Raw genomic sequence first — 51,246 nt, forward strand, 5'->3', positions numbered from 1 at the left:
CGAATTCATACACATGTAATAAACATCAGTAACGTAAAATATATTAGTTCTTTATTCTTTGGATATTTTACAGCCACCCTAGATGAGAATTCAAATCAGGAATTTATCCCACGTGTGAGGCGATCCAGATAAAGAATAATGTAAAATATTTCCCCAAGAGAGTATTCCTCTAAGATTAAAAAAGTTTACATGTAACCCCAAAAACCTACGTGACAACTTGTGGAGAAAATCCTTCAGATCTCGAATCTCGCATACGCAAATACAGCTTTAGGAGAAAAAAAGAAACATGTCAACTGGAACGCGCAGAAATCCACGCAAGCAGAACTGGATAATCTTCAAGCGGAAATCATGGCTTCTATACACGTGTAAAGCTATCCAGATACATAAAGAACCTTACCCAAAGCAAGGTATTCCCTTTATAAAGAAAAGATCAAACAGGTTAACGTGCAATCTCAAAAATCAGAGAGACAATACATTAAACTTTATAATGTTTACAAGTAATATAAAATGTGAAAAAAGGTTGAAATATCATGAGTAAAGTCGTCGTTTCAGCGAACATGGGCAGTGTTTGCATTCGCCATCTATGAGGATCTTTATCACATTACATTCATTAAGATGCGTATATTTTTTTTTAATAATTTGATTCAATCATTAAAATGGATACTAAACGAGTTTTCAAGTCCCAATCATGAAAAGGAGCACACGGCGGGTTATGACTGGTCAGCAGGTGATGTTCATTCCTCCATGGCACCTGATCCCACCTTTGATGTTTCGGGGGTCTTTGTTTCTTCTGCTCCTATTTTGTATTGTTTTAAGGACTTTGAAATTGAATACTGTTCGTCATCTCCATATCCTTCATTGCATTCCTATACACTCAAATCTCATATGTCAAGTCTTCCATATCAATGTACATATCTAAAAAAACTATTGGAACTTAAACCGCAAGCAGTCCAAGGGGCCTTATTGAAACCTCCGTAATAGCCAGAGAAGTAATACTCTGTTACAGGATGTTGATTGTATATTGTTTAACGTTCCTCTCGAGAGAATTTTTTTTACTCATATGGAGACGTCACGGATGCCGGTGAAGGGCTTCAAATTTAGACCTATACTCGACACTCGGGGCCATTGTGATTGAGCAGTCAGGGTTCGTTAACGTGCCAGCGCCTACCGTGATACGGGACCTCCGTTTTTAAGGTCATATCCGAACGACCCGTGACTTTCACTTCTGATGCCGAGCGGTTGGCGAGAGAACAGTCGCTAACTATTTCTACCTCTTAGGTTTGACGCAGCCCCGCGAACAAGAATCGAACCCGGGCCTCCCGATCAAGAAGCGAACGTTTTACCATTTGGTAGGTATTTTCACCGCGTAGTTTTTAATTTTTTATTCAAATCTGCACACAAATAGATTTTGAAGTGAAAAATTGTTATACAGATTTATAACTAATTAGGACGCTTTGAGATGGGCATACTTTTGAACACCACAGGCTTACAATTTCTTTATTTTCGAGAAATTTATTATTCGCATTATTTGAAAATAGGCTAAGAAATTATATCAATCCAGGTATTCATTTTTTGTTTGTATCATCTGTCCTTAACTATATACTCAATAGTGCCCCGTCCTTATACCAGAACCCCCGAGACCATCAAATTCACAATTGATGAAGAAGCACTCTTGCTCATCCTAACTATGCACTTAGTTTATTCAATACCCAGGAGCAGAGAATACATGTTCAAGAAATAATGTATTTTTACTATATAATCTGTATAGTCCCACTCAAGCACTAAAACCCCTGACACTGGGGCCATGAACAGTTTGACTACTTGATATCCAGGAGTAAAGAATATTTTTAAAGATATATTGTATTTTTTTTGGGGGGGAGGGGGTATTTTTTATATCCGAGATCGGTCTCAAGAGCCAATATACCGATTCGGCCTCTTCCGGAAAACTCTCCACGAGATTCAGGCCACCATTTTTTATCCGAGATATTTGTGCAAGTCATTTATAGCGTTGTTATGTTAATTAATACATCGAACATTTTATTTAAAGTGATTTGCCTTGTCAATATTGTTCTGGGAATCACTTTAATTTCATTAATTTCAGACGTTTTGGTCCCATCCCTCATGCCCACGGGGAAGGAGGGCAATTAATATTTTCTGTTTCCCTTCAACCAAAGATGCTGTATACCAAATTTGGTTGAAATCGGTTCAGTGGTTTCAGAGAAGAAGCTGAAAATATAGAAATGTTAACACACGGCGCATGACAAAAACGGAGAGCGATGGGTCACCTGAGTGTGGTGACCTAAATAAAAAATCGTTTTCTACGTCATCACCAAGGGGAAAGAGTTTTCCTACAGTACAAGGATAAAGATTATCATTTCAGAGAAACTAAACGTGACATGTGTTTGATTTTTAATACCACTCTCAATCATAGTTATTAAAACATTTTAAACCAAGATGGTGAATAAAGGTTTGTCGAATGCAAACACTGGCTATGTTCTCTATTGAACGACACTTATGATACTTGGTTGAAGTCCTGCATATGACTTTAGCTGTGAACGCAAGATAATTAGGGAAGATGTCGGCGGCAACAAAGTCTAAGCCAGGGCGGGCCGAGGTGTAAGTTGATCGATTCGACCAGAAAATGGTAGATCAAATTTATATCGGCGATCAATATGATCGATGGACGAAGCTGAAGGCCGATCACCATCTCAGCAATAATACAGAAGTTGCAAAGATTCTACTTAACAGTTAGGTCAACTAAAGCTACGGATATCTCAATAACTTTCTTTCAAAAATGAAATTAGCCAAGAGTCCACAAAAACAATAATTTATTGCTGTATATGGTACTTTTGGAAATAAGAAGACTGTTTATCTTCTCCTGAACTATCATACATGAACATGAATATTTACATTTTTACGTCACATACGCACATGCCGTCGAAACTACAGTGCATATTGTTTTTTTTTTAAATGACAGTTGAATGGCATAAATTTTGTGACAACTTATCAGAAAAATAATGCTTATATAAGAAATGTTTTTAATTTTTAAAGATTCATGAGGAATATGAACTACAATAAATGCTTTACGCCGGTGGCATATTTATCAAGAAGCGCAAAGCTCTTCATAAAATATGCTGGCGTGAAGCGTCGTAACCTAATGAATCTTCTGAAATTATATATAAATAAATTATAATCTGAAGTCTTTCTTTTAGTATTACTAACAAGGTATCAATTGTTGCATCATTCCACCCTTCCCCTTAGATCCACCACACAATATACAGACACTCATCATTCATTGGTTGTACGGTTAAGAAGTTTAACATTGTCCAAAGTGATTATTTTTCAGATTTGAATCTCATAGTATGCGACACGTGGAAAGGTATCTAGTGAATTCCTTGAATTTATTTCTATTTACATTATTTTCCTGACAAAGACCGAGACATTGTGTCATCAAATAAGTAAGACGTATTTAAGACCAACCCTATCACTGCTTCACGGGTGACCCTGAGTTAGTCAAATAATGGATGGATAGCTGTTCCAACGTCTAATTTGGATTCACAGGTACTGTGACGAACTTTAGTGCGATCAAGTTGCCGGTCTACAGTCCGTTCCAACAAGTCGCTTGCTGCTGGAAACAGATTCCCCCGCGTATGAAACCAGGAGGAGAAACTGTTAACACCCCAGCGTTCATTGGTGACGTTGCTACTGAAGTTGCATCAAAACTACAAGTTAGCGTGCAGTACCTATTGAAGAAGACAGATAAGAATAGCCGTCGCCTCTACAAGTTTTAGATGACAAGTATAGAGGGATATTCTTGCAGAATTACAAGTCTGGATTATCTTCCGACTAAGTTCATGTGGAATGTCTTAATATCTTGATTGCTTATTTTCAAAATTAAACGTCTGGATCGTTTTCTGATCAAATTATAGCAGAGCATTGTATATATTGTTATTATCTTCAAATGTATAAAGGTGTAATCAACGCATTTTATGTATGTGTATTATAACGGAAACCTATTAAATAAATCGGGGAGGAATGTGGTGAAATTGCTTTGTTTACGTTTCGTCATTCTCCATATACTGGGTATGTCACGTGATGCCCAGTATTACCATTACTTAAGCTTTAGTCCTGGTCCTGATGTCTTTGTGTGAACACTACCCTTTATACCTGATACTTGAGACCTGTTTGTGTATTTTTATGTGTACCTGGACTCATTCCCTAATTACCTGTTTTACCTTGTTTGCTGTCGCCCGATTTAGATTAAGGTAAGGCGCCAACCTCATTTATATGTATTTGAGATATTGGCCAACTAACTCTGTAACACGACAGAACTCGGTTCTTTGTGCGTACTGCTATAGACTGGAACCATCTTGAAGAATTCGTCCGCGTTCCTTAGATGGATAGTTGCAAGTTTGTGCTAAAAATCAGTGCGACTAAATGCGCTCTTCCTCCGAGTCCGTCACGGTAAAGCCCTACTGGATCCCGTGTCGTAACAATACAGATACGGACCTATACAGATGTCAGATGGACTTGATTCTATAAATCGAGCCAGTATATGTTGTGATCAAGAGATCTGAAATATATAGATAACATTAAAATCCCGGAATATTCTTTAACTCGCTGTCTTAATAATGCCCGGATTCCCGTTCCATAAACCTTAGACAAAACCTCAATAGGTTCTTTATATTAATTATTATTCTGTCAATACTTTACGGCATGGACATACATATACCCACTATGTAGCTATGGAACATGATTTTTAAAGGCACTTCTCAGATTGAAAAGCAATGCTTTATACTTAAGAGCCTTCAAAACCATTTCCAAAACAGTTTCATTTTTCAAAATCGGTTGAAAAATAAAAAAGTTATGATATTTTTTTATGTTATCATCTTTTCCAATCTTGAAACAAAAAGTGTTGCCATTTTTAAAAAAATTCAAAGGGACAAAATCTACTAAGCTGCAGTTCTTTATTTAATGCAGATTACTTCAAAATAAGTATGTAAACAAAAAATATGTATTTAAATTGTTTTGTGGTGTAAATAATATATTTATAACATGATAATCAAATATTATATGGTTGCCAGAAATTTTAAACTCGAAATGTAATCATGTTTTCAACCTCTTTTTCATTCTTTGCAAGATAGAAACTTGTTAACATGATCAGATATTACTGCAATTGCATGATTTATTTTTATCCTGACATGTTCAGGAAGATAAATGACTCGATTCTAAATCGAATAATTTCTTATTAACCTACTTTTATACATTTCATATGTTGTTTCTCTTAGTCAGATGTAATATACAAAGTTCTGCTTGATTGTACGGTAATTTCTAAGTTCAATTAAAAGTATTGGTTAATTCTAACTTATATGAAGTAAATCAAATTGATCTGTATTCTGTAGTTTGATATGGATAAGCTTGGCTTGATAGGTGGAGGGGGGGATGTAATGATATGCTAGTTGGAACGATCAAACAAGTAAGTTATCATTTCTTGAGTGTATTTGTGTATTTAGAAAACCATCTTCAATAATATTTAATTTAAATAAAATTAATGCAAAACGTTAAAAGCCGACACTATTATATGCTGCATAACACCACCCCCACCCCCCCAGTACGACCTTCATCGTATGGCATCTTGCAAAGTAAAAATAAACTAAATTGTTGAAAGCAAGATATTCACGATGTGTTGTGACCTTTTCGAACCTATCAATTTACTAGGATGCTGACAGCAAAGGGCAAAAAACCTTATCGGGCAAAAATAATCCATGTGATATAACTTGATTTGGAGTTGAATACAAGGTTTTAAAAAATATTTTAGATCAAATTCTCATAGAAATTACTTCATTGTTTTATAAAAATTAGGTCTTCTTGGTGTATATTCGGAAATTCAATTTTTTCTCTCAAAAGAAATATTTCATTTTTATTTTTTTCCCATAAAAATGATGCAGTTAATTGATTTTCATCGATATACACTTGCAGTAATACTTCAAAAAGGTTTCTGAAAAAAATTTAACACTGTACACGTCATCGTCTCACTGTATCAGCCCGTAATACACTACCACCCTTTTATTTATTTTTTACACCATTTTTGACAACAAAATTTTAGCAAATTTTAGAGTTACTGTCCTTTGCTTTTCCATTGCTACACTATGCAAACCCGGATTCATGGTGTAGTACTTAATGATACACAGGTACCTCGCCCCTCAAAGTTTTAAGTGGTTATATCAAACAACTTAGTTCGCACATTATTTATATATTTACCATGCAATGATACATTTTAATCTTCCCTCTACCATTACCGTTAGACAGAGCATGTTGTCATGTTGCAACATGGTGATATCGAGAGGCGCCCACAGGGAATGGACTTGCCATACTTATCTGACCGCCACGTCTTAGATCTAAATTTACTTTCCACTTGCGCGAGGTAAAATACAAAGTTTAAAACAAAGATGACCCATTCATTATCTTGTGGAAATTACTTGTATAAGGCCTCCCGTTAAACGTTCTCAAAATGGGAGCTATTAACCGTCGAGGGAAAAAATGAAGAATACACGTACGAGTTATCTTTGTTTTAGTTTTAAAAACAGTGATAGCTTGTACGTGAAGTTGTCGAGATGTCTCTGTCTCTCGTTACACCTGATGAAAAACTATTGAGTGCACAACTGGTCAAAAGATATAAATGTAGAGGAAAGTACGTTTCATACACAAGTGCATATAAATCATGATAAATAAAATAAATGGGAGCTATTAGCCGTGGAGGGCAAATGAAGAATACACGTACGAGTTATCTTTGTTTTAGTTTTAAAAACAGTGACAGCTTGTACGTAAAGTTGTCTAGATGTATCTGTCTCTCGTTACGACCGAAAACTATTGAGTCCACAACAGGTCAAAAGATATAAATGTAGAGGAAAGTATGTTTCAATACACAAGCGCGTAAAAAACAAAATGAATCAGATAGTATACTTTGGGGTAGTTCAATTGTGAAAACACGTTTCCCAAACACGTTCCTGAAAATTTGGTTATTCAATTAGTAGATAGTGGCGTCTCCTTGGAAGTCGAAAAATATCCAGAGGGATGTTAAACTATCCAAACAAATAACTCACTTACAATTGTTACGTCTCCCCGAATTTGAGAAAGTCGAACCTCACTGTTGGACGACTCACGAGGAGACCAGTCTTTCGCGATCGGATGAGGCCGTATAAATTAAGGTCCCATGATACAGTAGGAGCTGGCACGTAAAAGATCATTCACTGCAAAGGTCGCGAATGCCGAGTATGGGACAAAATTTGTAGCTCTCCACCGACAAGTGGTGGCGTCTCTGTAATATTGATTGATTGATTGTATTTTGTTTAACGTCCCGCTTGAGAATTTTTCACTCATATGGAGACGTCACCGGTGCCGGTGAAGGGCTTCAAATTTAGACCTATACTCGGCACTCAGGGCCATTGAGCAGTGAGGGTTCTTTATCGTGCCAACGCCTACCGTGACACGGGACCTACGTTTTTAAGGTCATATCCGAAAGACCCGTGACTTTCACTTCTAGTGCCGTGCGCTTGGCGAAGGAACAGTCACTACCTATGTTTACGTCTTAGGTATGACGCGGCGCCGCGATCGAGAATCGAACCCGGGCCTCCCGATCACGAAGCGAACCGTCTCTGTAATAAGTCCTGTCCCTTATCCTATAGGTAGTGTCGTGAGACGAGTAAAAGAATATAATCGTCAAGAGTTAACGATATTTATTGACCCACAAACCTGAATACACAACAAAGGCCGGAGAGGAGCCTGGCACAACGTGCGTCTTTGTGTGTAAGAATCTAGGTTATGTTGATGCTCGGTACCCCGAGCCCGATGATAATAGAGACATACATGTATATATAGGGTACTTGTTCCTCCCCTCCTTAAAAACCAGTTACATATAATTCAAAAGATATACAATCAGAAATTAGCTTTTAATACATAGAAACTGAAATGGAAAACTAAATTTGTACATTTTGAAACATGGTTAAATTCAACAGTCCACCTAAAAAAAAATTAAAGTTCATAAATACGAGACGCGTTCCTCCTGCTTGCACGCAACACCTCCCGCAACGGAATCCCCTTCAAACGGGCGACTTCCTCCGCTATGTTGATGATAGCCTTTGGTCCATTGGCAAGGCAAGGACTATCAGTCTCCAGCAAAATGCGGTCGAGACTAAGGAATCGGACAACATCTCGTATGCTCCTGTCCAAAAAAAACCTTGGTTGAGATACCGAATACCACAGAAGGTAGCTTTTTCATCTATTCCCTGGCCTCGCCAAATGACCCGGTGAAACAGTGTTGGTGAAATATGTGGCCTTCCATATTCAACATCTCTATAGCAAGCAGCACATATCTGGCGGCTTCACCTGTCCCTGCATCCCTACAATGAAATATAACCGGCTTCTTTGTCTCCCTAGCCAAAACCAATAATACCGAAAGCAGTTCTGTTTGACTCTTAAGTACAGCTCCCTTACATTTTGATCTGGAGCATGGCTGTGGGCAATTGCAGGTGGTGGTCAAGTCGATTCCTATTGCTCCAATGGCAATTGCTCCAATGGCAAGGACACAAGCCTCCCAAGCTCAGATATAATATCTTGGGTAACTTGGCTGGCAAGGTGAGGGTGGATTCCAAATGACAGCCATATATGTTGGTGGCTACTGGTCTGGCACTTCCACAGATGCCAGTGCTTGGGAAAAACATAGTTTGCCACGGCATAAAGCAGGCGGAAATGACGAAGATTATCTGGAAAAGAAAAAATCTCACTGCAATCAGAGATAATGCCTCTGGCAAACACCTGATCCAGATGAAAATGAGAGTCAACAATGAAACTGTCTGAGGTCGAATAAGCACTCAAGTCACACGACTGCCTCCAAGTCCGAAATGCGTGGTGCTTTTCTGGGGGAAACTGTCGCAAGAAGGTGCAGATAATCTGCCAGTGAATGAGGCAGATTACATGATTGGGCGGCGAAGCCTCAAACCTGCATGGGACGTGACTGTTGTAATTATCTGCATAAAAGGACATAAGTTCGCGCTCTGTGTCGGTAATTCCGCCAGCAGTTGGGTATAAGCGACGCTCAATGATGAAGTCCAGTAACTGTTCTAAAGTTGAGACTCCCACCCAATCTCCCAGGAGACGCAACGACCCATGCACCAGACTACACCAAGTGTGAAGACCTTGGTCTTCGGACTGCCCTACTAAGGAGAGCGCATGAGAAGAACCAGGTCCACTTTGGTCAGGCTCCCTCAATGGCGGGTCTTCGACACCACTCCAGAACCGTGGAAGATGGATCCGCTGAACATGCCGTTTGACATGTTGACGCACGTTGTGCTTAACTTGATTGGCATCCTTAGTGTCAATATGATGTTGGATTGCGGTTAAACAACCAAGGTCTAAATCATGCTTGGCGAACACATCTTCAAACTCTACCAACAGCATCTTTAATTCTTTCTGTTCATTTCCATTGAGATCTTTTGCAGACCTTTCGAATAGATCTATGAGATGGTCCGGTAAAGTTAAGTCACTGGCCGTCCTGACGTCTACTCTTCTGATACCAGCTTTATCATCCAAGGGAGGGTCAACTAAGTATCCACTAGCAAGAGTCTGTGCAAAACCTACAAACTTCCCTCCTGACAACTTAATGCATTTCTTGGTGTCATTTATAAACTGCATCAAGGTCTGCTCCCCCTTCCTAATACACTTAAGCTTAAGAGTCCCCTGTTATCTTGAATAGGCTGTATAGTATACTCCGCGGGAAGACTCTGTTCTAATGTAACTGGTATATTGGATATGGTGTTTGGAGGAATAGCTTGACTTGAAAGCAAGGTGACCCTGGAGACCTGATTGGAATTTTTGTCCTTACTCAATTCCGTAGGAATGAGGCTACCATTTAAGGAAAGTGTTTTGTTGTTGAGGTCCACTATTCCATTATGGGTCTCTAGAAAATCTAGCCCTATAATGATGTCATCATCCATGGCAACAGCGCAGAAGTCCCATGAGAAGGAAAGTGGGCCAATATGCAATGTTTGATTACAGAGTTTAAACCCAAGTATAGTATGTCCGCCTATGCCCCTAAGTTTTACAGTCTCATGGTCATTGCTCTGATTTTCAATGTACTTCCTGTTTACCAGTGTCAGCATTGCTTCAGTGTCTATAACAGCTTTCAATGGAGTAGTATTAAACTTTGCATCTACCACTAGGCTTTTCCCTCTAGATTTCCTTATCTTAGCATCAAAAGCTTGGCCATTCCTTTCGTGGACCAGATCTAGGCCTGTCGACCTGGTCCTTTGGTGTTTAAATCCTCATTCTTAGCACAACCCACTTTCACAGGTGAGAGCGAGGATGCCCTACTCTGAGAATGGGTATTGCGCTGCTGATAGTAAGGCGCAGATGTCCCATTCTGTCCACCATACTTGGGACTCGTTGACCTATCCTGTTGGCTGTATGGAAGACGTGAAGGGCTCTGACTACGGTCCAAAAGCTTTTGATCTTGTTGGCCATCTGAAAATCTCCTTGGACTTCTTCCTCTAAAAGCCGGGCTTGTTGACCTAAATTGCTCTTGTCTGCCATCAGTTCCTGAATATCTGTTTGGCATACTCAGCTTTGTGTTTAGAGTTTCAATTGCCTTAGTAAGGTTGTCAATTTGATTCTGCAATTTATCTGGAGATTCTGCAGCAGTGGTCTTTTTGGCTTCATCCTCAAATGTAACTTGTCGGTGAAAGTCAGCATTTGACCTTCCCCCAAAGAGTGCCCTATCATTTGCAAGAGCAGTTTTAACAAACTTCAGTGCCTTGTGGATGGTATGAGGCTCCATATCCATTGCATGTCTTGCAGCACTTTTCTCCCTACAACCTCTTAGGAAAGTCTCTACTGCCATTTCTTCTATAATGTCACCTTCGCATTCATCATAAGCATCTAGGGTGAGGGAATACACGAGCTGTGAAAATTCTTCTAAAGTTTCATGTTCCTGTTGTTTTAGAAAGGGCAGTTGTCGGCGTGATACAATTGGTGCCTCGTTGGTGCTAAATCTCCTTTTCAGATATTTCTTGAGGGTGTTATAATCGTTATGTACGTTAACCCTGCGAGTATACCCCAAGGCAATATCACCAAGACAGTCAAGCAAACGAGACAACTTGCTGTTATTTGGCCACTGTCGTCTAGCAGCAGTTCTCTCGAATTGGTAGATGAAAGCCTCCCAACTTGGTGAGTCAGTTCCTTTGAAGATAGCCATCTTTGGTGCATTTGGAATTTTGCTTCGTGATCTATCTCCACGGTCTCCACTACTTTGCTCAATATTTATGCCACCAGAGGGTTTGTAGAACGAACTCGGCTGTGTCCATATCTGATGAAGAAGTGGAGCTAGATCTATATCGGTGTCGCTTCTTTCTTTTTGATGACTTGTTTCGACTTTGTGCAGCTACGGGAGCCACTGACCCCACCGTAGTACTAGCTGTATTGGACATCATTGGGGCTGATGACATTACACTGGTGCTGGGCATTGTTGACATGATTAAGGAAACATTGGGAATTTGCTGTGCGCCATTGTCCACTTCAAATTGCTTTCCCTTGGTATGCAGATTCCAATACGATGGAACAAATGGAGTCGAACTAGCATTCATCATACTGCTCATTGGCTTTAGAGGGGTCAAGGCATCCAACGCTGTAGGAAAATGTACAGGCTTCCCAGAGGTACTAGCAATAGGTGTACTTGTTTTCTGGTAATTCATGTCTGTAAATGTTTTGCTATCTGTACCCATTTTCATCACTGAATGGTAAACGCCATCTGAGGGAATCGCATGTAATAATTTGTTGATGTCTGCTTGCTGATTTTCTGCCGCAGGTTTTTGTTGATGTTGTTTACTTGTGGTACCAAACGCCATTTTGTCAGCCTCCTGTGTAGATGTATCTTGCTGTAGCTCTTGGACTGTTTCAGGTTCAGCTAACGTGGAGTCTTTTAAGGACTTAATGTCCTCAGCAATTGACTGTATGGACTGTCCCAGCTGCAAAATAATGGTCTCCAACTTACTTAAGCGAGCTTCAGTGGAAAACGTTGTCGGTTCAGCTGGTATACCACTATCCTCTTGTTGCGTAGGCAGTGACATTGGTAACTTCTTCAAAGACAATTTGTCTTGCAGTATCCACTGTTGAACTGTTTCAACTGGTATCTGGATTTCGGCAGCTAACTTTTCCTCAGTAACATCTTCGGTGTCTCTCAATTTGATTATTTTGGCTGCTTTCTTTTCTCCAACACCTTCAAGTGTGCGCAACTCTTGTGCACTGGCAGAGTACACATTCACAGCCATGGTACTGGAGGCGTGAACGACAAAAATTTATTTGTCACTGAATGTCTTTATTACATATAAACAATAACAAATTCCAAAATATCAACTGAGAGTCTACGACCCCACTCACCTACTCTACAGCTAAAAATTATTTTGAAATCGAACTAAAATATTTTTTTTTATTTATTATTATTTTTTTTGTGGTAAATTTTGTAGCCAAAAAATATTGCAGGTTAGGTAAATGACCCGAAAGAGATAATATACCAAAATACAATTAATAAGATTTAATTTAGAATAAAAATACCTGTCAAAAACTTTAAATTCCAATCAAAATTCGATTTGTTTACAAATTGATTTCCAAAATGAAACTACTTTCGATTTTGAGAAACAATTCCGGTCACGTGTTTCCGTCTTGCTCAAGTAGCAATCCAAGATGGCCAGCACGTGTATTTTACAAAAATGGTGAACCCACAAAATATGAAATTTCTTACTGAAGATCAAAAACCCAATTTAAAGAAGCAGAAATGCTCAGATATTAAAGAAGAACACGATTAACTACATTAAATGAATGCACACGAATCAAAATTTATCAATCAATGTTTACAAAGCACGTGTGGGAAAGCCGGGTGAAATCAAATCAACCGACATAAACAAACAAACTGTAGATCCGTGTCCGGGCGACGCCAGATGTCGTGAGACGAGTAAAAGAATATAATCGTCAAGAGTTAACGATATTTATTGACCCACAAACCTGAATACACAACAAAGGCCGGAGAGGAGCCTGACACAACGTGCGTCTTAGTGTGTAGGAATCTAGGTAATCTTGATACTCGGTACCCCGAGCCCGATGATAATAGAGACATACACGTATATATAGGGTACTTGTACCACACTAGTAGTGAATAAAGATATGCGTAGGTAACTGAATATGTTCACGTTTGATAGCATCATTCAAGTAACGAGATCCAGACATTTACGTTATTTTCCTGTTTTGGATTTTTCAGCGATAACAAGAAAATTAACCCAGTCAGTTGGTTGGTCGACTTTCTTGATCACCACATCATTTAGAGTTTTTTGTTTTCTTGAGTTCCTCACGGAATGCTTCTGATATTTGTTGAGGACTATGAACAACAGAAAGGTACGCTACTGTCAACACGAATGGTATCAGGTTCCTTCAAACACCCTAATCTGTGAAAACACTTGGAAATTCATCAATAGGTGAAAAGTCACTGTAGGTTTTCTGTAGCTAGTGTCTAGGTTATCTTGATGCTCGATACCCCGAGCCCGATGATAATAGAGACATACACGTATATATAGGGTACTTGTACCACACTAGTAGTGAATAAAGATATGCGTAGGTAACTGAATATGTTCACGTTTGATAGCATCATTCAAGTAACGAGATCCAGACATTTACGTTATTTTCCTGTTTTGGATTTTTCAGCGATAACAAGAGAATTAACCCAGTCAGTTGGTTGGTCGACTTTCTTGATCTTCCACATCATTTAGAGTTTTTTGTTTTCTTGAGTTCCTCACGGAATGCTTCTGATATTTGTTGAGGACTATGAACAACAGAAAGGTACGCTACTGTCAACACGAATGGTATCAGGTTCCTTCAAACACCCTAATCTGTGAAAACACTTGGAAATTCATCAATAGGTGAAAAGTCACTGTAGGTTTTCTGCAGCTAGTGTCACTTTGACCAGACCAAGTTCACAACAACTCTTGTATCCTAATACTGATGGTTGATTTGCGTGTGTAACGTAACATTCTAGTTGTATTGATCTTTGTATGGAAGAGCACACTTTCCCGCTATAGGTATGGAATCACCTGAGTAACTCGTTAGTTTCACATTAGTTTTGATGAGTGTGCTGTTCCGTTTCTTGGAGATTTTCTCTGTGATGATATTCACTTGAGTACCTGTATCCAACTTGATCTTGATAGGAATGTTGTATATTTCCAAACTTGAGTAGATTTCATCTTGACTGTTTCCACTTGAAGTAGCACCAATGAAGAAGTTCTCACTTGTCCCACAACTGTTTGGCATTTCATCTGATTCTAGTTCATTGGAATGAATAGACTTAGTCCTGCACTTTGATGCGAAGTGTCCTAACTTAGGACATCTGTTACATTTTTCCCAAATGCCGGACATTTTCCTTTTTCAAGCTGATTTCCACATAACGGATTTTGCATTGATAGGTTTACAATGTATTTGACACACTTTGTTTTCTAGGTTGATACACATTTCCCTTCATATATTTCTGGTTTGACGGTTTGTTTCCCGCTGACGCTTTGACAGATTGTTTACAGATATTTCACAGCATCCACATGTTCCTCATATTGTGGATCTTTTAATCTATTCTGTGACTCTTCATTAGCACGACACATACTTTACACTTTCTGTAATGTGAGTTCATTGTCTCTGAGTAATCTTTCTTTGACTTTCTCTGAATAAACTCCACATACAATTCTGTCTCTGAGCATTTCCTCTTCTAATGCACCAAATGTACAATTTTTTGAAATTATTTCAAGTCTTGTGGCATATTGGTCAATGGTTTCTATTTTACCTTGCACTCTGGTGTGAAACCCATATCTCCAAATTGTGATATTTTCTCTAGGAGCACAGTAGTCTTTGAATTTCGTAAACAGTGTATCAATCTTATCAATATCTTCATCTGACCTTGTCTGCCTTCTTGTCCAAGGATATAGAGAAATGCACTACACTTATCTTTTTCGTTTCTCTCGTGCATGGCAATGTTCAGTTACAATTTCATCGTTTGTTCCCACTTTCTCCATCTCTCCGGTAAATTCCCGTATGTAGTAGAGAAGTCTAACTCTGGCGGAGGACGAATGTGTTCGATTTCTTTTCCTTCTGACACCATGTAATGTTTCTATCTAGTCAAACTTTAGCCATGATAAACCGCGACATCCAAGTCGTGCTGCATGCTTTTTTTATTCTGTCCCAGGGTTTACATTTTAGACAAAACATTAACAACCTGATAAAAACTGGTCGGATCAAAACGGATTACATGTACATATCATTATGCTCTGGGCACAGGTATTAAGGAAACACGTCTGCTCTATTCTAACTTTTCATCTACAGCTATGTTGACAGGAATGGTTGAAAATGATCCAGTGTCCTCTCGAGTTTCCTTGGTACAAGAATTCAGAGAACAGTATTCAACCTCAAAAGTCCATAAAACACATGAAAAATAAGAGCAGAGCAAACGGACCTCCGAAACAAGGTGTGAAAATCGATGGTGTATCATTTCTGAGTGTATAGATTTTGTGATACGTTTATCACGTCTGGTTTGTGGGTCTTGTCCAGACAGTTATCCCCTACAATTTCCCAACCTCGGTAGAGCCGTTGAGCATATGGTGATCATGTGTATGCAAGGCGTTGCTCGAGGATGTGATGGGCCTCCAACAGATCTCGACCAATCAGAAGTGAGATGTTGGCTTCGTCATCAAGAGCGGGTATGAGTTGAGCTATGTCCAGTAGCCAGTAGGTGAGGATAAGACAAGGCTACCTCCGGAGTTGGAATCTCTGCTCTCACATTCGGTATGCCATCACCTTCAAAAACTGTCGGAAGCTCAAGTCTAGCGGTCCCATCAATGGATTCAACTACTAAACCATTTGCACGTTATCCTTGCGAAGGTATCGATCAAGCACACGATGTCAGAATATACTCTGCTGACTGACCATGAATTCCAAAATTGTCAAAGTTTGCAATTAAAATCTAAAAATTGTTGCTTGCTTTAAAACCACCAATAATTTTTATTAAATGAGTATAGGGAGCTCAATGTAAGGATCTAAGAAATGTCTTTGTGTCATCAGTGAATCTGGTTTTTTTTTAACGGTCTTTCTTAGGAGCCCACCCTTGCGGCAATTTGGTAAATCCTGAAGAAACGGAAATGCTGGTATGCTTGACAGAGCTTGTTTTAAGTTCATCACAAGAAACTTTCCACCTCATTCTTATGCCGTCATAGGTTGACATGTACTTAACAGTGGTCATTGACCTCAGAATATGACTGCAAAACCACGGAATATTCTGCTTCTGGGCAATAAAATCTAAAATAATGTTCATGGTTGAGTTAATACATATTGGAACTATAGTATGTTGCTGCCATTTCCCAACATTGTAATTTCTCCAATAGGTTATGGAGTTGGCTGTGTGGAATTGCACAATTGAGATTTTTGTTATTCTTTTAATTTCAAAAGGAAGAACAACTTGATCAGATGGAAATATTTCCACATGAGCTACCGGACAACCTTGTACACCGTTCCCACTGTCCAAAGCAGTTTTCATTTCAGCAGCTGTTATGATATTTCCGCCATTTTTCACATATCTTCTTAACTTTCCCCTCATGTGAGCGATCTTCGCGTCACAGTAGGATTTCCCGTTCTGGGTTTCACTGAAATCGTATCTTTTTACGTCAATTCCTTACAAAAAGTGTTTAAAAAAAGCATCAAATTCTATCCTATCAAAATGTACTTATATGTACTAGTATGACTGAAAGTTACATGTACTGACTCAGGATCATGAAAGAAAGATCTTTTTAGCTTGTCAAAATCTTCATGCTCTACTTAGATTTTTTGGAAGCCAATTAGCTCAAAATCAAAATATGGTTCAATATTGATTCACAGAAGTGTTGTTATTTGCAAGTTTTGAGATTAATTCAATAATTAATAAACATTTTACAGCGATTAAAAATTTGACTTAAGTTGAAGTCTGTTTCTTGATCATTGGGCCTGGTCTCTTGAACATGAAACATAATGTAATGCCTCATTCTTTATTCTAATATTATAAAAAAGTGAACATTGATCTTCTTTTCTGTTCTGGTTTGTTTATGAATTTCCCAATCTGTCTGTTACTTGCCTATAGAAAAGTTCAAGTCATCACGTTTATCATATAGTGATAACGTTTATTCATATAGCATATGAATACACAACATTTATGGAAGGGAATTACCGCCAAAAGTCTATGTATCTTGCTTTTATTCTTATTCTGCCTACTTTTTATGCTTTGTTATTATTGTAATTATATGTCACTTTATTGTTTTCGTATTCGTCTTTATTACATTTCACTTTGACTTTTATCCTTCTTCATTTTGCCCTTACTTCTATGTTGCTTTATTTTTTTTAATTCATTTTACTTCCTTTTAAATTGATATGTAGTTTCTTAAATGATTATCTCAATTACAAACGTGAATTCAATCACACAAAGAATGAAGCATATTCAATGAAGACGAATACAAGTTGTCAAAATTTAGTGCCGCATTAAAACGCTAGGTGGCAGGGGTGTTCGCTACGAGTGTTGGTAAAACTAGGTCAGCAAACCCGGGCCGGGGTTATTTAAGATTTTTCAATTTTCTGCCTTAATACTTTATCAATCGAATATCTGAAGGCTGAATCCGATCACCCGGTCCAATGATGGAAACTCCATATAATATTTATTTTCTCTGGGCACACAGGAATAGCGGCCTCTTTTTTCAGACATAACTTTACATACCGGTACTTTACTGAATATGTTCATTAAAAGTCCGACCCACTTTTTGTAAGGGTAAGGGTCAAATAAGGTTAATGTAGTATAGTACATTTAAATTTGATACTAAAGAAGAGGTTGAATCTAACCCAAAACCCACCCGCCCCCTTAATATGATTTCATTGGCGTCGGAAGCAAAGTGAAAGTCGGGGGGGGGGGCTAAGCGTAAGAAATAATTTTTAGACCTTCAAAAAAAAAAAAAAAAAAAACATGACAAGCAAAAAAAAAAAAAAAAAAAAAAAAAAAAAAAAAAAGAGAAATGTCCACTGTCCAAACACAAAAATCCTATTTCGTGTGTGTGTGGTGGTGATGGGGGGTCAAATTACAGTGCCAATTTTTTTTTTTCAAAACACCACCACTTTCCACATTTTAATGTAACACGCCGTATTTTGGATGTTTCACTCTTTTATTTCTAGGGCTGGGCAAAAATATCGATATTTCAATATATTACGATACAATACCAAAAAATATCGTATCGCAATACGATTTTGTAATATCGATATATTGGCAATATGCTTAAATTAAGGAATTTTATCATTAAAAATAAAACTGGACTTATGAAAGTTTGTTATTAAGCCAAACAGTAAAACAGAAGTTGTTTTGTGGGAGCATTTCAGAGCATAACTTAAATGAAATCAACAAGATTTTTTTCCGTGTTGGTTACTTATCATAGTTATGTACATTCTGCATGTAAATTAAGTAAATATAGTAAGAAAATGCCATTTTAATTACATTGATAATATTGCAATACATATCGCAATACAGTTTAAAATATCGCAATATATCGCAATACGAAATCTCGGGCCAATATCCAGCCCTATTTATTTCATTACAGAAATTTAATGCTGATGGCCTACAATATAATATGAAAAGTAATAAAATCTAACAACAATTATTATTGTGAAAGTTACATTAACAATTTGTAATGCAATTGCACAAATACATAAATTTCATTATACTCAGGCATTTGTATAAATTGTTATAATGCCAATATTATATATGCCAATATTATACCGGTATATAACAATATGCATGGTCTTATTCATGGATAAAAACATACCCTAAGTAAGGGAGTAATCAAAAATCCATGGATCTGGATCCGTCACATATCTGTTATTAACCTAATATGATAATATAACAGACCTTCAATGCATATTCTATATTACTGATCATTATATTCCAACTAAGTGTAACAATTACATAATTTAAAAAAATAAAAACTAGTTCATTGGTTTATCAACACCACACTATTGTTTTACTATTCTATAATATGTGATATAATAATTATTTAACAAATAATAAATTTGATCAATGATTTCTTTTGTAAAGAACAGTTTCATATGTAAACAATCAGCTCGATCATTGAATATACAGAATAAACTCTTAATATACTATAAATCAAACATGATTTTACAGGATACTGAATAGACAAATGCTTAACATACCTTGATATAACTTCTGTGTAGATAAACTTTAATTAATTTGAATTTCAAATGCTTCTAGGTAGCTGTGCTTTTGATCGCAATGGCGTGTCTTATTATGAACAAAGGATGATTCAAACAAAGGAATAAAAATTATTACTTTAAAGAAACATTATTATTTCATTATATTCCTATATTGAGATGGACATTTGAAATAAGAAACTTACATCAATCCAAAAATAATTTTTACAGATTTTGTAGAGTAAAAATGAGGTCTACCAAGTAGGCATATTTACATTTTCTAGACGAAACTGTGATTTATGTTTACTTTGACAATTTTAGGGGGGGGGGGGGGGGGCCGAGTGCGCCCCCTCCTTAAATCCGTCACTGGTTCCACTGAACTGAACTTTATTTCACGACAGATAGTAATTGCTCATGCGTGTGATTCTAGGGACGGGGCTTTGCAAAGGAGTGAGGAGTGTTATGGGTAGGCAAAGTCGGAACCCGGGAACACCTTAGGCATACTAGAAACTCTCCAGTCGTTTTTATGCATTAATATTTTACATTGAAATAGCACTTTTTAATAAAGAAAAAAATATCTTTAGAACGCAACGTATTTTACATCAGCCAGTAGAGTTAAAAAAATCTTAAAACTTGAAAATTCTGTATTTGGTGGTGTTGGTGTTGGTGGGGGGGGGGGGGGGGGGGGGGGGGGGGGGGTCGTCAACTTGTTTTCAGTACCAAATATTACTCATATGTACATATGCCACTAAGTACATGACTATTAATATATTAATTGACTACATTGCATAGGCGTCGGAACCGGGGGCAGACGCCGTAACCACAGTGACACGCGGGCGATTGCACCCGGGGGGAGGGGCATCCACGGGACCGGGGGGGATTCATTACCCATTTGTACTCGTGAAGATTATCTATGTCAAACTAAATGGTTAAAATGATTTAATTATTAACCACTATTAAAAAGGTTTCATTTAAACATTTATTCATATAGGACGGATAACTTTTCTTCAAAAACTGAAAACGTTAGCATATAAACATTGTTTTACGATTAAAAAAAAATATTCGGGGGAGGGGTTGCTATGAAGGGGGACGAATTGCTATATACAGCTAGATTTCCCACGGAAGACTAGCTATATATTGAAACTTCCCCAGGGGGAGTCTCACTGTATAGTCTTCCGAAGGAAGCATCACTATGTAGTCAGTCTTCCAGGGAAAATCTTACCATCTTCCGAGGAAATGGCATTATCGGGTACATACCTGAACTTATAACAAACATCATTTGAAAATTTAAGTTCGATTGATAAAGTATTAAGGCAGAAAATTGAAAAATCTTTAATAACCCCGGCCCGGGTTTGCTTACCTATTTTTACCAACACTCGTATAGCGAACACCCTGCCACCTAGAGTTATAATTCGGCACTAAATTCGGACAACTTGCATTCGTCTTCATTGAATTTAGTGCCGCATTATAACGCTAGGTGGCATTGTTTACATGATTGAATTTACGTTCGTAATCGAGATAATCAAGATAGTTTATTTAAGAAACAGTATCAAATTAAAAGAAAGTAGAATGTATTCACAAGAATAGAGCAACATAGAAGTAAGGACAAAATAAAGAACGATAAAAGCTCAAGTGTAATATAATAAAGACGAATACGAAAACAATAAAGTGACATATAATTACAATAATAACAAAGCATAAAGAAGTAGGCAGAATAAGAATAAAAGCAAGATACATAGACTTTTGGCGGTAATTCCCTTCCATAAACATTATAAACAAAGAAACTAGATTGTCCTTTGAATGGAATGCAAAAAATTCTAGATCTAATTCTAATCAGTAACACAATTCTGATGTATCCTGGCGGTTTACGGTCGCGTTAAGGTCTTTCGTTCGGTGTTTCATCAGATGTATCTTGCACTTATAGCGCGCAGGTCGTTTTCACGCATTCTGTCTCAATATCAGACCTGCTTACCCTTATCATTGCCTCTCAGTAGTTTTGATCAGATTTGTCCGTGAGATTTAACATTTGCCAGTAATATTTCGCTTTACAATGATTTAACGTATATAATTAGAGATCAACTGTTTTTTGATTACTAGTACTAAAACATGGGTACATGACATGTTCTATGTCATTTTATACCACAGCTTTTCTGGCTACTCGAAATCACCGATGCGTTTGAAATCTTGTTTTCTCTTTTAAAATGATATACGGGCGTGAAACTGAGACAAATCATAAGGATGATTGATTGATTGTTTGTTTAATGTCTCTCTCAAGAATGTTGTACTCATTAGAGACCACCACCTGCCCGTGGAGAGCTGCAAATGTTGTCTTCTACTAAGCACTCGAGGCCATCGAGCAGGTTGGGGTCTGTTTCGTGCCAGCATCTAAGTGGGACTCGGACCCCTCAGAGCAAGTCCTTACTTAGCAACTCTTAGAGTAGACGCTCTCACCACTAAGCCACGCGGGCGACCAGATCATAAAGATTGATTGTAAATGACTGTCGTTGTTTTAAGCCGAGTCGGCATTCTTCAGTCATACATAATAATAATTATTTATTAGCTCTTCTGAGCCAAAGGCTCAGAGAGAATGCTATGGCCATTTGTGCGGTGTGCGTCGTGCGGTGTGCGTTAACTTTTTAGAATATGGGCCATAACTCAAGAACCCCTTGGCCAATCATTGTCAAATTTGTTACAGGGTATCCTTGGCCCAAGGGCTACCATTTATAGTAAAACTAGGGTTGGGACCCTTAAATAAGGGGAGATAATCAGGAAAATAAAACCAAAAGTACTGGTAGCTAAAAACTCTTCTTCTCCAGAACCACAAGGCAGATTTTCACCAAATTTGCAAACAAGGTTCAGGATATGTTGGAGATTAAAAATTGTTCAAGGCATGACCCTGGGGCAAAGGGCGTGGTCTCAAGGTCACTTCAAAGTTAACCAAAATTTACACTTAATAAAAACGTTGATATTTTGCTTACTATAAAGACTAGGATCATCAAATCTTGTAAGTTGATGCATCTTAGGACTTCAGTATCTTCTTAGGTACTTTTTGGCTTAGAATCATCAGATTTTGTCAGTTGATGCAACTTGGGTTTCGGAACATGTCAACCAAAAAGTAGGTCACTGTGACCTAGTTTTGAATTTTATGTCTATATTTACTTATCCTGGGTACTTATTGGCCTAGAATTGTCAAACGTTGTCAGTTAAGGCATCTTGGGTTTTCGGAGAATGTCGACCAAAAAGTAGGTCACAATGACCTACTTTTGATTATCTCAGGTTCTTATTGGCTTAGAATCATCAAACATTGTCAGTTGATGCATCTTGGGCCCTCTGAAAATGTTGACCAAAAAGGAGGTCAAGGTGACTTACTTTTGACGTTTTATGGCTATATTTAAGTTTCTTAGGTACTTATTGGCTTAGAATTATCAAAACTTTGTCATTTGATGCAACTTGGTTTTTCGGAGAATGTCGACCAAAAACTAGGTCACTGTGACCTAGTTTTGACACTTTATGGTTATATCTTAGGTAGTTTTTGGCCTAGAATTATCAAACGTTGTCAGTTGAGGCATCTTGGGTTTTCAGAGAGTGTCGACCAAAAAACAAGATCACGGTGACCTACTTTTAACTATTTCAGATAGTTATTGGCTTAGAATCATCAAACATTGTCAGTTGATGGATCTTGGGTCCTCGGAAAATGTCGACCAAAAAGTAAGTCACGGTGACCTATTTTTGACATTTTATTGCTTTATTTAAGTATCTCTGGTACTTACTGGCGTAGAATCATCAAACTCTGATAGTTGATGCATCTTTGGTCCTCGGAGAATGTCAACCATAAGAAGGTCACAGTCACCTACTTTAATATTTGAGGTATTTATTGGCTTAGAACCATCAATCTTCGTCAATTAATGCATCTTGAGTCCTCAGAAAGTTTCAAATCAAAAAGTAGGTCACCATGTTCTACTTATGGTATTTTATAGCTATACTGAAATATCTTCAGTCCTAACTGGCAAAGAATCATCAAACTTTGTCAGTTCATGCATCTTAGGATACTTAGAGTAAGAGGCTTCAAATAGAAGTGATAGATTGTACAATTTATCAGAAGAGCGATTCAAGGCCCTTGGGCCTCTTGTTTATTTTAGTGACTTGTGTAATACAATATAATATTATAATATATCTCAAATATAAAGACTGAAACGTTACACCCGGCCCTTTGGGCCTATAAGTCACATACATGTATTTCAGCAGATCATAATGTAAAATAACTGCTAAATTCAAAACGAACGAATTTCCGTATTTTCTTAATAGCAAAAAGTGATACGTATTTGGGATTAAAAATACGGTCAAATCGTAAGAGTAAACAGCTCTGCAATATCTTCATTGGACTAGTCCTTTGTCAAATTATTTTTCCATCCTCGTCTTTCAGTGTAACCGCATTCTTACATCTTTATTGACAGTCAGTTTTTCGGGTGCGAATTTAGTTGTCAACTTCAAGAGTTTTCCTGCTGTTTCTGAAGTACAATATCACCGACTTGAATGTTGGATTTCACTGCATTTCGACTAGCATAGCTTTTGTATTTATGTTTTCTCTCCTAATCACGTTTCCTTACGTCTTTTATGTTTGTCCTTGTCGGCAATCTGGTTATTTGGTGCGTATCTTGTGATTGAAGAGCAGTTCTGCTGGGTTCTTGCCGGTTGTTGCTGTGCTGGGTTGATCAATGGTCAAGCAAGAATTCGGCAATTCCCTTTTCCATTCTTTTCCTTCTGCATTCTCCGCTTTGATGGCGTTCAGCAGAGTGCGACTTTGTTTATCGACTTCACTGTTTCCTTGCGGTTAATATTGAGTTTTCTCTAGGTGTTTGATTCCGATATCCTTTAGATAATCTTTGAATTCTTCGGAAACGAACTGAGGACCATTGTCACCTCGAATGGTTTGAGATATACCGTGTCTGGGCAAACATAACTTCCTTATGTGTGATAATTTTACCATTTGTCGTTCTCTTCATAATAGCTACATGTGTACTTCTTGGTATCTCGAGCAATAGTCTATAGCTACAAGTAGATTCTCCCCTGGGGGAAATGGTTAGAGGACCGTAGATCACTTATTTTAAAAGGTCTTGAGTAAAGGAAACCCCAATCCTTCAACTGGCCTCAGAATTTCATTAATATTATACATTCTGTGAAAGCAGCCATATGAAGGAAAACGAATAGTATTCAGTATTTAAGTCCATAAAACAATACATATTAGGAGCAGAGCAAACACGGACCTCCTCAATATCAGAGGTGGGATTAAGTGCCGTGGAGGAGTGAGCATACCCTGCTGACCGGTCACTTGCACCCACCGTGTGCTCATTGTCGTGATCGTGAAATAACGGGGAAAAATCCGTCGTCATTTCAGTGTATTAATAATGGACTAACAATTGTTATGAAAAAGGTCAGTCAGCATTAGACTTGATGATATATTGTATTCTTATGAAAAGTTCATTGCATAAAAACCCCCACAAACATCCAGATCTGGTTCCTGATAGACAGGTACATGTACGTACACACCATGGCGATGTTGGGGCCTGCCAGTTCACAACCAGTCTAATTCGTCAACCATGTCCCCGGCGTAAATTTCGTCAATAGTTTAGATATTGTCCTTTACACTGTAGTTTACGTGATGCCTTGAAGCGATTTTTACATAATAGGGCTTGTTAAATGGTAGAGTTGAAAACCATTATGCTTTGTGCACTTTTCACAACCGGTGTTTTATCCAGGATTCTGCTATCATTACTTGAAGTTGCTAGCATAATTTCCGCTTGTATACATAAATTTATCCAAAGTCAGTTCTGTTGGCGAAGTTTTTTGTACGCTTTCGGACATTCACACCATTAAAGACCATGTCACAAATAAATCTTTCACGCTGATCTCCATATTCACAGAACCCAGCCTTCTTCTCAAGTTTATACATGTACAGGTAATCCATAACGGTTTTATTACCTCGTTCAGTGTTAAGGAGTTCCTCTCTTTTAAAGTTTGTGTACATGTTAACACAGTACATAATGTCTTTCGAACAACTTTGGATAAATCATGTTCGTTTACCACCGGAACATTCCGAATTCCAGTCTCTTTACTCAATTTCCGCTACGAATGTAAATGAACTAGGTTCTCAAAACGTGATTTGGGGATTCGCGCATCAGAATAAATGCATTTACAATGCAGACATCAAAAAGAAACCAGAAGTCTCTGTCGAGACTGAAGCTCTACTGGTTTGTACTTACAGCAATGGAAGAGAAAAGTACTTATTTCTGAAGCAGTTGGGAATTGGAACTTTACAACAGCAATAAATAGAATAATGATCCTTGATTGAGTCTCTTTATGTTCTTAGTGTTGTCTACTTACATGCCACATTATGATATATAATCAGACAAAAACCGTATTTGGAGTAGCATTTGAAAGAATTTCACAGAAATTTCTATTTTTAGTAACCACGACAACAGTTCATCGAAATCAAAAACCGATATACAGAATTATGTATCTTAGTGTAGTCTGCTTGTGTGCCAAGAAAAATTGAAATCAGACCAAAACTCTAGGAGGAGTAGCTTTTTGAAAAATTGTTTACAGACAGACGGACGGACGCCGGACACATGACTATCGCATAAGCTCTTCTGGTCTCTGACCAGTAGAGCTAAAAAAAGAAAAAATACTTCCACCATTTCAGACTTTTTCTTGAAATATTGCATGTAGACCGAAGTTGGTCTGCACCATTCATATGAGCATTGTACAACTTCACACCATTCGGACAGCCAACTGCCTTCAAGGATCCATCTTTCTGCCTCCTTTGTACTTCCTGGTCTGCTTTATTTGTGTTCGTTGACAAAATAGTAAGATTATTTTGTCTGTCCAAAGACTTACAATCATGTTTCTTTTTTGTCTTACAGTGGAGTCTCCTTGTTTAAGTTTAATATTCTTCAGGTCCTTTGGTAGGCCTTTTCTGTTTGCTTTGATTGTCCCACAGGCTATTGTTCCTCGGTCCTAAAGTTTTAGCTAAGAATAAGTCTGGCTATGTAAAAAAAAGAAAGGATCACAATAAACATGGTGTCCCAAGTTTAGGACTGGATCCATGAGATCCATTACTCCTTAGTAATGAGGTTCCCCTAAGTTTGACTCTGGCGCACCCTGATGTTACCCAGTGTAAACCTGGAAGTCATTCAAATATGCATTGGATGGATCAGCGCGCTCCCAAACGTTATCCCTCTTTTTGTTGGTTTCAAGGGCACGTACTGTTTGAAGGCCGGACGTCCAGAAAATCCAATCATGGTCTCATGAATTGAGACCTCCATATGGGATTATATTCTCCCTTAAAAATTCACTCGAATCAAAACGTGTTCTTGTAAACCTTTCCTCAAGGCATGAGAGGTGAAACAGTTTATCTTTAGTCCAATACAAGTCTTGGGCTGGGGCACAAACAATACCTATGACAATCAAACATCCCATGAATGCCTTCATTTCTTCAGGGGTCGTCTCATACCAAACAGGATTTGGTTTTATCAGTATGTTTCGTTCCGCATAAGGGTTCGTTTCTTCTGCCATTTTAATGTAAAATTCCTCTGTAAAAACCTAAATTAAGAAATATCTTCTTTCTTCTTGGCTTCAAGAATGTTTACGGGACTAGGCTGATGTCCAGTGAACCCCGGCATATTTGTTTCCCGCAAGTTATTCGTCCAGTGATTATAATAAGCCAAGACAATATCATAGTCACTGTCACTTTCCGGCGATAAATGATGAATTAGTGTTCATTGTTGCATCATCTGTAATCAGCAATGTACCACAGATGAGAGATATATTTGGAAAAATTTACCCAAAGCATCTTCATCATGAATTTAGTGACCAAGCTGGAGAAAAAACAATACAGGTTAGCAAAGATTTTATTGTACTCAAGTCATTTATGATCAAATTTTAATTATTTCATTCATCAAATGTTTAATGTTTGAAAATTTTATCAAGGAAAAAAAATACAGTTCATGAATGTGTTACACACCTACCCGCTAGATCTTAAAGAAAGTATTTAATGCACTGACTTTTCTTACTAAAGATTTATTTGTTACACAGTATCCTCTGGGCCTTACAGACTGCAATGAGAAAAAAACTGCAGAAGTGATTAAGATGTTAGGAGAATTTCAACACAAGTATGTTCCATTCAAGAATGATGAAATTCACGAACCAGTTTTTTTTTTGGTGGTAAGCATAAATATATCCATTATCCAAAAATATATCTCATCTCAGTGGTCAGTGAAATATATAGAACTTAAACAAATACACAAACGAAGTCCGAGTAAAACTATTTTCAAATGTTTTACAACAGGGGAAACCCAACCTGTTTAGTTTGTGACATCATGGACATAGTTATGATTTTTTAATACTCTGTACTGCTATACTTGCAATTTACAGGTGATAGACTGACGGATGAAAGAATTCAATCAGCCCAACAAGCAATGCTGAATCAGAATCCCCAGCAGGGAGGCTTGATGGCTTTATTTCTAAGATTGAGGACTTTCATAGGCTGATGAATTTTTTAGAGGTATTTTTTTTTTTGGGGGGGGGGGGAAATATCCCAAAGTAAAAATTCAAAAGAAAACATCCAAAAAAAGTATGCTTTATATAAACGCATAAAGATTACCGGTAATAAGTAACTGTTAAATAATGATAATTTTTTTCATTTTAGGCCATCGCAAAGTTGACCTACAGCACAGATTCTGCCAGTGACCCAGGCACAATGTTCTACTTTAGAAACAAGTTGAATGCTAGAAATGTTAAAGGCAAAGTGCGTGATTCATACAGGGCGCATAAATACTTATATTATACCGTTCTGGATGCTCTTTGTTGCGTGATGTTTCTGGATGAATTTGACGTTGTCAACTTTGATGACGTAATACCCCTCCCTGAAAATTTCTGTGACAAATCGGATGATGAAAAAATCGCTTGGATAAATGAAATTTGTGAGAATATACTGAGAAAACACTTCTTCAATGAATGTGATGATTTGATGGAAACATTAAGAGAAATTCTCAATGATCCTAATCATCCAGAAAACTATTGGATTTCTAATGTAAATGATGGTCGTGTACAATGCCACTTTTGTGAACGATCATATGCCTATGTAGGTTCACTAAAAGTACATGAAGAAACCAAACATAATGCGAATGTCCCACTAGTGGTCAAACGAAAAACATCGAGAGGAAGTGAAAGTGATGATGTTGAAAGCTATTGCAATGTGTTGTTCAAATTAACTTTGTTGCACAAAAACTTGGATAGTGCTGTGGATATGGCTGATGGAAACAGGAGTGTTCGATCTGCTAAATATGAACTACCTGTGTACAATTTAACTAACAAAACCAAATATGCTATCGGTTCAATCCATTTGATTGCATTAACAGAGGGCATTCTATCAGCTGACCAACGAGTGCGACTGACAGCAAATAGGTTCATAAATTTACATGGAGGAGTCAACAATAATATGGCGTTAGATGAGTATGTAGAACTCTTAAACCGCGACAGTAAAATTGCCTGCTCAGGTTTCCAGACCAAAGACAGTATTTTGTACCACTCTAAGGAGTTCCCAATGGTTGTGAACTTTGTGAAACATCATGACTCAATTTGTGACGTGACACAACGAAAAGGGTTTCATCATCTGCCCTCTTATTTGGAAGATGTGAAGAAAATTGCCGTTGAATTTGCAGAAATGAAAGCTATTAAACATGTAAATGGTAGAAAATTAAAATGTAAATCCTTGACCTCTACAGGGAAAGACTTATTTGACAAATGCTTCCAGCATTTAGGAACACTGATTTTCAAACATAAACCTTTGTATGCATATCACAGACTTGGAAATAAAAAGATGTAAATGTTGGAATTTTTTTTTATTAAAGTTGTTACATATTTTGTCAATGTTTGATGCTCAGAACATCAATAATGAGTACCAATACACTTTTAAAACAACACAAAACAATAAAATTTTATGTCAATGGATTTGAATTTTTTGCAACAAACAGTCAATCATACGAGACAAATCCAAACTTTTTAACTTAACAGGTAAAACAAACATTTTGCCATTATTTGAAGATGTGCTGACTCACTTCTTAATTGGCAAACAAGTTTTTATTGCATTGAGACAAATCAATCCAGGTTAATGTCTAAATGCAAATTATCAATGTCTTCATTGTCAGAACTCTCATATGATTCAGTGTATTCGTCAGTCTCCTCCTCTTCCTCCTCCGCAGACAAGTCCTCTAAAGTAAAGTGAAACAATTTTTCAATGCGTGTTTGAGAACATGATACACATTGACATATGCTGTAACACAAATCACAACAGGAATGAACTGGTTCCACTTCTTTTAGCTGCGACAATTCTGTTGCTTTATGAAATGGTGCCAGCATTGCAACACGTCTACAGGAGTAGTTTATTGTATTGGTTGTGTTACTGGTACTTTTACCAGCTTTATAGACTTCTTTCACTTCTTTCTCAACACCAATCATGGGATAAGAATTATGTAAGAGTAATGCTGTTGAACACTGTCCATCACGCCCGACACGGCCTATTTCTTGAACAAGGTCTACAATAGATTTGAGGCATCCATACAAAATGACATTGTAAAATCCTACAAGGTCAACTCCCATGCCCAAGGCACTCGTAGCCACCACAATTTTTAATTCACTAGATGGATCTTTTAGCGCTTCCATTATCTTTGACTTTTTCTTATCATCAGTTTCTGAGTGAAACATATCAATGCAGGTGCATTCAGGTAGTTCATTTTTAATGTACATGTAAATGTTAGAGGAATCTTTAATTGACATGCAGTAAATCAAAGTTCTTGGAAATGTTCCATCATGCAAACCTTCTATTATCCAGCCTAATGCCATTTCAATAGAATTTGGTATCTTTTGAACCACAATTTTTATGTTTTCTTTGTTTGGAGAAACACATTTTTCGATTATGTTCGTAGAAAAATTCAGGATTTTCTTTACACGTGAACTGATTTTCTGAGTACATGTGGCGCTTAGAGCAAGGACACTTGCCTCAGGGTACAAGGAACGCATTTCCCCTATGTAGGAAAACCATTTCCTAAAAGCTTTTTTTCCTCCTTCATCTTCTCCCCTAAAATTGAAGACATACTGTTACATAGCATTCACCTTGTACATGTTCATGTATAAGGGTAGGATAAAGTTTGTTTCTTGCTTTTTATAAACCTTAACAAAACTGCATTTATTCCAGAAATCAAGAAATTAATTATCTGCTGTTCCAGTTCTTTTAAAAATTATTTTTACTCTGATTAAATACAATATGTATGTATTGAAGAAGAATATATCAATATATGAAAGATGGAAATTATGTATGCTTACCATGTAGCTATAGTGTGAAATTCATCGATAACTATAGTGAAAACTTTAAACTTTTGACAAACTGATCTCCAGTGCTGATCTCCAACTAGCATCTCTGGGGCAGCGAAAAGGTAGTCAAATTCGCCCCGTTCAACAGCCGGATCCCTACAACCACCTCCTGAAAAAATGTACACATTGGCTTTAAGCAATGCCCAAACTTAATAAATACATGATGCAAATGCAAATGTTTTATGGACACAATTATAACAACTGGCATTATATCGAGACAACTTGCTAAAATAAAAAATATACCAGTTCCATTACCAGTACAGATAAAAATATGCATTAATTTACACATTTTTACCACAGGCGCTTGTTTCATGTATATTCATTGGTTATGGTATATTTAAGCTAGACACAATAACGGTTTGTTTGTTTAATATTATTATAATTCATATTACTGATCAAAAATTTTAATATTTGATTTCGAGTACACTCACTACACAAATGTGACAATTTACATGGAACTGAAAACTTGGCAATAATATATTAACTCTCACCTAAATAAGCCGCTTTTACGCCGCAAATTTGACTCAAACGTTCACATTGATCTTTCATCAAGGCTATCAGAGGCGAGCAAATGATTACTTTCTTTCCGTCGTTTTGTCCCAATTCTTTTTTGACTGGAACAAGTAACTGGTACGGAAGCGACTTTCCAAACCCGTAGGAAGAACTGCCATGCAGCCCTTGTATGTGAGGATAGCATCTAATATTCTCTGTTGTTCTGGTTTAATCGTGACTACATTAAAATACTTCAAACAGTTTTTCACGGCAACTTCGAGGTCAGCCATTATTCTTTGTATCTATTCAAATCGTTACCAAATCGAATCGTTTGAAAAACATAGAATTTATGTACATGTTTTGTGTCTTTTATATGCTTTTTATTCCTTTTTAATCACGATTATCAAAGAAAATAACCAATAATAAAAATATTACGATAAATGATAACAAATACACTCACTAATACAATCACGGCGTGGTAAGTACTTTGTGGGCGAAAGCAAAGGGTTATCAAATTGACGCGGGACCGGCTGATTAGCCGACATGTTTTGTGCAGAACATTCTGATTGGCTAATATTTCTCATAAATATTCGTAATATAAAGGTCGTTCGGACGTGACCCTCTATGGAGTTACTTCAGATCCTTTTGTGTAGCGATCTACGGGAGTGGATCAAAGGATTTGATTTTAATCAGATTGAATCTCACCATATGGCATGCCTCAACAAAGAGTGTTCTAAAATTTTAAGCATCTGCTGTGATTAGTTAATAAGAAAACTGTGACGAAAAATTTGTTATGCATGAAACGGACAAACACTCATAATGACAGGAAGTTGACATACGTTGGGATATATTTTTGGTTAAATCCGATCTCGGAACAAATTAACCTCTGTACAAGTGAAAATGTGGAAGCTTTTAAAATAACGATATCAAATTCCATGCTTCAAATTTACTAAAACACTATTTAGCATGGTTGTAAAACATGTAGTTGGTATTGCGATATAATGCCAAGCAATCGAGTTCATCAACATAACATGACGACTCTATTATTCAAAGATTCTTTATATAGGGTAAACTTATCAGACACAGATGCTCATTTATGATTTTCACTTTCTTTTAATTCTGTTTCTGTAAAAGAAAAGTTGTGTTTGGATCACTAACTCCTCGCGGTAAGTGAAATTCTAAGGAACAGGTTGAGGTAGTCTTTTCACACCAACTTCACAAGCATAGAATACTGTATATTATCTGTGCATTTTGGGAGCCCAGTTGGTGGGACTTGATCCGCTCCTGTGATGAAAGAGAGACGTTGATCCAGTGTGACTTGACTATTCCCATCTTCAAAAGATTGCGGAGTAAAAGGAATGTGTGTACAAAGATAGTCATACTCTTAATTCACTTTAAATGATTCTAATATCTCATGAAATATCATCTTAACAAATTGAAAAGTTCAAGTTGAAAAAGTTACTTCCCTCTAACATCCTGCATGAATAACTCCCAGCAATATACCGTCTCCTCTTCTTGTGATCCTTTGTTTGATCACATCTCAGACAAAATTATCTCGAGGAAAGACTCAAATTTTCCCTTGGTTAATGGTAAACAATGGTGACAAAACAGAGATCTGAATTGCTTATAGTTTGCTGCAACTAACCCTAGAAATAACAACCATGTGAGGATTTCTTTTTTCATCTCAGCTAAACTCTACGTCGATGATAAGGCCTCGTCAAGCCACAAGTAGCATCATACAGTCAACGAACAAATGCCCTACCTGATGGTATAGCACTAACATAAAAATTTAACAACCCTGTTAGTTTTTGTAATTCTGTGAGGGTAGCCTTCTTTTTAGCCAATATAATAATAATAATAATAATAATTCTTTATTTAAAGAAGGTAACCCGATTAGTGCACGCACTATTCTTCACCGGGGCCTTCTATAGACAAAATATCAATATACATACATACATATAAATATACAAAATCAATAAATAATCATAAGCTATTTCTACATTGTTTTACAAATTTTTTGACTTGATGCTTGAAAGCATTGAGTGTTTGAGACATTCTTATATGTACAGGTAAATTATTCCATAAGATAGCACCAGAGTATTGAAAGGAGTTCTCAAAGAGTTTACATTTATGAGATATAGCCTTTAACTTAGTCAGTGGACACAATTTTTACTGTGGAATTTTTATTGTCATCTTAATAGTATCAATTTCTAACCCAAGAAAAGTTCAAACTGGAGTAGGACCTATTATTTTTCCTGAGCTAATGGAACACCTAGGTCTGAGCTAATGAGCTAAATCACGACATTAAGTTTGCACAGTCCTGAGTGCCTGCTTATCCGTATAACAAGAAGTCATCTAAATAGTGTACGACATTACTTCTTCCTGACTTTTCCCAAAGGGCCCACTCTAGAAATGTTGAAAAAAATTCAAACATAGTGCAGCTTATTGCACAGCCAACAGGTAAACACATGAAAATCAACTTTACCTTGGATTTTAAAACCTAACAAGTCAAATTCCTCAGGATGAAAAAGTGACAATGTGCTTTTTATGTCCAAACGTGCAATCAAAGCTCCCCTCCCCATCTTAGCAAGGGTAACATCAAAGGAATTATAATTTACAGAGCAATCATCTTTATCAACGAAGGCATTTACACTAGACCTTGCTGAAATGACAAATGATGAGTAAGTCTAAAGGATTCATCCTTCTTGGGCACTTGACCTACTGGTGATAGCCTAAGATTAACTAAAGGTGTAGAAGGAAAAGGTCCTGCCACTTTACCTAAACAAATTTCTATATTGATTAGTTGAATTGCTTCATGCTATAGGCCCTCTAATGATCTGAGGTTGTGAAAATCTGTTGCTCGTCTCGGACCTTTGTAACCAAGTGTTATACATGAACCTTGTGAAAACCCTTGAATTAATTCGTGTTACGTGTGTTGGTCTGGATGAAGTCTTAAATAATCGTTTAATTGTGAAATCTGAATAGGGGAAGTGGCTCTGTTACTAATGTCTGAATGGCTGCACTGGTTTTGTATTGTTTGGCTTTAATCTGTTTCAAACGATTTGTAGGTAAATATCTTTAATAAACATTTAATAGACCGATGGTTGAGTGAACATCGCATGCATAGATTCCTATAAAAATGGTCTTTGTAAACAAGATCCCCGAAAATTAAAATCATAGCATTTGTTCCCTTGATTTTTAGTGTTATAATTGTTGTGTGTTGCAGGGGACTACATATAGACAATAACCATAATTCATGGTCGACGTTAGTTAAAGGAATGTTGGAGTTCTGTCCTTTTCTTTGGATATCGTAATCAGGCCAACGAAGTTCAAATGACGTACTAGCGCCTAAACGGATTGTGTGTATATATACTTTAATAGGGCAGTGGCAGTCACTTATATATAGACGAATATATACTCAGCGACTTAAAAACGCCTATTATAATTGTTTTTATTGTCATTTGTATATAACGTTACATGTTGTAGGAAATTTAATAAAAATCTTAATTTGTTCGTTTAATCTCTTCATTTCCAATACAATCAACGAGTTTGTTGACCGCGTTTTTTCAAGGCAAGCAGTTAAAATTACACGGTCAACATTTTTTCCCTTTTTGATCAGTAACGTGTATGACCACCATTTAGAACTAAACAAGCTCTCAAGCGGGACCTCATGGATTGGCATACAGCTCGAATTTGTCTCATAGGAATGTTATTCCATTCTTCCTGTAGAGCCTGTGCTAATTCTGGCACGCTTGCGGGTTGGCGTTGACGTCTTTTTAACCGTCTTCCCAGTTCGTCCCACACGTGTTCGATGGGATTAAGGTCGGGAGATCTAGCTGAGAGTTCCAAGATGTTAACTCTATTAGCGTGTAGAAAGTCCATAGTAATGCGGGCTGTGTGTGAACGCGCGTTGTCCTTCTGAAGCATCAATGGATTATTGACAGTCTGATGACGTCGGATCAGTGGAAGAAGTTCCGTAAGTAGTACCTGATCAATATAGCGCCTGGCTGTTAGAGTGTCCCTCAATATGATCAAAGATGACTTGAAATTTTGATTGATTGCTCCCCACACCATAACGCCACCTCCGCCGAATCTGTCATGCTGAATGACACAGTTTGCAGCGAAACGTTCATGACGACGCCGGTTAATCCGTTGCCTGCCATGAGCATGGGATAAGTTGAATTTCGATTCATCGCTGAACACTACATCACGCCAGTTTCGACGATTGGCAAGCATATTCCGTGCCCATATGACGCGCAATTGTCGATGGCATTGAGAAAGGACATTACCTTTCAATAGACGTCGACACAATATTCCATGTTCTTTCAATCGTCGTCTCACGGTTCTGGGATGGATGTGTCTCCCATGACGCCCTATTACATTTTTCGACGTTGAAACAGACGTTAAAAACCTGTCGCGCAGATGACGTTGCCTAATGAAGACATCTTGACGCCTCGTTCTTACGCGTGGCTGCCCACTTCGCGGACGGTCCTTGACACTTCCTGTGGCCCGATATTTCCTCAGCAATCTTGTTATTGTAGATTGGTGCACATTGATGCATCGTGCGATATTGCGATGCTTTAACATAGCGTCAACAAGACCAAGAATGGCATACTTCTGTTGCTCAGACAGCCTTGGCATTTCAGTCAACGGTTGGAATGACGTCAACTCTTGATATTCGGACTGAAATAGTGTAAGTTGCACGTATACGTGACGAGAGATGAAAAAAATCCTTCGTTCACCACGTGGGCGACTTTAAGTAAAGTGAGCAAGGGTGAGACGGTCTGAGTTACGGATGAGTGATTTCATTTTTCTATGATATGGATACATGCCAAAATGTTTAAAACACAATACATAGGCAAAATATTAGATAATCAAAATTGTGAATTTGTTCTATTTTACATTTTCATATAGGCGTTTTTAAAGTCTTTGAGTATACAAGAAAAAGATTTGTCCAGACTTGGTTATCTGTTATAGTCTTGACCTTGTTCTTTTGGGTTATTGCCAGATTGCCCTCTTCAAATTAGAAGTACTGCATTTCGTCATCAGGGTCTGAGGAATTAGTCGCCAATCTTGCTAGATTTACGTATTGCCCGCTTGAAATTTGTACTTTGATCTTAATGGAGACATAACATCCCAGCTCAAAACTATAACTGGGCACCAGCCCTGCATGATGTTCATTCACCTCCGAAAAATCTTCACGAATTGAATCAAATCATCTTAATCTTGCCCATTTTGGTCACAAACAGAAGGATCCGTGACTACAACAGGAATACTGTAAACCAACTTTTATTCGCAGTGACATTATTTTCCAGGGATAGACTAGTTCTTGACGATTAATTTTCGCGATCAAGGCTTTCTGGATCTGTTTTTAATGGAGTTTTATGAAGAGACTTACTTTTACATTCGACAGCTGACTTTTACATTTTAGTAATTGGTGTTGACTATGTATAAATTGTAAAAGTCAGTCGTCGATTGTAAAAGTAAGTCTCTTCATAAAACTCCAATAGTCACATACACTTAAAGGACCGCTTCAGGGCGAGAAATATTCGCGAAGAAGATGATCCCGCTAACCTTTTGAAAATTTCTCGCACGCGAATAAAAGTTGGTTTACAGTAGGTGACGGTTGAGATTCCCTATCGGCTATCCTTATCTAGATTGCATCGGTTATAGCCCTCTTTTGCGAGTCGGACAGAATTGCCGGTTGTCCTTCGTTTGATATCTGTGCCCGAGACGACATGGGGACGTGACGCTCACCGGCCGCGGCCTACGTCGGAGGTTTGTTGTGTGGTTTAGGCCTATCCGGTGCCGCTGGCCGTGTCTTGGAAGAAGGATGTATAGTTAACGAACAATATTCAATCTCAAAGTCCCTAAAACAAGTATCCACTTCTTGAATATATTGTATCACAGTACTCTTGAAGTTTTTCCTTCAGGACTTTCAATATCTTAGTTAGGAGGAACGAAAGAGGCTTGGTTTTACATTTACTGCAATCTGATTAAAATCAGATCCTCTATCCGCTCCTTTGTTTGTTTTTATACCCCCGCAAACGAAGTTTAGGGGGGTATATTGGAATCACCATGTCCGTCTGTCTGTCCGTCTGTCTGTAGACAAGATTTTGTCCGGACCGTTTCTCAGAAATTTTCTTGCACCCTAACCAATTTATGATTATCGAACAATGTTTGATGGGCGTATCATGCTGTAGCAAGGCACTATATTAGACAATAGTGAATACCTCTTACTAGATCCATAAAATATTTCTGAATTGGCACCGCTGAAAAACCCAGCGGGGGTATTTGTCCCTATTGGACAGTTCTAGTTTTTATTGTCGCTACACGAAGTATCTTGTTCACTACAAATTGTTTACCAATCATTATCAGCTGGACTTGCAAAGAGCTTTTCCACTCCAAAAACTGAACAATTTTTATCAGTACTGTACATTGATTATAACATAAATCACCACATTTAGCAGTCCCTATTTCTAATTCAACCAGTTCCCTTTCATCTAAAAATGGCATTATCATTGCAGTTCGTCTACATTCGATCAGTGGTTTTCATTTTTTTTTTTACTTCAGCATCCACTTGAAAATAATAGGAATCATACAAAATTAGGGCAATAGATTTTTGCGATCACGCCGAATTCAACCAATTTCTGTTATTAAGTCTACAACACTGACAGGTGAACAATAAATAATGACATTGTTAAAATTAACACAATCAATTCCCATGCTGAAAGAAGTTGTTACTTTAACAAGTTTAATATCACTAATTGGATTTTTCAACTCCTCAATAATTTCATCCTTACTTGAACTTGGAGTCTCTGATTGAAACAATGCAACAACCCTATAATCTGGAATTTCTGTAACAAAAAAGGCATACATACTCGATGCATCTTTAAAATATTTTCAAAACAAAAGACTTTTTGAAAATTTTGAAAAGATTTTCTACCGTTAAGGCATCTATAATCCGATTGCTAAAACAACTCATGAATATTCTTAGATCAAAATTCACCAGCATCTTCATATGGACTTCCTTTTTCTTTCCCTTTGGTTGCTTGGGGTTGGTCTTGGTAATTTTATTTGCAGGACCTCATTGGGCAACATCTTTAAGCAGTGTTCTTTGAACATTCTCTCTGCTTTTTCTCCCTCTGATTTACTTCTATGATGTTGACATCAATTTCTGGCGTCTTGGCAGCATGGAGAATGGTCCTCATGCTTCTTTCTTAATTTTCTTTTACAAGATGTGCACTGCCATGAGAATCCAGAATGTTATTCTATAGAGTGTCTGTTTATGGAGTATATGTACTCTGATTGGAAATCACATATTTTGCAGAAATATGTGGTGATTTGTAAAATAGAAATAGTCATATAATATAACAATTATCAAACGCTTTATATCATTTCATAATCTCTAAATTTTTTTGGTAATTTTCTTTTTCTTTAACTGCCAATGAGTGTTTCTTCAGATTCTCTTTAAGCGACAATAGAAAAACATTTACTTGAACCCTCAATGTATCTTTGTAAGAATTTTTATGAAGTTTTGGAATCCAATATTAAGGGTAATTCAAATTTATTTTGGCTCTGCGGAATATTGAAAATATTTAAAAATGACACGTGCTTATGTAGAATCATCCTTAGAAAGGAAAGTATGGATGGGTATATGTAGGATTACCATTTGTAGAATTAAATCCAAATTCTTTTAATAAAATACAATTTACTGTAAACCAACTTTTATTCGCGTGTGAGAAATTTTAGCGAAGTTCGGGAGAGCCTTGTCATCGCGAATATTTCTCGCCGCGAACCGATCCTTAAAGTGTTATTTGTTTATAAATAATAGATCCAAAAAGGTGTGATCGCGAAAATAATCGACGTGATCTAGTTAACCCTTGTTCAATCGCGAACTTAAGTTAAGTCGTCGCGAATAAATAGAGATACATTTAATCCATGCTGACTTTCGTTTTTGTGTGCTGCTCGTCTATGTGTGTCTAGTTTTCGTTTCGCACTGTCTATAAGTGCGTCATATCTTTTCTAGAGGAAATTAAGTCTATGAAGTTCACTAATGGTGTCATGGGTTCTGGTTCGTGTGTGAATCTTTAAAATTTCCAATATCCTGGACTAACTTCCTCTCCACTTCCTGAAGACTGTTAAGGTCACCCTTGTTTTTGTCTACACACTGAATCATATAGTCTGTGCGATCCCACAAAATTGAGAGTTCAACGGTATAGTGTTTGACCTTGTCCTCATTTTTTTGTGGCTTTCTCAGTCAACTCTCTTATTCTAAATTCTGGGTGGAAAAGTCATGTAGTGATTTTCTTTGAAGGTGTTTGCATGCCTGGTCAACTTCTCTTAGATTTTGTAAGGAAGTTTTGACACAATTGGGTTCACTCCACTTGATGAGTCAAAGTATGCGAAGAGCGAAGAGAGGTGCGGAATTTCCATTGCTGCTTCCATTTCTGACACAATGTCTACAAGGTCGTACAACCGTTTGTTGTCTTAATACTGAGTTTCAGGAAGGCTGAAAGTTTGTTTTTAAGTGCTTCGATCATCTCAGGTCTACCATATCTGTCTTCCACGTGTTTCCATAGTCGGGCTAAAGCAACTTCAGGATTCACACTGGCGGTCCTTATGCTTTGTGCATATCTCGCTGATTCTGGTCCCAACCACTTATTCAATAGTTCTAACTCTTCCAAGGATGTTTAGTTCAGTTCACTCCAACTGTTTTTTAAAACTCGTTTTCCATCCTGTGAAGTATTCTGGGCGGTCGTCAAATTTTGTGAGTCGACACCACAATAAATCTTTCTTCGCAAGGACACATCATTAAAAACAATATCTCAATATAAAACATGCACAATAAAAATATGACGAGAGCGGGTTTCCATATTTTTGGTGTAGGAGGTGTTGTTCAATCGAAATTATTTCCATGAGTAAATAAACAAACATAAAAATAGTAAATCCCTTGCAATTTTACAGTTGTATTAATAACGCAATAATCAATCAATTGTTGCAATTAAATTTAACGATCAAAACAAAGACAGACAAAAAACGCGCCAAGTGCGCCTTGACTCACTCAAAACGACAGTTTAAAAATTGCATGACTAGAAAACGAATATTATGCATTGCCTACACATCAAAATAAATGAAAAATCACGAATATTATACCGGGTACTTCATAGGTGGCTTTACAGACAGTACAATAAGCTGGGTTCTGGAACCCACGAGGTTCACCGTATACAACGGGTAACGCGGGGGAGTCGCTAAAAAGTATGGGGGAGTCGTTTTCAACGTATGGGGGAGTAGATTTTCACCGCTTCGGAGTAAGAGGAGATGTGGGTCACGTCTTTTTTCGGTATATATAAGATGTTTTTACAAAAAACAAATATCCCACGGAAGATGGCAATAGTTAAGCTTTATCGTGGCCATTTGTCCGGCTATCATATACGTCTAGTTTTCTCAAACGCTTCGAAACTATTTGACAGTTTTCATATTTACGTTGATCGGATAGTAAAAACATGCACGATTTGCACAATCTAAGGCTTGCGTAGGGATTCTCACATTAAAAACAGCGAAAGAAAACGTTTATCTTTTAAATTCAACAACTTAAACTTGACTAGACTTTATAAAAATTAATAATTAAGACTTTTTCTCTTCAGACAGTAACGGTTACGTAGGGGGGAGTCGTTTATGGGAAAGCACATCGCAGGGGGGAGTCGCAAAATAAAGTCAAATGCATATACTTGGTGTTGTTTTCATCTCTTTTATACTGCCAATGCCTTTTTATTTACTCGTAGATATCTATAAATCTATGTTTGGTTATTTACTTTATAATCTGAAGTTACGAAAAGAGATTTTTTTCTGTGGCTTTATCAGTTCAAGAAAACAATCAGCAATTTAGATTACATGAACAATTGGATTATATATCACATGTGCTTGGGCACAGGACAACCACCACCCCCCCCCCTCCTTCAGTATGTTTTGTTCGTATATGTATATCACAAAAATTCAATTCAAGAATTCACGAACCCTCACTTCCAATATGAAAGCCTCTCCATTAAAAAAAGAACAACCTGATTAATAATTTGGAAAATTTCTTAATAATATCAAACATTTTTATGCCCCCGTAAACGAAGTTTCGGGGGTATATAGTTTTTGTTGTGTCTGTCTGTCTGTCTCTCTGTCTCTCTGTCCGCAAAAACTTTAACCTTGCCCATAACTTTTGGTTTAGTGAAGCTATGATATTCATATTTCACACGTGTATTTTTTGTGACAAAACCTTTTTTGGGGTACCACCAAATTTGACCTTTTGACCTTGACCTTAGAGTTTGACCCACTTTTAAACAAAATTTTTGAAGTTTTACTTTGGCCATATCTTTTGAACAGTATATACCAGGACAAAAATACTTGAAATATGTATTGTTTGTGAAAAGACCTTTCATTTAAGGTGGTATGGGATACCAAACGAAATTTCTCCTATATATATTTATTTACCCAAATTAGGAGGATTTGAAATGCCATCACGCTTCAGTATGTTAAATCGTAATTTTAATAATTTTTTTTATTATTTTAATGAGAAATACAAAACTGATTTTTTATCATATAATTCTTATATCAAAAGCTTAATATTATAGGCAGGAGTTTTTTAATATCAAGTGTATATAAAAACAAAAATGACAAGAAATATGTCTTCGTATTTTTTTTTTTAATTTAAAAAAAATAAGCGTAAAAAACTGGGAAAACTTCATTTCTTGAAAACAGACGGATATAATTGCATGAAAATCTACAATTAGAATGTATGTTAATATGTCGGCAAATTGAAATAAAGAAATTGAAAAAAATATATATAAATGGAAAATATCAGATGCATTTAAATATTTTTGGATTAAAAGATCCGAACGGAAGAGTTATCTTTCTTTATTTTCCAGGGGTTGAAAAAATCTGGGTGCTATTTAAGAAATGATTCAGCATTTTATCACCAATATAAAAAATCGCACTTTCTTTCATTGGTAGTTTTTAACTTAGAACTGTTTTGAAGACAATGCCTGGACAATCGCTTTCAAAACGTGTCTCATTCAGATCGAGCCATTACATTCATTTAAAAGTATTCGGACTATATCCAAACAGCTAGCTGATTTGTGACCAAACAGTTACTTCTTGAATAAAATAACAAAGAAGACCAGCCCTGGTTAACGTGATAATTGATTGGTAATTATTAAGCACAATGTGAAATCCTCATACTTATCCATGCCTCATCGCACATCTGGGGTAGTGGACAGTCAAACAATTGAAAGACAGCTTTTCATTAATAGTGTTCAAAAGCTGCAATGTTTAAACTATATGATTTACAGAGTTTGCTTTTTAAATGTCCATAGTACAATTAAAAGTAAATTTATATACTTTTTTGTCTATTTTAGCTAAAATGCCGACTTATGAGAACTTGCATTGCATTAGCTACAGTTTGTTCTTTTAAACGGTGTATCTACAATTTTTGACCCGATAATAAGCGCTCATGCAAATCAAAACAATATTTCAAACGGAAGTACGTCATAACATGGAGATATCCCATTCTACCTTAATACCAACAACCTTGACCTTTTGACCTTGTAGATTTTTGTATTTATGAAAAAACTTTAACCTTGTCTATAACTTTTCAAAAGAAAGTGCTAGGGTTTTAAATACTTCATGTATGTAATCCTTGTGAAAACACGCTTCATAGGATACTAAGAACCTTGACCCTTTGACCTTGGAATTTGACCTACTTTAAAAATACAACCTTGACCATAGATTTTAAAGGATTACGACTAGGGCTTTCATACTTCACATATGAAATCCTTGTAACAAGACCTTACATTTTATACTAAGAACCTTGATCCTTTGACCTTGACCTCTGAGTTTAACCCACTTTTACACAAAAATTCCAAACTTTTACTTTGTCCCTAATTTTTAAACAGTAAATACTAGGAATTCCATATTTAAAATATCAATTCTTATTGGCAAGACCTTTCATTTGAAACCATCAATTTTGACCTTTTGACCTTGACCTTGGAGATTTTTGTACTTACTAAAAAACTTAAATCTTGGTCATTGCTTTTGAACGGCAATAGCAAGGGCTTTCATATTTCACATTTGTAATCCATGTGACAAGACCTTTCACTGGATATCACGAACCTTTGACCTTGGAGTTTGACCTTCTTTTTACAAACTTTAACCTTGGACATAACTTTTGAACGGTGAGAGCCAGCCCTTTCATACATCCCATATGTAATCTTTGAGACAAGGTCTTTCTTTAGAAACCAACAACCTTTACATTTTGACCTTGATCCCGGAGTTTGTCCTACATGTACCTTTAAAAATGTTAACCATGGCCATAACCCTTGAACAGGTGGTGCTAGTGTTTTATATTTCACATTTGTATTTCTTGTGAAAAAAGGCCTTACTTTAGGTACCAACATATTTGATCTTCATTTAAGAAAGCTTAACCTTCGCTATGTTGCCATACGAGGGCATCAGTGTTTCACAAACACATCTTGTTTTATTATTATTGTTGCAGAAAACTTAAAATATAGTAACTATTATTTGGTAATGTGTTAATACAATTTGGTTGTCAAACTGTTGTAACCTCCTTTCACCAACCCATTTTTTTTTGCTTGTCAAAATTTTTCAGGTGAGTTGTCTGTAATTTTTGTTTGTTATACTTTTTAAAAGTGTTACATAAATTTACACTAAAAAGAATAACCTTTCTACTGTTTTCATAAGTCAAATAGTCAAATAAATAGCTGCTTGACCTTGGAGCGAGATGTTGGACCTTTCGATGAGATATTAAACCGTTTACGTCAAAGTGTGGGCGGGATCAGCTGTCAGAACTTTACGGAATTGAGAGTTTTGCAATGCAGTGAGGGTTAACAAAAATATCATCATGATAATATCATAATAAACAGTAAAATGTTTAACAAAACATTTATCGAATGTGTTCTCTAGATCTGGCAAAACGTGTTTTGTCGACCACTTGAACAAAACTATTTGCCTTCGGCCTAATCTCGGCCTGTTTCTCGTGCAAACAGTTTGGTTCTTGGGTCCGACAAAACGCATATTGCCCTCGAACCCTGTCTATAAATGTATAATGCTGGTTGCCTCAGACTGATTCTGATACAACAACCCGCCACGCTATGTGTTCACGAAACTGTGAAAGGGGGAGGGGTAAAGGGGGTAACATGTTCTGAGGAACTGTATATAGCTGGGGCAAGGTAAGTGAGGGTATCATGATAATTAAATGTATACACTGAAGAAATATTTTCGTATTTCTTCTTTTCAAAGATTGTGGTTAATTATTTTTACATTGACACTTCTCATTTTATTTATCATAGACATACGTTTCCAGCGCTTTAGATAATATGCAATCCAGTCCCTTCTTCAGCATTCATTCTGTACATTAACCTATGTGTATTAACCTCAGATTATCCAAATATTCTGAATTAACATACTAATTCGTTTGTGTCTGAAGATGTGTTACTATATATATGATAAATAAATAATAAATTATGAATCTAATCGTGAGAATATACCAGTTAAATTTAACCCTCTTTCCAAAGAAAACGTCAAGGGGTGTGAAGACGCGTCAGAGATCTGCCTTTTTCTAATTAAAAAAAAATGATTGGTATTATCAAGAAATTTTTCATATTATAAATCTGGTAGATTTTTTTTTTATGGAGAGGCTTTCATATTGGAAGTGAGGGTTCGTGAATTCGTGAATTGAATTTTTGTGATATACATATACGAACAAAACATACTGAGGGGGGAGGGGGGGTGGGGTGGTTGTCCTGTGCCCAAGCACATGTGATATATAATCCAATTGTTCATGTAATCTAAATTGCTGATTGTTTTCTTGAACTGATACTGATAAAGCCACAGAAAAATCTCTTTTTGTAACTTCAGATTATAAAGTAAATAACCAAACATAGATTTATAGATTCTACGAGTAAATAAAAAGGCATTGGCAGTATAAAAAAGATGAAAACAACACCAAGTATTATTCTACGAGTAAATGAAAAGGCATTGGCAGTATAAAAGAGATGAAAACAACACCAAGTATATGCATTTGACTTTATTTTGCGACTCCCCCTGCGATGTGCTTTCCCATAAACGACTCCCCCCTACGTAACCGTTACTGTCTGAAGAGAAAATGTCTTAATTATTAATTTTTATAAAGTCTAGTCAAGTTTAAGTTGTTGAATTTAAAAAATAAACGTTTTCTCTCGCTGTTTTAAATGTGAAAATCCCTACGCAAGCCTTAGATTGTGCAAATCATGCATGTTTTTATCATCCGATCAACGTAAATATAGAAACTGTCAAATAGTTTCGAAGTGTTTGAGAAAACTAGACGTATATGATAGCCGGACAAATGGCCACGATAAAGCTTAACTATTGCCATCTTCCGTGGGATATTTGTTTTTTGTAAAAACATCTTATATATATACCGAAAAAAGACGTGACCCACATCTCCTCTGACTCCGAAGCGGTGTAAATCTACTCCCCCATACGTTGAAAACGACTCCCCCATACTTTTTAGCGACTCCCCCGCGTTACCCGTTGTATACGGTGAGGTTGGCACTGTGCCTTACATTGCATCTGGAATACAGTCAAAGTAAAGTAAAATAAAAACCAACAAATCCGGAAAGAATAATTCTGGGGCACTACAAGCAATATCATGTTTACTCCCCATTTTATTTATAAAACCGGTTCTACCCTGTAACTTTTGAATAGATCAACCTAAACCACGCGTCATGAATTTAAGTCACAATAACATTAGTAGGGGTGTTCCATCCTATTAAAATCTCTACCATCTGAAAACAAGAGATGTTTGCAAAACACTTATGCCCCCCCCCCCCCTCAAACAATTGGAATTTTTTCCAAGTCAAGGGACTTAACCGTGACTTAGATATTCAATCGATAAATCTCTGTGTAAAATAAAAATTAAATTGCAACCCGTGCAAAGAAAATGAACGGAAACCGATGATGGGCTGACAGCAGCAAAGCGATATGTCCTCCATAATAGACAATAAACAGAAGTCTCTTCGAGACTTTAGTTCTACTGGTTTGTACGTATAATAAAGGAAGAGAAAAGTAGCAGATGAGACTTAAATCTTTACAAAACTAAAGCAATAAAGAACTGCGAACTCTAACTCTTGATTCCCGCCTACATTTTGCACTCATTAAATTCAATATTAATGGCAATTTGGCCATTAAATCTTTGTTTAATACAAAGAGCAGTTCTATGGTAATTGATTAATCATTTTAATTTCAGCGCTAGATAGTAAATTATCATTAATTGTGAAAAAAGGGGGGTAGACGATATTTTCTTGTGATGTCGAACTTTCAAGAATCACCATATTTTGAAATAGTCTTAAATATGATAAGATGTATCTCATATCTTTTCTTATGTTTTACACAAATAAATAAAACAAATATAAATTTTAAAAATGCAATTATTTATAGTTGTAAATAGCTTTAAAATTGGTGAAAAATCAGCAGTTTTTTGTCTATAAACATTTGCACCCCCCACCCCACCCCGTGAAACACAAAAAGCTTTGGCATAAATTTGTAAAATGACAGTCCATATTACCTGTAAAAAGGAATTTTTGTTTCACGGGGGGGGAAAGATGTTTTAAAAAAATATATTCCATTTTCATAATCCATAAAAAATTTTCTGTATTTGTCAAAGTATAGAAATTTTTATTACTTCTAGCAATAATCTTTAAAAAATCATCTCTATCATGTTTATATAATGGACATTCAATCAGTGAGTGTATTTCATCCTCCACACAGTTCATGTCGCACATTCTACAAATTCTTTCATTTCTTGCAAGGGTGGTTTGCTCTCCTACAGAGTTTAGTTTTTCTCATATCTTCCACTTTCTATTCTGAGATTATGTGAACTTATTCTAAATTTGCATATAATTTTTCTTTGTTCAAAGTTTTTTTTAATAATAAATATTTTTCAATTTCAAAACTTCTTTTTATATAGAAATATGTTGTAAGTTTACCCAATAGACAACAATCATCTCGCTTTTTAAATCAATATTGAAAGAAATCCTCTCTAATAATTGTTTTCATTTGTTTCTTTAAAGTTATTAGTTTCATTGATTTACATCTTGACAAATCTATGCCCATTCTATTACAGAAATATGTTACATTTGAAAACCAACTACTTACATTACAACTGTCCAAGATAATGCTTTCTTTGTATGCATTGTATAACAAAGAGTTTTCAGGCATGTTTTCCAGTCTATGCCAGTAGGCTATAATTGCTTTAATAATAGAATAAAATATTGGTTGTCTACCCAGTTCAGATAGAACTGCAATATTGGTACTTCTTTTCCCTGCCCCTACGATAAATTTGCAAAATTTCATGTGAAGATTTTCAACCTCCCAATCTTTAAATACATCAAATAAACATTTATCTTTTCTTTGCATTGATGATGACAATACACTTCATATTTCGGATACATAGGTAGCTTTTGGTTTGATCAAGTGATCAAATAGATGAAGTAAAGTATTAATGGGTGGATCTGTCGATTTTATATCTTTGTATATTTTAAATGATGACTTTAAAGCTTTGTTATATAAATTAGACCTTGCTTCTTTGAAAGAACCAGAATTGGAGAGTATTATACCTAGGTATTTATACGTTTTAACACATTCTATATTAATACCATTAATTGAAAATGTTTCTTTTAATAAATGCTCACTTCTGTTGAAAATAATTACTTTTGTTTTGTTAACATTGATTTCCAAACACCATTCTTTAAAATATTTGTATAACATATCAAGTTTTTAGCTCACCTGAGCCGAAGGCTCAAGTGAGCTTTTCTGATCACATTTGTCCGTCGTCCGTTCGTCTGTCTGTCTGTAAAATTTTCACATTTTTGACTTCTTCTCAAGAACCACTGGGCCAATTTTGACCAAACTTGGTACAAAGCATCCTTGGGTGAAGGGGAATTTAAATTGTGAAAATGAAGGGCCAAGTCCCCTCACAGGTGAAGATAATCAAGAAAAGACAAAAATAGGGTGGGGTCATTAAAACATCTTCTTCTCAAGAACCACTGGGCCAGAAGAGCTGAAACTTATGTGGAACCATCCTAGGGTAGTGTAGATTCTAAATTGTTCGAATCATGACCCCCAGGGGTAGGGCGGTGCCACAATTGGGAATCAAAGTTTTACATAGAAACATATAGGAAAATTCTTTGAAAATCTTCTTTTCACGAACCACTGGGCAAGAAAAGCTGAAACTTTTGTGGAAGCATCCTAGGGTAGTGTAGATTCTAAATTGTTCAAATCATGACCCTTGGGGGTAGGGCAAGGCTACAATGGAGAATCCAAGTTTAACATAGAAACATATAGGAAATTTTTTTGAGAATCTCCTTTTCAAGAACCACTGGGCAAGAAAAGCTGAAACTTATGTGGAAGCATCCTAGGGTAGTGTAGATTCTAAATTATTCAAATCATGACCCCCAGGGGTAGGGCAAGGCTACAATGGGGAATCAAGTTTAACATAGAAACATATAGGAAAAATTTTTGAGAATCTCCTTTTCAAGAACCACTGGGCAAGAAAAGCTGAAACTTATGTGGAAGCATCCTAGGGTAGTGTAGATTCTAAATTGTTCAAATCATGACCCTTGGGGGTAGGGCGGGGCCACAATTGGGAATCAAAGTTTTACATAGAAATATATTGGAAAATTCTTTGAAAATTTTCTCAAGAACCACTGGGCCGGAAAAGCTGAAATTTATGTGGACATCGAAGCATCCTGGGGTATTGTAGATTTCAAAATGTCTAAATCATGATCAGTGGGGTAGGCTGAGGTCGCAATATGCATTATAAGGGGGAGATCTGGTAAAGAACAGAATGGTCAAAGCTTCTCAGGTGAGCGATGTGGCCCATGGGCATCTTGTTGCAAAGCTGGCTGGTTGTCAGATAATAATACTAAATCGTCTGCATATAATAAAGCTCCTATTTGCTTTTTGAAAAGTGAGACTGAGTTAACAACATCTTCATTTAATAGATTTGCGAGATCATTTAAGAATATTATGAATATATTCGGGCTTAAGACATCACCTTGTCTTACTCCTTGTTCAGGTGTGAAAGGTTGGGTTAATTTATTATCAATTTTAATCGAGATATAACTGTATTTATACATACTGCACATTATTTTGTAGAATAGTCCATTTATATTCAATTGAAGAAGTTTAAGGTTTATGCCTTCGTGTATTATTGTATCAAATGCTTTGTGGAAGTCAACGAAGCAAGCATACAAACGTTTCTTACCTTTGTTGACGTATTTGGCAATCGGACATTTCATTACAAATAAATGATCCGAAGTTCTAGCTTTTTTTGAAAATCCTATTTGGCTTTCGTGTATGATGTTATTTTCTGATAAAAAATTATCTAATCTATTGTTAAGTATTATATTGAAAAGTGTTATTTTCTGATAAAAAATTATCTAATCTATTGTTAAGTATTATATTGAAAAGTTTGCCAATACTGTTGGTAATGGTTATGCCCCTATAATTTTGGGGTAATCGGGAATTTTCTGATTTAAAAATAGGTGTTATATAACCTTCTACCCATTTTTTGGGATAAATTCCGGAAGTGAAGACTTTGTTAAATAATTTCAGAATACAAGGATTCATGTAAATTTGTGCTACTCTCAACATTTAATTGGTAATATTATCCAGGGCTTTTATCAGATTTTATACTAGACAATGATTTTTGCAGTTCTGTTAAAGAGATTTTAAAGTCTAGTCTACTAAAAGATAGAAAGTTTTGTCCATTTTCAAGTTCCTTTATTTTATTTTGAATAATTTGTAGTCTCTCTGAATGCTTATTAGGCAGTTTAAACAGGGTACTAAAGTAGCTATGCCACATATTGGTTCAATACATTTCTCATTTTTTTCCTTATTCCCCTCTTTGGCTTCTCTGATTGATGCGACTAGATTCCAGTATTCTTTAGGATTATTTTCCTTTAGTTGATCTAACTTGTCGAAAATATTTTGAACAAACTGTCGTTTTTTGTATTTATTTAATTTTGAATACACTTTTTAGCTTTGAAATAAGACCCTCGTATGAAAGGGTTGCTAGGGAATTTAGATATTAATACAGCCTTTTCACTAAGTTGTGTCTTCATTTTCCAAAATTCAGAACCAAACCACTTTTTGTTAACTTGTTTATTTTTATGAACCTTCTTATTTAGAGATAATTTTGCTACTTTTTCAAAAATGTTATGCATATCATTTGTAGCTTCATTAATTTCCTTTTCATTCATTTCTATACCTTTATTTAAAAAGGTTTGAATGTCTTGTTGGATAATAGGGTGTGTGAAAAAGTTCTGGTAGTGGCTTATTAGTGTAACGAATAGGCATTTCTTGAAGATAATTGTTATTTATCTCCCTTGTAAAAGGTGATAGTATTTTTAGTGAAATTTTACAATGACAATCAGAGAATGGTAAAAAATCATATACATGAAAGTACATAATATCGTCAAGTAATTTCTCTGTTACAATAAAGTAATCGACAACACTTGAACCTGCATAGTTATGGTATCGGGATCGGGATTCAAGATGGCAACACCTCCTTTTTCAACTCAGTCAAAATTTTTTATGTTTTTAGCATTTTACTTAACCTTACACCAGCAAAGCTGTGATAGAAACAGTCCGTTTGAGTCCAGCATCTCAAAGTATTGTTTGGCAGGTATTATTTCTGTGACAAAAGCAAGTTTTCAGCAATATGTGTCATTTTCACTTTCGAACACTCGTCAGATTTATCTGGGTCACAAACTATTGTGTATGGGAGGCCAGTACAGCAATGTTATGAACTTTACTCCAAATATTGAACGAAATAACTTTTCTTGTATCATTTCTCTTATTATGTTATGTGGAGATATTCACTCAAACCCAGGGCCAACAAACGTCAACATGCCCTCCAATATTGACGAATCACACTACCAGTGCTTCAATCAGAAAGGAATGCATTTTGTACATTTAAATGTGAGGTCATTA

General features: G+C 36.5%; 3 pseudogenes; 1 reads left to right on the forward strand and 2 right to left on the reverse strand.

Moving 5' to 3' along the window:
* Positions 1-7,692: 7,692 nt before the first annotated feature.
* On the reverse strand, positions 7,693-9,690 carry LOC134234980 (uncharacterized; annotated as a pseudogene).
* Positions 9,691-22,981: 13,291 nt separating this feature from the next.
* Positions 22,982-29,170, forward strand: LOC134234978 (uncharacterized; annotated as a pseudogene).
* A 272-nt stretch (positions 29,171-29,442) lies between these two features.
* On the reverse strand, positions 29,443-31,898 carry LOC134234979 (uncharacterized; annotated as a pseudogene).
* Between the last annotated feature and the right edge of the window lie 19,348 nt (positions 31,899-51,246).

Source organism: Saccostrea cucullata, unplaced genomic scaffold (assembly GCF_032062105.1).
Source record: "Saccostrea cucullata isolate Sc308-1 unplaced genomic scaffold, CSIRO_AGI_Scuc_v1 ctg3801, whole genome shotgun sequence".
NCBI classification, from domain to species: domain Eukaryota; kingdom Metazoa; phylum Mollusca; class Bivalvia; order Ostreida; family Ostreidae; genus Saccostrea; species Saccostrea cuccullata.